The 72,089-nt window shown below is 39.4% G+C and overlaps 2 protein-coding genes across 50 annotated transcripts; one reads left to right on the plus strand and one right to left on the minus strand.

The window, feature by feature from the left end:
* Positions 1–8,883: 8,883 nt before the first annotated feature.
* Positions 8,884–59,626, minus strand: HNRNPC (heterogeneous nuclear ribonucleoprotein C). 49 transcript variants are annotated; one of them, XM_080646522.1, is made up of 12 exons: positions 59,447–59,592; positions 58,785–58,832; positions 54,251–54,415; positions 53,890–53,915; positions 53,195–53,366; positions 22,770–23,046; positions 18,722–18,797; positions 18,051–18,098; positions 10,726–10,886; positions 10,142–10,255; positions 9,739–9,920; positions 8,884–9,639 (listed from the first exon to the last, which is right to left on the minus strand). In XM_080646522.1, exons 6-12 carry the CDS (start codon positions 23,008–23,010, stop codon positions 9,556–9,558), a joined length of 906 nt encoding a protein of 301 aa, XP_080502648.1. In that variant the 5' UTR covers positions 23,011–23,046; positions 53,195–53,366; positions 53,890–53,915; positions 54,251–54,415; positions 58,785–58,832; positions 59,447–59,592; the 3' UTR covers positions 8,884–9,555. The 49 variants fall into 49 exon arrangements, with proteins under 49 accessions (XP_080502648.1, XP_080502656.1, XP_080502647.1 ...); XM_080646530.1 differs by lacking the exon at positions 58,785–58,832 and having other exon boundaries at positions 9,739–9,899; positions 59,447–59,595; XM_080646521.1 differs by lacking the exon at positions 54,251–54,415.
* LOC308243647 (cytochrome c oxidase subunit 7A2, mitochondrial-like) lies at positions 46,974–48,639 on the plus strand (the record flags this gene model as incomplete). The annotated part of the gene is made up of 1 exon (XM_080659337.1): positions 46,974–48,639. Exon 1 carries the CDS (start codon positions 48,388–48,390, stop codon positions 48,637–48,639), a length of 252 nt encoding a protein of 83 aa, XP_080515463.1. The 5' UTR covers positions 46,974–48,387.
* Positions 59,627–72,089: the final 12,463 nt, after the last annotated feature.

Below are 72,089 nucleotides of genomic sequence, written 5' to 3' on the forward strand. Positions count from 1 at the left end.
TGGCTAAAATTGAGAAAAAAACAGCAGTTAGGCAATGGTGTGGGGTAATAATCTATATCCCACTAATTTCACTTTTTTTCAATGTTTATTGATTTTAGAGAAACATTGATTGACTGCCTCCCACATGCACGCTGGTCTGGGATCGTCAATCAGGGATCAGGCCCCCAACGTGGGCATGTGCCCCGATTGGAAATTGAACCAGTGACCTTGTGGTGCATGAGATGAAACTCAACTAACTGAACCACACTAGCCAGGGCATCATTCTTAGTTTTATTGCCAGCAGAAATAAATACTTATGTTCAAAAAAAAGACGTGCTCCAGAATGTTCATAGCAGCTTTATTCATAATAGACAAAATTGGAAAGTCCAAATGCCTCACAGGATAAACTGCAGTATATTTATACACTATAATACTATACAACAGTATGAATGAAAAAACCTCAACATGCAACCAATATGAATTGACAGACATAATACTGAATCAAAGAAGCTAAACAAAAAACCCCCCTACATATTATCCCATTTAGTTGAAGTTCAAAAGCAGGCCAGACGAATCTATAGTGTCAGGATAGTAACATTGTTGGTGTGGTAGTATAGTGGCGGGAAGAGGGCACACATGCATGGGACTTTGGTAGTGCTGCTGATCTTCCAATTCTTGATTTCTTGCTGTTGTGTGTTCAGTGTATGAAAAGTAACAGCAGTACACATGATTTATGTACTTTTCTGTATCTAAATTATGCTGCAATAAAAAGTTTACCCAAAAGGTAATAAACACAAAATGAGATACCACTGTACACCCATTAAAAAACCTAAAATACTTAAAATTTCATTTACAGCTAGTGAAAATATACATTAGTACAATCACTTTGAGATGTTTGGCAATATCTATTAAAACTGAATATACACATACCCAACAATTCCATCTGTATATATAACTAAAAGAAATGTGTACACGTGTTCTCAAAAGCCATATACAAGAATGTTCACAGAAGTATTATCCCAAACTGAAAACAATCCAAATGTCTTTCAATGATGCCAAAATCTAAGATCAGTTACAGCCCAGAATTGCAGGGAAGTTAACCTCCTTGTGGCATCCCTCAGTCAATGGGGAACAGGAGCCAGTATATAAACAGGGTCTCCTATTCTCCCATCCTTCAGACAATTCTGGGAAGGATTATATATCCAATCTCAACAACAAACCCTTATATTGGTTTTTCCTCCTTAACTGTCTGGCTCTTCTCACTTTCTCACTTGTTTCGTGGAATCACCCCCCAGATAAACTCTCTCAAGGGGAGCCCAAACTTCCAACAATAAAATACTATGCCATCTATATATAACTCAGCCAAAACCTATTATGGTGATACAAGTCAGAGGAAGGATTCCCTGTGGGGTAACAACTGGAGGGGGCTTGAAGGTTTCTGGGTGCTGGCAATGTTCCCTATCCTGAGCAGGATGGTGTTTAAATAAGCATGTTCACTTTGTAAATCTTCATGAAGCTGTATGCTTAAAGCATATGCATTTTATTATATGTATACTTTAATTTAAAAAATTAAGATATGCGAGGGTTGAGATAGGAGAGCTGCTCGCTTAAGGGAGAGTGGGCTTTTAAGGGAAATTGGACTTAAAGATAGGTGAATTGCAATGAGCACATCCATCTTTTCTGGATAATGTCCTTTCTCTCTCACCCTTGGCATCAGACGCAGGTTATTGAGGGATTTGTTGGAGGCTGACATTGGAAGAGGATTGTGAAATTACATTACAGTGAAAGAGGGCCACAAAATTCACCTGTAGGAATGCACCCCCTTGAGTTAGGCACAAGGTATTACAATACTCCTTCAGATGTTTTTTTTCCCCCTTCAGGTTTTTTAAAGTTTGCTCCTTCAGCCTTGCTTGGCATTCCTGATGCCTTTTTCCAAGACTGCCTCACCTAGGACTAACCTTCCCCTACTTCTTCCTTTCCCTTTCCCATTCATTCAACATATATTTGTCCTAGACACTATGTTAAGCACTTGGTATATATGTTGGTGAACAGTAATAGATGTGTTCTACTTACTGTGTTCTACTCTAACAAAAACATATCAAATAATTATACAAATTGATGAGTGTGACTGTAATTAATGCTACCATGAAGATTCTTGGTTCTATGATAGCCTATTGACCTACTTAAGAAAGGCAAGGTAGGTTTCATGGAAGAAGCAACATGAGCTCAACTCTAAAGATGAATATAAGTTAACTAGGAAATCAAATGGGCAAAGGTGGCGGGGAGAGAATGGGGGTAGAGGGATAAAGAGAAGTCCATTATAGTTGGAACAGGTTAAGTGAGGGAGCATAGGTTAAAGGCTGGACAGATGGGCAAGGAGCACCATTTATAGTTGAGTAAACTGTGTTAAAAAGTTTTGTCAGTATCTAAGGGCAAGTAAAGTCAGAAGGGTTTTAAGTGGGAAAGCGCCATGATTATATGTATTTTGAAAAGATCACTAAAGCTGCTGTGGAAGTGACTGGAAAAGGATCACAGTGGATGTGGGTATACAGGAGACTACTGTAGTAAGCCAGGAGCAAGGTGATGGTAGCTGGGACTGGGATGGTGGCAGTCAAGATGGAGAGAAATAGAACAGTTTAACAGATATTTAGGAAGCACATGAACTTTAACCACAGCTATACAATATGGTATGTCATCTGATCTGAGCAAATATATTCGTGTTTGTATCAGTTAACAAAATGCATTTTGTTAGCATTGGTTGTCTTTTTTCACTAGCACATTTCTTCTTAGAAAAAAAGGTGTGTGGCCACATTGCAAGTGCATTGTGCCTGGGATATTCTGAAGCTAAGTACAAAACTAGTGAAGAACAGAATTTAAAATTGCAAAAGTGGGGGCAGGGGACATGGCTAAGGAATCAACAGTAAGGAGAAAAAAACACCCAAAGGGCACTGTAAAGACAAAATGAAAAACAAATGTACAGAGGACAGGCAGGAGACAGCCATCTTGGTGGGAAAAGTTAAAACAGGATTCCTCAGATACACCAAAGGTAGGATAATGCTTTCCAAGGTCTGTAGAGATCTAGGAAAAATGAACCTTTGAGTCATTTACATGAAGACTGCGTTCTCCTTGACGAAGCGAGGGACTCTGCATTAATATTCTTACTCAGGTGAATGCGTAAGAGGGCAAGTCAGCATAAACTTCAAGAGTGCTGCCATGTGGTTGGTCCACAGGCTGAGGAGTAGGACCCAGGTTATGTACCCAGGTAGCTGCCGGGCCTGCCAGAGAATGGATTAGTATCGTAGGAGGGAATGAAAACACTAACAGCAAACACCAAGGCTGTTGTGGAACAGTGAGAATGAGGATATGGCTACTTCCCGGGGGGGGGGGGGGGGGTGCGGGAGTAGATTCTACTAAGGGCTGCTTTTCCCTCTGCCCTAGGCAGAGAGCTGGAAATTCGCTGTCATTGCAGGATGGGGGACCTGGCAAGGACAGGGCAGACCACCACAGCACTCCCAGCAGTTACAGTCAACTTTCTGGCAACTAAACCCCAGTGGCTTCTGGGACTTTGGGAATAACCTAGCTGCACTAAAGAATAGTTTTTGTGGGGAGTTCATATCAAGTTCTGGGAGAGGGGTTTGGCTGGTTCTAGGGAAATATTGTGGATGAGGTTGGGCTGACAGATGGCTCTGGCTGGCTCCTTAGCAGACCACCTGACCCCACTACAAGCCCTCGAATTGGGGCAATTTCCCCCAGCACGGCCAAGAGGGACTTTTTAAGTATCTCATACCTGTCTGTATCAAGTATTCTTTTTTTTTTTTAATGTATTTTATTGATTTTTTACAGAGAGGAAGGGAGAGGGATAGAGAGTTGGAGGAAAAAGTAAACTTAACTATGGACCAAGCTAGCTGGAAATAAGTGGGAGTTTCTGAGTCATTGAACAAATAGATTTTCAGGCTCACCTTTCTCCCCAATTCACTTATGTCCCCAATTCACACCAGAAATAATTATTGTGGCTTGTGTGGATTTGCAAAGGCCAATCAATCTGTGTCACTGAACCCCTTTCACATTAATTAACCCTTTTGGTGTAAAGACCAGTCTTTTTTAGGGAATTCTTGCAATTACACTGCCAGGTGTTTTTAATGGGCCATGAAGACATCAAGGTACAGGGCCAAAGTTGTGTAATCAAGTACTGTCCTGACAAAGAGAAATTTTTACAAGGTATTTGGAAAGCTTACGTTGTTTGAGGCAGAATAAATGGTTTAAAATAGGAGTTTCTGGGTGATGCAGAAGAGCTAAGGACAATGGGTGGAAATGTAATCTCTGAATTTTTGCTGCATTTCTAAAGCCCAACCATGTTGCATAAAACAGCATTTCAGCTCTTAGCCAGGCAATTTTCAATGTGCTTTTGCAACTGTTAAGTCTATGGGCTAATCTAGCACAATGCATATAAAACATTCTGTAATAGTGGTATTTGCCTTGGGCTTCAGGCACTTAAAAAAAAATTGTATACTGCAAGAGGCATTGCTAAATCAAAGTGTGACCTACATGGACTGGGTCTGCAGTTGTAGAGGTTCTCACACTAGGAAAATCTTTTCAACGTTAGGGTCTAGGTCAGCCTTGGGCAAACTACGGCCCGCAGGCCGGATCCGGCTGTTCTATCCGGTTCTCTTGCTCTCCCCTCCGCTCCTTTACTTTGAATTTATATTAGTTCACACAAACACTCCATCCATGCTTTTGTTCCGGCCCTCCGGTCCAGTTTAAGAACCCATTGTGGCCCTCGAGTCAAAAAGTTTGCCCATCCCTGGTCTAGGTCCTAGAAGTATGTTATTTTCAATGAACTCAGCACATAAAATATGTTGGAAACAGACACATTTGTTCGTAGAACTTTGAATTAGTAATCAGCATTCTCTAGCATGCTATCTAGTAACTTTAAAATACAACTTTAAATCGTTTCTCAGTCGCACTAGCCACAGGGCTACTATATTGGTCAATGCATTATGAAACAATTCCATCATCACAGAAAATTCTACTGAACAGTGCAGTAGCTTTAAGAGTGGTGGTGGGCCAATCAAGTTGGGCTTTAACATGCTTTCCTCCAACCTCAGAGAATAAGGATTTTTGTCTTCAGTCCTAGCTTTTCTCTCACCTTTACCCCTACCCAAATAACTCCTTTATGTGTTTTCTATACTTTGGCCAGATTTTAATGCAGGTATATTCTCAACATTTCAAACACAAACACACACACACACACACACACACACACACACATTGAAAAATAATGCCTGAGTCCCAGTGACTGACATTTAATATCTGGAGTACACACCTGGGAATCAGGATTCTAAAGCTCCCTTGGTAATTTTAATGCACAACCAAGGTTGAGAGCCACTAGACAACTAATTTGATCAAGTACTAATAACCAATGTAATTACAACTTATTTAGGTTTGTGAAAGGCATGCAAGTTATTTTTGCACAAGGAAATTTGTCAGACTTCAGAACATCTTTTGTCCCTCAAGCTCTTTTATTCCTGTGTGACCTTAAAAAATAATCCTGCATGCTCAGGACTGAAACAGAGAGCACCATGCTTTCTTATCCCCGTTCACCTTTCCATGAACTACCCTTTTTTTGGCATTCACCCCATTATACTATTCCTTCTCTCTTCCTATTACAGTCAGCACCTCTAATTTAAGCTGTGGGGGAAGTGTCCCACCTAGTTCACAACAGGGCTAATTTCACTACTCTCCAAACAGGTCCTAATTTTCATAATTGGGGCTAAATTTTTTTTTTAATTAACAAAGTTACTAATACAACCACATACTGTTTTCAGACCTTTTTCTTGGTTACCTAACTTCAATAGGATTAATTTATCCAAAATCCAAACCTGGAATTTTACAACATCCCTAATTTAGTCAGTATCCTCTGTAAACATCTGGAATTCTCTCATCACAGTCAGGTATAAACCCATATCCAGCTTTTTCTCTAGTTTAACTGACGAAATTTTTAATTTATGCCAAACTTTTTCTAAACACTAAAAATTCTCCAACATACTACCCGTATTAGTCAAAAACACCACAGTATAGATGATCTCTGTTCTCTGTGAAGTACAGCATTGATAAAGCCTGTGAAGTACTTTTAAAGTTACTTAATAGCCCATATTCTGCGTATTACATATAACTCATTTTTCTGGTTACCCTCATTTCTGTCATAGCTGTGTTTTACTGTTAATTGGTTTCCTCCAGTTATCAAGGTGCTCTTTCTTTAAACTTAAATGCATTTTCTTGGTCAGGGTGATCTGAACTAGGGTCCAGAAATTCAAACCCCAATTGACATTGCTGTATTTCAGTGATTTTTCAACTGATATGCCACAAGAATTCTTAAAACATGCAATACCTGACTATTTACTCAGAAATTCTGACCTCTTTTCCCTTAGACTGTCAAATTAAAACACAACAATAGCCAACACAAAAGCTGTCCGGTGTGAATGAACTGAAATCTACTGGGAATACTCTTTCCAACTATTTTTTGTCAGATCAGCAAAAAAAAAAGTACTTTTTGGTGTGCCACAGAATTTTAATTAGTTTGTGTACTATGAGATGAAAAAGGTTGAAAATCACTGGTATAGTTTCTCTTATATTAAATAGAAAGGTCAGTAGAAATGTTTATGTGGCTAAGTCCATCAGGTCACAGTCAATAATGATGCTTTCTGGTTATCGCCTGAAAATTAGTGCATCACAGGCTGGCCACATATTCTCAAAAATAAAGTACATCTTTCAACCAATCTCATTAAATATACAGCTATTCCCTATTCCCCAACTATTTCTGTAACATTACCTAAATACTAGTAATTGTAAAGTTTAGTTTGTCACCTGTTGTTTTACTTTCCCTGTCATACCCGTAGGCTTTGCTGCTAAATTGTCCAATAGATTCCTTTGACATTTTATAATTACTAGATGGCTGAAATGATAGTGAATTTTCTTCTACTCCTTCCATTACATTCTCAGTCCTTATGTGACTTCAGTTTATTCCTTTCCAATTTACCATACCTTGCTGTTCCTGTTTGCATTTTCTTTTCTGTTACACCTAGTTTGCTCTGTAAGAGGTTTAAGAACCTGTACAGACTAGCACTAATCTTATAATCTTTATAGGCTTAGGATGTTAAGGTAACATTTGAACTGAAATCTACTGGGAAACATCTTTTCAACTATAAAGGCATTTAATTCACAGTAGCCTGAGAACAAGAGTGTAAAATGACTCTTCCCTATGAAAACAACCTAGACACATCTATTGTCAATAACCCTGTGTGTGCAGATGGATGGATGATCATTTCTCTAGCTATTAAAAAGAGCTATTCCTCAGTTTCTTTCAATATTTAATAGTTTTGAAGGAATTAGAAATAGACACTTTCGCCTTAGCTGGTTTGGCTCAGTGGATAGAGCGTCGGCCTGCAGACTGAAGGACCATGGGTTCGATTCCAGTCAAGGGCATATGCCTGGGTTGTGGGCTTGATCCCCAGTGGGGGGTGCAGGAGGCAGCCAATCAATGATTCTCATCACTGATGTTTCTATCTCTCTCTTCCTTCTTCTCTCTGAAATCAGTAAAAATAAAAAAATGAAGAAAATAGACACTTTCCCCTTGGCCAGTGTGGCTCAGTTGGTTGGGCATCATCCCGTGCACTGGGGGGATTGCACATGCCTAGGTTGCGAGCTTAATCTCAGGTAGGGGGCATGCAAGAGACAGCCAATTGATGTAAAGTTCTCACATCAATGTTTCTCTCCCTCTCTCTTTCTAAAAATCAGTAAAAATGTTTTAGCCCGGCTGGTGTGACTCAGTGGTTGAGCATCTACCTATGAACCAGGACACGGTTCGGATTCCCGGTCAGGGCACATGCCTGGGTTGTGGGCTCAATCCCCAGTAGGGAACATGCAGGAGGTAGCCGATCAATGGTTCTCTCTCATTATTGATGTTTCCCATCTCTCTCCCTTCCTCTCTGAAATATATTAAATAGGTGTTATTAGTATTTTAGAACACTGACCCTTTCTAAGAATCCAGCTAAGCATCCTATTTTGTCATGAGTTATGTGTAAAAAGTGAGTTTGTGTAGCATAGGAAATCACATGACTAGAAAACAAGGTGGGTAGTATAGTATGTTTGATCAACTTAACACAAAAGCTACTTTTATACCGTGGATCTCAGATCCAAGGGCAGCCCATAGTTCAGCCTCTTTCTATTCTGCTTTGTTATATAATGATTTAGGAGATTCTTATAAATAGAACTTAAGAAGTCTGGGTGTACCCTATGCCTAAAAATCATTGCAAGTAATTGGGGAGGGGCGCACAAAAATTAGTTCATATGAATTGAACTGAAAGTAAAAAAGTGTGTAAACCTCACTATGTTCTCAGTTACCTGGGAAAGAGGTTTTCTATTTTCAGTAACACTGAGGCAAAGACTCAGAATCCAGAAGGTAACTGGTGCTATCTATAAACAGTAATTGAAAGGACAAAAATGGAAGAAATTTTCATTCTCCAGTTGTTTCCATTTCCCTAAAATACTGACATGTTTAAATATCTTCTTTTAAGGATGAAATAACTGAGCACACAACCAATATCTCAAAAAGGGCACAACTGGACCACAAAGCATTGGTGGAAAAGCTTAATCTATTTCCCAATATTTTTTCATTAGGGTATAAAAGCAATTTTGAAAACCCTCCATTCCACAAAGTTACTTTTCTCCTTAATGTTAACACTCATCCCAATGAACTATAATTTGAGTAGTGTGTGTTGTATGCACAATGATTACGATTCAAATAAAAATATACGTGGTACATTCTAGGGGTTTTGTAGAAACCGCTGTGAAACAAAGTATTTGAAATAAATATAAAATACAAATATATATAAAAAAAAAACCAGGTTTTTTTTTCCTCCAAATTCCTGGTTTAATAAGGATGTGTTTATTTTGAGAAAAAACGGTCCCAAACATCAGGCTGTTCACAAAAATAACCCACAGTATCAACTTTAGAAAACAAATCTTAAAGACTATTATACTAATTATTTACCTAGAGGATGCATTTGACATGCCAACTCTCATTCACAAAAATACATTGTTACATTTGTGTTGAACAGCCCCACATAGCACTCTTATATGGGGTAAAACACATACCTCTAACTCAAAGCTGCTCTCAGGTGCTACTCAACTAATGCGATTGCCTTTGCAGTTAGGGAAGCAACTACTGAACTCATATATGAATGAAAAGAACTGTACTCCCTACATAACAAGAGATTATTTTGGAGACAGTTGATAAAAACCATACATCCTTTTTATTGTTAAGTCATAAAGAGGTATCAAAATTAAAAGCAAAAATTACAGGGTAAGACTTAACACAACTACTAGGAGCATCAAAGGAAGTGAAAATGGGACTAGGCGCAGGGCAATATGAATTAATGAACATGGGAAGGACAAGATAGGGAGAACAGTAAGCATGTGCTGAAGGTACTAGGGAGAGGATCTGGTGAAAATTTTGATCTTAGACAAGCGCCTAGACAAAGAAATAATGGGACAACATTTCTAAACCCCACTATGTGCTTAAGAGTCATCCTCGCCATTGGCGCTGTCTCTGTCATCCTCTCCTTCCTCAGCCTCTTTTTCATCATCCTTGATCAACTCCAGCTGTGAGAAACAGACACAAATAGGATGGAGTTAGAGGCACTCCATGTGTCCCTGATCCCCCCTCCACCACCTTTTTCTTTCCTCTCCCGTGGTTTTCACCTGGTCATCCCCCCGATCTTCATTATCATCATCATCCAGTAGGTCCCCCTCCTCAGCAGAGTCCTCTGCACCCCCCTCGGACTCCATCTTCACATTAGTCTCATCTTTCTTCAGGGAGCTGGTGGTCTGCTCCTCTTCTGTCTTATCATTCTTCATCTCTACTGGGGATGAGAAGGACAAGTCTGTCCAGGGATATTAATGTCCACAGGGTGTAAACAATTCCCACTAATCAATACAAAATGCAGCACAAGCCTAATTCCTCCCACATAAATGCCCTTCCCAATTCAAACTCCCCAAGTTTCACATTCAATTGCTTTACACCCACTATCCCAACATATACTTTCAAATACCTTAGGTAACTAACCCAACTCTACATCCCCCAAAAAGTAGCAGTACCATTTACCTGCTTGTTTGCTCTGTTCCTTTTCAATTTTTTCCAGGCTTTCCAGTAGATAATCCACTTTCTGTTTTATCTGGGTCAATTCCTTCTTAATGGCCTGAAGGTCATCTCCTTTCACTTTTAAAATAAATAAAACCTTAGATGAGAATCAAATGTACCAGAAGCTACAAGTTATCAAAAACATTCCTACCATACTATACACTAGTAGCCAAAAGGAAATCCCTAGGGAGAAATGGCATTAGTATCAGATCGTCTCAGTAATGAGGACCCTTCAATCTTGTAGCTGATAAAGGAAAACTCAATCTAATGTGCTTACTCCATTACCAGTAGCAGTCTGACTTTTGTGCACCTGCTGAAGACTTCAATTCCTTTTAAAAGCACTTTCTCTGTACAGTTTTACTGACATACATTACACAAATTTAACAGGTGCCTCAACTCCCTAAAGTAAGGCAATCTAGAGTTGGTCCCTTAATCATTATATTCTCTTCTTTTATTATGCAAAGGCTTTTGTACAAAAAATGAAATTATTAGCAGCATTAATTTCATTATTTCAACATAGAATAAATGCCACAAAGCTGAATACATACACTTTGCAGACTTGGAAGAAGATCCTCGCTGTCCACTCTTAGAATTGAAGCCACTTTTGCCCCTTCGTGATGTGTTTCCTGATACACGTTGGCGTTTTGAGGGCACTACAGCCCGAGCAATAGGAGGAGGAGGAGGAACACGTGCTGGGTAACTGTACATCCTATTGGATAAGAAGAAAACAGAATTCCTTCACAACTAAATTAAGTCAGTAAGACCAAACAACTGTTAACTTATAAAATAATAAATTAGCCCAGCCATTGTGACTACTGTGAGCGTTAAACTATGAATCAGAGGTCACAGTTCGATTCCTGGTTCAGGGGCACATGCCCAGGTTGTGGAATCAGTCCCTTTGATAAGGAGGCAGCCAATCAATGATTCTCTCTCATCACTGATGTTACTATGTCTCTCTCCCTTCCTCTCTGAAATCAATAAAAATATATTTAAAAAATAATAAAATAAATGTATAGTCTCTCAATCACATCTTTAAACACACACACACACCCCTACCTATTCCTCCTAGTAACTATAACATAATCAGGTCCACTCAAGAAAGATACAACCAACAAAGGGGATCTGAGCAAATGCAAACTTCCTTATTTAAAATGTCACCTTTGGTGACACATAAAGAGCCATCTCTTGGCTTTTCCAAGTAGCCAAGAATCCTCTTGCTCTCTTAATCACATGCCTTTCCAAGCAGGTGCAGCACTGCTCAGGAATATTTTTTAAAAAATGAAAGAAAAGGGGGAGGCAAGATGATAACTCCTGCCCTAGCTGGTTTGGCTCAGTGGACAGAGTGCCAGCCTCTGGACTGAAGGGTCCCAGGTTTGATTACAGTCAAGGGCATATACTTGGTTATGGGCTCATTTCTCAGTAGGGGGCGAGCAGGAGGCAGCCGATCAATGATTCTCTCTCATTATTGATGTTTCTCTCTCTCCCTGTCCTTTCCTCTCTGAAATCAATAATAATTTTAAAAAAAGATGATAACCCAATAAAATTGAGTTAATCCAAAATCTAAAACTTTGTGAGCCTCGAACAAAATAAGGGTTCAAGTATTAGGAATAGATGATGGTCAGCTTCTTTCAACCATCTTGCAATTCAATGGAAACTCTCCCACCACTGTATAAACTATTTTTCTTCACCTCTGATCAATACACCTTGCTGGAAAAGATCTGTAGAGTAAGAATCAACAAAAAAATTGCCTGACCTCTCTTCATGTAACCTTTATCATATAATCCTAGCCATAAGAGAAAAATCTCAACTATACTCGACTCTTCTCTCCCACAAAGCATCTACTTATGTAACTTTAACCCAATAGTAGTAAATCTCATCAAGACCTCCCATTTCTTTTTTTTTTAGAAATATATTTCATTGATTTTTTTACAGAGAGAGATAAGTTAGAAACATCCATCAGCTGCTTCCTGCACACCTCTTACTGGGGATGTGCCCACAACCAAGGTACATTCCCTTGACCAGAATTGAACCTGGGACCTTGCAGTCCACAGGCCGACGCTCTATCCATTGAGCCAAACCAGTTAGGGCAAGACCTCCAATTTCAACAATTACAATGGTAACTACTTGCACCTTTCCTCCCCTCCAGTTCCTCTTTTCTAAGATATCAGGATAGAGGATAAAATTCTTTCATGTGCCATACAAAGCTATTTACAATCCTCATTCTTCCCAACTACAGCTGGTTGCTTCCCCCAAATACCCAGATATATTCACAACTCTGCAACTTTATTAAAGTGAAACCTTCTCACCCTATCTGCCTAAATGCCTCCTACCTATTATCAAAGGCAAGTTCAAATACAGCCCTTTGTGAAACTAAATGGGGCTCTTTGAATCTTAACAGGGAAGCTTATAGCTACCCAAAGGGCAAGGCAATTCATCTTTCTATGAGACAATCCTCTACAATGCAGGATACACAATAGCTCCTGTTAATTTCACAGCACTTTCTTCACTGTATACTTACTATATTGCTTGTCATACAAGTGTCCCATTTGATCTATGAGTTGATGTATTTCATTCCCCTTTCTAATCACGGTATGATGGCATTTACCTAATACTATATTGCCTAATATTATACTGCTTATAATAATCAGTAATTTCAAAAGTGCATAATGAAAATGTGAAAAAATATTTTAAATAAATTACAGAAATTTAAGAATCTGAAAAGAAACAACTGCAAAGTAATTCAATGGAACTGTTCACACAAGAAGTCCTCTATAAAGAACTGCTACAGCAAAAAAAATTCAACAATTACAATGGTAACTACTTGCACCTTTCCTCCCCTCCAGAAGCAAAAAAATTCTAAACAGGACACAAATGAAACTGGATCTTTGTCAGGACCTTCTAGGTTTATTAGACCTTCAACATTAACAAATAATGTTCTGCACACAAGGGTGACTTATACAACCCCCCTAGTTTTATACATAGATTCCCATAAATATTCATCTTAAAAGAAAAGGCTATTTTGGGCTTATATTCCTACCACAAAAAAAGTGTTTGTTAACAAATCTTTGGATAATTATAAACTATGTATGATCACAAGTTTATAGTATATTTGAAACAGTTAATAGTGTATCTGAGTGTCAGATATTAATTTATTTAAAATGGTAGTTTCACATAGACAATTTCTGTTGAATTCGTAAGAAATTTCACACCTGTATCAGCAATGGCCTTAAGAACAACTAGAATCCAAAATTCCACAAGAACAAGATGGCAAAGCAAAAACTTGCATTAAAATGTCTTCCAAAGTAGATAATCTTTAATGATGTGAGGTAAACAGTTCTTGAAATTTGTGCACAGAGGGGTGTCCCTCAGCCCAGCCTGCACCCTCTCCAATCTGGGACCCCTCAAGGGATGTCCGACTGCCCGCTCACAATCCAGGACTGCTGGCTCCCAACTGCTCGCCTGCCTGCCTTCCTGATTGCCCCTAACCGCTTCTGCCTGCCAGCCTGATTGATGCCTGACTGCTCCCCTGCCAGCCTGTTTGCCCCCAACTGCCCTCCCCTGCAGGCCTGGGTCCCCCCCAACTGCCCTTCCCTGCAGGCCCGGGCCCCCCCAACTTCCCTCCTCTGCCGGCCTGGTCGCCCCCAACTGCCCTCCCTTGTAGACCTGGTCCCTCCCAACTGCCCTCCCCTGCTGGCCATCTTGTGGTAGCCATCTTTGACCATATGGGGGCAGCCAACTTGTGTGTTGGGGTGATGGTCAATTTGCATGTTACTCTTTTATTAGATAGGATAGAGACCTGGTGCATGGGTGGGGGCCAGCTGGTTTGCCCTAAAGGGTGTCCTGGATCAGAGTGGGGGTTCCCTTGCGGTGTGGGGCGGCCTGGGCGAGGGGCCTGTGGTGGTTTGCAGGCCGGCCACAGCCCCTGGTGACCCAAGTGGAGGCCCTGGTATCTGGGATTTCTTTATCTTCTATAATTGAAACTTTGTAGCCTGGAGCGGAGCCAATCTTCCTGCTCGCTCCATGGCCGCAGTCATTTTTGTTGGGATTTATTTATCTTCTATAATTCAAACTTTGTAGTCTTGAGTAGAGGCCTGGGCCCACCAGGGTGTGTGGAAAGCTTGGCGACCTCCACTGCCGGGGAAACCCAAGCCTCCTGCTCGCTCCGTGGCTGCAGCCATCTTGGTTGGGGTTAATTTGCATACTCGCTCCTGATTGGCTGGTGGGCATGGATTGTGGTGTAGCAGAGTGATGGTTAATTTGCATATTACTCTTATTAGATAGGTTTATCCTCTCCAGTTTTAAAGGTATTTATTTACAATCATTGGGACTTGCTAATTAACACCCATTAATATCAAAGCAAATGTACAAATCACTGCAATTCTCCTAACAAAACAGTTAATAACTGGTTTCCTGATATTTAAAATTTATGTTTTCCCTTACAAAACACCCACTGCCTATATTCCTTAAGTTTATGTCAAAACTCAGGCTGGGCCTGGCGGGTGTGGTTGTGCGTCATCCTGTGCACAGAAAGGTTGCCAGTTTGATTCCTGGTCATGGCACATGACCGGGTTTAAAGGCTTAATCCCTGGTAAGGGATTTGCAAAAGGCAACTGATCAAGCCCACCATCTGGGCATGTGATCGGGAATCGAACTGTGACCTCCTGGAGCACAGGTCGACGCTCAACCACTAAGCCACGGTGACCAGGCTGCACCTTCTTATAATAAAGAATCCAACATAGTAGATTTAGGATCACTAATTAGGATAACAAACACCTTAACCTTACAAATAAAGTAACTTCAGAACTTCTGAGTAAAAGAAAACACCATTTTCCTGAGTAGTTTTTTCCATTTTTCACTAAGCCTGTTCATTTTCCCATCACAGAACTGAGTACTATACTTGACCAACTCTTTAGTAGCTATCACTTGCTTATTCCATTAGTCTTCAGATTAGAATGGAAGGGGGAAGACATTACTTTTAACTGACACACCATATTATCTAGCAATACATTAAGGAGTAACTAAAGGTATTCTCTTGCTCTTTAAAAACCAAGAGGCCAACAGTGTGTTGCCATCATTTTTTAGGACTAAATAGCTATGGTAAGAAATTTGAAGATATTTCTGCAAACATCTAAATTTCTTCACTATTCCTTGCTGTCTGTATCTTTTTTTATTAAGTTTTGCAAAATTCCTCACTTAAAACTATTTTTCCAAACATTCAGGATTGTCCCAAAAAAATGTATACACACTTTAACAACTAATAGGTCGATTGATGCTGCTTCTTTGCAGATTTAACCCATTGGAATAATTCACAGTGTATATACATTTTGGGGGGACACCCTGTATTTACACTGTGAGATGATAGGGATGTTCTAAGTTTTGCTGCCTTACCAAGACAACTAAAGTAAAACTTCAGAAGACTATTTTCATAAAGGTAGGGTTACACTGTCTGAATTTTATACATACAACTAGAACCTCAATGCACGAAATTCGTGCAAGAGTAGGCCTTCCTTCCCCTGGCTGCCTCACAGCCCCAGCTTCATCTGGAAGGTCCTCCAGAAGGACATCTGGTCTAATTAGGATATTATGCTTTTATTATTATAGATTTGAAAAAGTTTCTTACCTAAATAGAGTTCATAATACCCCAGAAATTATATCCATAAAATGTGTATTAAATTTTTTCTAAGAGGTATCATGACAAAGAAATAGGTAATATTCACAGAATTAAAACTACTTCCTTGTTCTATGTTATCAATGATTCTCAACCCTCCCAGGACATTAGAATTCCTTGGGAGCTTTAAAAAACATACATCAATAAAGAGTCTACCTAAACCAGCTGTATAAAAATCACTACAGGTGTACTTGGGCATGAGTATTTTTTAAATGTGGCCAAGAGATTCCTATGTGTGGGATGGTAGTGGATTAAGAGTAACTGCTTCAGACAAATTCAGTTATTCACAAAATTTCAGGACCTTTAAGTCACTCTATCAGTGACCAAGTTTTCCCAGATCTGTTCTCCCAACTAAGGGCTGCCATTTTTATAATTTCAATATTTTTGAAGTAGAGAAATCATTATTTTTCAAAATATGTGTTTAAACATAAAAATCTGAAATCTCTGAAGACAAATGAAATAATCATTTGATGATGCATGAACGAGATTCAAATCATACAACCTTATGACATATTCAAGGATTTTTACAATGTAGATTAAAAACAATTTTTCCAGTCTTACTCCTTTGGTCTTTTAATACTTAGCTACCATAGTCTACTTAATATTTCTCAAACACAAAAGCAAAACTTACACTTATTTATCAAGTCCAATGTATGAGTATGGTCAAATACTACCATATAATGAATAACTTAAAAAGTACCAAACTAAATATACCTAACTAGAAGCCCAGTGCATAAAATTCGTGCACGGGGTGGAGGGTCTCCTCAGCCTGGCCTGCACCCGATCCAATCTGGGATCCCTTTCGTAATCCAGAACCACTGGCTCCTAACCGCTCACCTGCCTGCCTGCCTGATGTCCCTAACTGCTGCCCTGCTGGCCTAATCCCCTAACCGCCTAACTGCTCTCTCCTGCCAGCCTGATCCCCCAACTGCCTATCTGCTCTCCCTTCCTCTCCATGCCCTTCAGACCCCTGCCGCAGGCATGCTGAGCTCTCGGCCGCAGCCCTGCCCCCGACCTGATTAGTCGTTATGTGATGATGTTACGGCCAATTTGCACATTCCTCTATTGTTAGTATAGCTGTTTCCTTAATAATTCTTGAAGATTATCTGAATGCCAATATAATACCAATACTTTCTGCATATCATGCCACTCCCCAATAATTCCTATTATCAGCTGGAGGTGGAAGAGGGCATAGAGGAGATAAAAGATAATGGAAAAAAACAGAATAAAATAAAATTTAAAAATAAAAGCCATCCATAACTTATCCCTACCCACACATCTCCCAATTTTATTTCTTAGGAATCTCCAAAAAATATTAATGCTGTTCTGAAGGCATAAGAAGAAATCATTATTCCAAACTCCTTATCTTTCATTCATTCATTCATTCATTCTTTCATTCATTTTTAATTGGTTTCAGAGAGAGGACGAGAGAGGGAGAGAAACATCAATGAGAGAGATAATCATCGATTGGCCGCCTCCACTGGGGATCCAGCCCGCAGCCCAGGCAGGTGCCCTGACTGGGAATCACACGATGACCTCCTGGTTCATGGTTTGACGCTCAACCCTGAGCAACAATGGCCAGGCCAACCCCCTTAACCTATTAGAATTGTATCACCATGATTCCTAATCTATAATATAAATCTTAACACTCTAACATTAACTCTCAAAGCAATTTGTATTGTTAATTCATTATATAAGCTGATTATAGCCTATTTTATATTAGCTGGTTTGCTTAAAGTTCACTGTACAATAAAGTTAGGAATCATTTTTTGAAATTTTATTGTAATCCCATACAATGCAAAGCCAAGTGGCAAGTATGCCATAGGGAAATAATGAAGAAACATATAACTGCTATATAAGTCTCATTTCATCATTAGGTAATTCAGAAAGTCCTTTTATTTGGAATACAAATTAAAACAAAAAGAAAAATGACGTGTTTCAAGAAAAAACCTTAGTCTAGAATATATTGGACATGTCCCAATATGACATAAAGATACATAAACTGATTCTTTGAAATCAATAGAAATGTCACCTCACTAGTCTACCTCAATTTGTAGAAGCGAAGTATTTTTCATTTTGTTTTTGGCAGAAAGAAGAGATTTTGTTTGAAAATATGTTTATGTTGTTCGTTACTACAAAATAGAAAAACAAAACGATTCTCACTAGGTGCTTTTTATCAAGATAGACAAAAAACTTTTAACATACCTGTCATAATAATCCCGTTGAAAGTCATAGTCCAAATCAAAAGAGGAGCTGAAAAATAAATACCAAAGAGCATTAATTTGAAGCCATTAATGTCAATTCACAATAGCTGATAGGGGAAAAAAACCCCAAAGCCCATGCCAAACCAACCACAACAAATAGATCAACAGATTAGCATGGAACAACTTCCAATCATTCAAATAACATAACTGAATTTTAAGCATCTTAGGCCCCTGAACATGCAGTGGACAAATTCAAATTCAGGTGAAAGTTTTGCTAAAATTTCAACACACTACATAGTAGCCAAATTAAGAACACTGAAAATTACAATAGTAAACTAAACATTCTTAGGCCATCTTCCCTTTCTTACTCCTCAGCTCCTGAGAAGTTAAACTCCTCTTAAAGAATTTTATAATTTATGCTAAATATCAAAGTATTCTTTAATAGCCAAAATCTCAGGGAAGTCTAATAATTTTATGGGAAATGGGTGAAAAGGAAGTATATTAACAAAAAATAAAGCATTACTTTGACACAGATAAAACATACTACAATTAGCCCTCCCATATCGAGAAAAACAGATAGAGAATATGCCCACTGATGGACACAATGGAGTTATAAATAATAAAGTTCCGGACCTGAGTAGAGGGGACGGAGAAGGGTGTTCTGGTACTGACCCGTACATCTCCGCTGCAGATCGTTTCACACCTGCTTTTCCTCGGTTCACTTTTGGCTCTGCAGCCAGATTAATATCTGAAAAAAAACAAAAAGAAAAACTTTAGTGACAACTCTGTTGGGATTTTTAAAAGTGTACCTAAGTCATATAAATAAACAAAGATCTAATACTGTAACCTTTCCTTATGATATAAACACTCAAGAATTTTTATAAGGCTGGAACTTAATCTTCCATTCCTTTTGTACCAAAAAAGTTTTCATTATTTATAACACACTAAGTTTGTCTTTGGTACCTTCCATGCTCAGCTCCTACTTCAATGAAATGCTTACCATTCAGAACACCCATTTTGTTCACTTAGTTACTATCACAGGAAAAAAGTATCAGTGACTAATAGTTAGTTGCCTTTCTAGAAATGATTCTGTATATCTTAAATTAAACAAATATATTAGAAATGAATGACCTCAGAGATTTTATATGGCAGTTCATGAATTAATATAACTATGGTACCCTTAAATTTCCCCAAAGGCAAATGTTTATTCTACTTACAAGTAGAACCAACTTTTAAAGTTGCAAGTACTTTACAGAAATGCTTAACCACCTGTACATGCACATACATAAATACACACCAACAAAAGGAGAGAAGGAAAAAAACACCCTAGTGTGTGTGTGTGTGTGTATGTAATGCCTAATATGCAAAGTGTCCTGTCTGGGAGTTTGATTGCTTGCTATGACGTGCGCTGACCACCAGGGGGAAGCCAGCAGCCACTAGGGACCCTACCAGTGCAAAAATTTCATGCACTGGGCCTCTAGTTTCCACACAAAAGGTAAATATTTAAAACACCCATTCTAGCAGCCAACTACTTAGCCTGTCGATCCACTGCCTACCAAACAAGAGTTCATGTGCTTCCTCATTAACAAGAGGCCATTGTAGCTCTTTTAAAACTCAACTCATCAAATAAGCAATTAAAAAACAGACATTAAGTACATTGTCTTTTTGCTAAATAGACAATTCATGAATAATCTTCAGTTGTTGGTCCACTAAATTAGTTTCTAATTTTTAAATAATATAGTTTATTGATTTTTTTACAGAGCGGAAGGGAGAGGGAATTAGAAACATTGATGAGAGAGAAACATCAAGGAGGGCAGTTGGAGTGGACCCAGGCCTGCAGGGGAGGGACAGTTAGGGTGACCAGATCTGCAGGGGAGGGCAGTTAGGGGCAAACAGGCCTGCAGGGGTGGGCAGTTAGGGGCAAACAGGCTGGCAGGGGAGTGGTTAGGGTGTGATCAGGCTGGCAGGCAGAAGTGGTTAGGGGCAATCAGGAAGGCAGGCAGGCAAGCAGTTGGGAGCCAGCAGTCCTGGATTGTGAACAGGCAGTCGGACATCATTGAGGGGTCCCAGATTGGAGAGGGTGCAGGCTGGGCTGAGGGATACTCCCCCACCCATGCACGAATTTCATGGACCGGGCCTCTAGTATATTAATAAAATTTCATTTAATAATCTTAATTTTAGTAAAAATACAAGTATGGTTATTTTAAAACTGTGGCACAAAGTACACATAAAATTGTATTTTTTCTTTTCTTAAAAAGTATAAATAAGTACCTCCTAATCTACCCACTGAATCTAGTCAGAATCAATAAAAATTCGTAACAATAACTCCTGATATACAGACAGTGGTTTCTAAATAATTCTCGTTAAAAGGAGCCAAGGCTCTTGGGCAAAAGGGCAAATTCCAAATTTATGTCAAGCTATATACCAGATGACCTGGAATATCTTCTGGTGCCAGAGAATGAAACAATACATTATTCCATTAGGAAGGTCACAATGACATAGGGACCAACTTGAAGGTGATCCACTAGGCCCATGGTCGGCAAACTGTGGCTTGCAAGCCACATGCGGCTCTTTGGCCCCTTGAGTGTGGCTCTTCCACAAAATACCACGGCCTGGGTGAGTCTATTTTGAAGAAGTGGTGTTAGAAGAAGTTTAAGTTTAAAAAATTTGGCTCTCAAAAGAAATTTCAATCTTTGTACTGTTGATATTTGGCTCTGTTGACTAATGAGTTTGCCGACCACTGGGATAGGGGTTTAATCACAAGGAACAACAACAGCCTGTAATTACTGGAATAGAGTCTAGGTCAGTGGTCGGCCAACTCATTAGTCAACAGAGCAGCAAACTGCGGCTTGCGAGCCACAGTTTGCCGACCACTGCACTAGGATAAAGAAATGATTTTGAGCTCTAAAGAATGATTTGTGGCTCTATCCAGCTAGCTCAGTTGGTTAAATTGCATCCTAATAAGCCAAGTTTGCGGATTCGACTCTTGGTCAAAGCACATACAAAAAAGCAACAAAGCAATGTTTCTCTCTCTTTTCTCTCCCTTCCTCTCTCTAAAAATCAGTTTAAAAAATTGCAATGGACTAAAAACACACTCATTTAAATATACAAATTCAAAATAATAGTAAATAAAAGCAATGACTGACTATATTTAAAGGTTGCTAAAGGATCAACTACACCAAAATTTGAAGATTTATTCTGCCTTTCCAATGTGAACAGTATTTCAGAAAAATCAATTATTAACAAGAAGTTGTTCAGTTTAGAAAAATTACAGTTAGTAAGTATAGAAGGAATTAGAAAACCCACTCTTTTGAACCCCTAAATTACCTAAAAAATACCATTATCACCATAAGGTGAAAAATCTATGGGGAACTTTATCAAAGATAGGTTAGGAGGTCAAACTTGAACCCACAAATTTTCTTAATATCACCAAAAATGGGACAACTGTGTGGTAGGCCATCAGATGTGATACACTATAAAGCAAGCAATGAATGAATAAATAAATAAATGGAACAAAATAGATTATTTCCCTCTCTTCTTTTCTCTCTCCGCTAAAATCAATACAACTCAAATTTTTAAAAAGAAATGTATAATGTCTGAATTCAGATGTTTTATAAGTATGCATACACAATGGATTTCAAAGACTTGGTATGAAAAGATAGTGTAAAATACCCCAATCATATTTTTAAATGATTACATATCAAAGTGACAATATTTGGGGTATACTGGGTTAAGTAAAAAAAAAATTTTTTTTGATATATTTTATTGATTTTTTACAGAGAGGAAGGTAGAGGAATAGAGAGTGAGAAACATCGATAAGAGAGAAACATAGATCAGCTGCCTCCTGCACACCTACTGGGGATGTGCCTGCAACCAAGGTACATGCCCTTGACCAGATCGAACCTGGGACCTTTCAGTCCGCAGGCCAATGCTCTATCCACTGAGCCAAACCGGTCAGAGCAGGTTAAGTAAAATTAATGTCATTCTTTTGTTACTTCTTTTAATATAGTTATTTACAAATTTAAAAATCACATACATGGTTCACATTCTATTTCTATTGAACCAGCACTGCTCCAGATCATAGGGGTAGAAAAAACTTCATGATAAGGAAGAAATCAGTTCAGAGTGTAGGAAAATACTAAAAAGCTTCTCCAACAAATAGAATGTCATAAAATTTTTAAATAGGAAAGGGATAGAAGAATTAACAGGTTTAAAGCATCTCTAGCATAACATGCTGGAGTTCTACCAGAAGCTTTTCATGAATTATCTCAATTTATCTAAATCCTCTTGACACCTAATATATCAGGTAAGAATAAGTAATAAATCAAGATACTATTATCTCCATTTGAAGAGAAGAGAAAATATAGGGCTCAGCCAAGCTAAGTAAGCTGCCTAACACAGTGTGAAGCCCCAATGCAGAGCCAAGTAATCTGATTCTGCAGCCCATGAGTGACTAAGCTATATTGTATTCTACCAGTCCACTGTGAGCAGTACCCACAGCCATTTATTACCTTAAGAAATATCATTCCTACCTCCTCTATGTTACCGAAGACTACCAACTGAGGTTATCTAGTCTCAAGTACTAATGGCATAATAAATAAAAGTCTGTATTTAGCCTAATATATCTATAAACCTAACATTTTTATTATGCTAAAGTCAATTATCAAACCCAGAAAATCTGACTATTAAAATGATAAAAAATTAATTCAACTCATCTTACCTAAAACCTGGCCAGCGATCATTCTGCCATCTTCTCCTGCCACTGCAGCCCGGGCATTTCTCTCATTAACATATTGAACGAAGGCAAAGCCCTTATGAACAGAGCAACCCACAATTTTGCCGTACTTTGAGAAGATAGCCTCCACATCAGATTTCTTCACCACAAGAGTATTGAGATTCCCAATGAATACACGGGAGTTCATGGAGCGAGGATCTGTCTTGTTGGTAACATTGCTGGCCATTGTCTTTGATGATTACGGTTCCTCACAAAGCCAAAACTGGAAGGGAAAAAAATGCATTCAGGTGAAAAGATGCTAAAAACAAAATATTACTTGATAAAACTTCATCTACTGTTATTTTAAACCACTGTGACTACCTAGAGTACCAGTCAACCTCCACGCATCTTACAACAGCAAGTCTATTACTCTTCAGAGATTAGAGGCCAAGAATATATCCTTATAGAAATTCAACTTCCCCTACTCTAGTCTATTCTAACAGATTTTTTCCCCTCCACAGACAATTGGCAACACAATCTTCTTGAATATTTCATTCTAAATGACCACCGTTATAAAGTCCTCATGCAAATTAGAAACCCATAAGCTATCTACCACCAATTTCGACTCATTTTTCACCTTCTCAGTCATGCTAACCTAGCCACTGCTTGCCATCTATCAATAATTCCATATTCTTGCACATTGCTTTTACTAAAACGAGTCTAAAACTAAAGGGTCCCAGGTTCAATTCCAGTCAAGGGCACATGCCAGGGTTGCAGGCTCGATCCCCAGTAGAGGTTGTGCAGGAGTCAGCCGATCAATGATCCTAATCACTGATGTTTCTATTTCTCTTCCCTCTCCCTTCCTCTCTGAAATCAATAAAAATTTATGTAAAAAAAAGAAAATAGGGATTTGCTGGGGGGTGGGGGGGGAACACCCTCGAAATTCTGCCCATACACCACTTTAGCTAGATTTATGTTCAATTGACACGCTGCCCTTCAAGTATAATTAACCTTATTATACAAAGGCAATGAACAGAACCAATTCATTCACTCTGGAAATACCTTTCTAGGTACCTCAATTGACTTACAATATGCCAGATACCTTAAGTATCTTTTTATAGAATTCGATGGCTATTTTACTTCCATCTTATGTGATAACCTACAAAATATAGTTGGGACATTTAATACTACTAGATGGTGATGATAAACTGGGTGAAATCAAAAGACCACCACAGGAACTAAGGAAGAGAATAAAAATTTCCTCAGACTATTTCAAAACAAAAATTATCTTTATGTATGTTAGACTCAATCTTAATGTTTGGCATTCTTTTTGCTTTTGTATCAGTCTGCTGCCAGTTGCCATTCCAACCACCAGTTATGATGGACCCTCTTTTGATTTAGAGAACACTGTAAAGATTAAAGATACCAATGTCTAATGATATTTTTCCAATACTCAAGAGAAACATGACAAACTAATTCTCATGGATTATGTTAAAATGTCTTCTTATATACACAAATTTAATAAAATAGGTAATATACATCATTTATACATGACCAACACAATTCTGACCCATAAAATACCTAGTCATTTCACAAGCAATACTGATTTTTAATGATGTACCAACTGCCCTAGACAATTTGGCTCAGTGGACAGACTGTTGGTCTGCGGACTGAAGGGTCCCGGGTTCAATTCTGGTCAAGGACATATGCCCAGATGGCGGGATCGATCCCCAGTGGGGGGCATGCAGCAAAGCAACCAGTCAATGGTTCTCTCTGATCATTGATGTTTCTCTGTCTCCCACTCCCTTCCTCTATGAAATACACACACACACACACACACACACTAATAAAAGGGTAATATGCTAATAAGACCGGACGACCTTTTAGACGTCCTTCCTGAGAAAGCCGGGCCCCGGGGAAGCTGGCCGCGGTCCCGAGTGCCTGCGGCTGGCCAGAGGGAGGGAAGCCCGGGTTCCAGGTGCAGGGACCAAGGCAGAGGCAGTTAGGGGTGATAAGGCTGGCAGGGGAGCAGTTAGGGGGCAATCAGGCCAGCAAGGGAGAGCAGTTAGGGGGCAATCAGGCTGACAGGGGATCAGTTAGGGGGCAATCAGGCCAGCAGGCAGGCAGGCAGGCATGCAGGCAAGCGGTTAGGAGTCAGCAGACCTGGATTGTGAGAGGGCCATCCCCGGGGGGGGGGGGGGGGGGGGAGGGTCCCAGATTGAAGAGGGTGCAGGTGGGCTGAGGAACCCATCCCCCACACACGAATTTCATGCACCAGGCCTCTAGTATTATATATATATGGATGTAACAACTGCTTTTCCCTCCTAGCATTTCTGAAATTCAGGACACAATCCATTTCATTTTGGTTTATAAATTATATTCTTATATAAACAGTTCTTAATCATTTTTTTCCCTAGACTAAACAATGGAAATTTACCAAACAGTACCACTGAGAATCACCCACAGCCTTTCAAATATAAGTGTAAGGGCCAGAAATCCTTAGAAGAATAAACATAAACCTAGCCCTGACCAGTGTGGCTCACTCAGTGTTCAGTTTGCGCACCTAAGGGTTGCAGGTTAGATTCCCAGTTAAGGGCACATACCTGAGTTGCAGATTTGTTCCCTGGTCTAGTTGGCAGGCAATCATGTCTCTCTCACATCAATGTTTCTCTCTCTCCCTCCTCCAATGGAAAAAATAATCCTCAGGTGAGGCTTAACAAAACAAAAACCAAACCCAAAAACCTACTTAAGAGGATGGTTCTACATGCCACCAGCATACTCAAATGAGCTGAAAACACCAAATAGACATGAAGTTTAATGTCCCTTTTACATATACTCCTTTGAACCACAAAACAGACATGGATTTAAATGACTATTTCCTCAATTTTTACAAGGATGCTACATATAGAACAGAATGCATCGCATATAATGCCATAGGGCAATGATTTTTTCAACCTATTTCATCTCATGGCACACATAATTACTAAAATTCTGCAGCAAAAAATATAGCTTGTGTCCACCTAACCCCCCCCAAAAAATGTATAATTTTGATTCATTCACACTGGATGGCTTCTGTCTTGGCTGTTACCATATTTTTTACTTGGGAACCTAAGGGAAAAGAGATATCCCTGACTAAATAATCAGGTATTACATGTTTTAAAAACGTGATACACTAGTGTCCTTTGGCAAGTCGCTGCCTTATGGCTTAATTCTCTCAATGAATCCTATTTGAAAAGACTGGTAGAAAGACATCCAGGAATATAAATAAAAAAGGTGCTAACAGTGGTTGTCATCTCTGAATTTTAGGATAGGATTTTATTTCCCATTTTCTTTGATAAGGTGTGGTTTCTAAATTTGATATAAAAATGTTAATGAAAAAATAATACAATGATCTCAGTTTCAAAAGCTGTGCTAAGGTCACCTGATTAGCTTTCAATGTCCATACTTACCATAAGGATTTAGTCAAGATGTACAGTAAAGATAGAAAACCCACAAAGACCCATTAATCCCACTCCTAGGAACACATCCTTCTAAAGAAATAAACAAGTTATTACAAATTACTTTTTTATTGAACATTTTTCAAGTATTTGCTAAGTCCAGGTACCAGGGCTACTTCAGGGGAGAAATGGGAACCCATAATTCTAGTAGTACTGCTGCTTAAAATTTTCTGAAGAGGGAACAGATTTTCTAAAGTTTTAGAAATAACCAAATGATCTCAGGTCACACTTCACACTGATTGCTGAGGGGAGAAAAATGGTCAATATCCTAAATGCACAGACACTATTGGAAATGAACTGGGATTCCTGGAAGAAAGCAACACAGAATAGTTTTGGAATCATTCTGAATCCTTACATAAAAGCAATCATATAGTAAAGCCAAAAAACTATAGACAAAACTTGGTACCATGATATCCTCCCCACCAAAACTCCCAAGCCAACATGCATGGTATCACTAACTAGGGAAGTAGCAACTGGGAATTAAAAGACTTAGAAATTTAAGAATCCCAAAATATCCCAGCTGGTATTACTAAAAATTACTAATTTTAAGGGAGGCAGTTATAATGGGGAATTTTTTGCCTGCTCCAATAAGTGAATAAAAGGTTTGATGGGTCTGACCAGTGTTGCTCAGTGGTTGAACATCAACCCATGAACCAAGAGGTCACCGGTTACACTCCCAATCAGGGCACATGCCCCGGTTGCAGGGTCAATCCCTGGGTAGGGGGCGTGCGGGAGCAGTAGATATCTCTCTCATAAATGCTTCTATCTCCCTTGCTTCCTCTCTGAAAGCAAAAAATAACTTGTTTTTTAAAATATATTTATTTCAAAGAAGAAGGAAGAGGGAGAGAAACATCAATGATGAGAATTATTGATCGGCTGCCTCCAGCATGTCCCCTACTAGGTATCGAGCCTCCAACCCAGGCATGTGCCTTTGGCGGGAATCGAACCTGGGACTCTTCAGTCCGCAGGCCAAGCCAAACCAGCTAGGGCAGAACTGTTTTTTTTAAAGGTTGATAATGCTAGAGCAGCTTAGTCTCTACAAAATCTCAAAACTAACACAAAAGTCCCATGTACATCATTTCAATGTCTTCCCCCAAAAAAGTTACTGCTCTAATTTCCTTTTTAAGTAATTCTATCACCTAAATGTGTATTCTTAAGCAGTATAGTTTTACTCATTAAAATGCATGAGATATTTTTTGTGTGTGTTTTTTTTTTCTTAGAGAGAGGGAGACATCGATTTTTGCTACACTTATTTATACATTCACTGGTTGATTCTTCTCTGTGCCCTGACTGGAGATCAAATCCACATCACTGAAGCAAAACTCTCTAACCAACTGAGCTATCCCGGCCAGAGCCCAAATCTGATTTCTTTTAAAGCACTTTTTAGATAAGTTCCCCTTCAATTTAAAATTTATATGTTGACAAATACAGGGCACTTGACCTGCAGTTCCCAGTCTGGATTGTTCTGAAATTTCATCCTCTTAATACAATTCCATATATTGTTATCTGTATTCCCTGAAATAGGAAACTGGGACCAAAAGCTTGATTAGACTTGTGTGATCATTCTGTAGTCTTTTTGTGATGTTACTTCTTAAATTCCACCTTATAGGTATTATGATGTTCCAAGCTTATCTCTAAAATATTACTTTGAAGTCATAAGAATAGTCTCTCACTTCTTGCATATTATTGCCAGTCAGCCTGTGCTCTTTGTATCTGAGTCGGTTTGGTTGGGTATAAAATCATTGGATCACTCTTTCTTTCTTTAAATATTTTATGCCATTTATGTCTGGACTATCACAGGACCATTCCAAAGTATAAACCTTGCTGGCAAAGTTCTATTTTTTCCCCCCAAATTTAGTAGTTACCAGAATTTTTGCTTTATCACAATTCATTAACTATTTTTTATAGACTAATCTACCCTTATAGGGCAGGTCAATTAGTCCTCTAACTTTTTAAAGGTAAGTACTAGGAAAGGGGGAGAAATAGGAGAGACTGCTCTGTACAGCATAAAAATCTAACCTAAATGGTTAGATTTCTCCCATTTTTTGAATATCAGAAGTCTCTTGTATATCCTAAACACTCCAGAATTCCTCAATGATGAAAGGAATCGTTACAGCCTTTAAAAGTTTTCTCAGCAGTCATTTTTATTTTATTTTTTTTTCAGCAGTCATTTTTAAGTGAAATTCATTAAGACAAACTCATTGTATGTTTTACACTAACACCAGATTTCAAGTGAAAAAGCAAGATGCAGAAGGAATGGGTCAAATTTTGCCTTTTAGTTTACAAATACGTGTAGCATTTGCATTTTACATGCATTTTAAAGTAGATTTTTAACAACTCAGAATTCTAATTATCAGCAACTGCAGTCTTTAGAAAATTTACAAATCATTTTAAATGTGGAAATTATGATATAATGATGAAGTCCAAAAGCAGGATACACCACAGGAGCCATGGCCCACGTAAGGATGGCTTCCCTTATGCAGTGCACATGGCCATGGCCCCATTGCTACAGCTCTACTGTCTTCACTCAACTCGTCTGAACAACTCACAGGTAGCTGCTGGTTCTATAAATCTACACTCAGGATGCATTTCCATTAAACTATCCAAGACATGATTGAACTATTGTGTTTCCTACACGATATGCCCTAAATGTAACTACTATTTTAAATGCAAAAGATATTTTTGGGGGCATAGTTTGATCAAAGTAGCATAACTTATTATTTTTTTTATTCACTGATGGTCTGTGGATAACATTATATTTTTCAGCATGAAACCGAACAATTCAAATCCCCAAAGCAGACTTAAAACTTATGGTTAATAAAAGCACTTATTGTAAAAACAAGAGTAAATAGTTGTACAATACATAACAGGAGGCATTTATAAATTATGTGCTTAGGAAAGACATATTTTTTTTAATGTTTTGTAGGTATTCTGCTTTTGGTTAATCTTCATTAACAATCCTGATATTAAAGATGTCTTATAAGACCAATGTTTTGAGAACACCATATTCACCTGTATATGTACTAATAGCCTAGTAATACTGTAAAATGAAATTATATTAATCTTCATGCATTAGCTATTACTTTAATAATCAACAATCCAGAATCTTGATGGAGACTAATGTCCAGTTCATGCATCTAGTTTATAAATTCCAATTTCACCCACTTTTTGAATATTACAAGTTTCTTGCAAATCCTAACCAGTGGTCCTCAAACTTTTTAAACAGGGGGCCAGTTCACTGTCCCTCAGACCGTTGGAGGGTCGGACTATAGTTTTTTAAAAAAACTATGAACAAATTCCTATGTGCACTGCGGGCCCAGGATGAGTCAGCTGCTAAGCAGGACAGGCAGCGGCACCCGGCAGGCCGGATAAATGTCCTCAGCAGGCTGCATGTGGCCCGCGGGCCGTAGTTTGAGGACCCCTGTGACCTAAACACTCCATAATTCCTCAATGATGAAAGGAATCATTACAGCCTTTAAAAGTTTTCCCAGTAGTCATTTTTTAAGTGAAATTCATTAAGACAAATTCACTGTTTGTTAAAAAATATTTTCGATTTTTAGAGAGGGAGAGAAACATCTGAGTTGCCTCCTGGCCCCGCCACCGGGGATTAAGCCTGTAATCCAGGCAAGTGCCCTGAATGGGAATCAAACTGGCAACATTTCAGTACACAGGACAACACCTAACCAACTCAGCCACACTGGCCAATCAGATTGCTTCTTTGCAATTTAATTGATTTTAGAGGGGGAACATCAATTTATTGTTCCACGTATGTATTCTTTGGTTGATACTTGTATGTGCCCTGATCAGAGATCAAACCCACAACCTTGACATATCAGGATAATGCTCTAACCCAGTGGTCGGCAAACTGCGGCTCACGAGCCACATGTGCTCGTGAGCCATGGTTTGCCGCTCTGTTGACTAATGAGTTTGCCTACCACTGCTCTAACCAAATGACATACTTGGCCAGCGCCAAATTAATTGTTTCTTAACCTCAATATTGATTACTACAGAAGATCTAAGTAAATAAAGTATGTAGAATTTTAGAAAAGTATGTTTCCCTCTTAAAATTGGTTTGAGTAAAACTCATATGGAAAAGATTTATGAAATGATTATGTTCCCTGGTTACTCTGCATTCTGTTTAATTCACTTGTAGAGATTAAGTGGATATGATTTCCAGAAAAACAGAATTCCACCAGAGTACAGAGAACAGAAAGATAAAGACTGCCCAGCTGGTGCACCTCAGTGGTTGAGCATCAGCCGATTAACCGGTCACGGTTCAATTCTCAGTCAGGGCATATGCCTGGGTGGTGGGCTCAATCCCCACTGTGGAGAGTGCAGGATGCAGCCAATTAATGATTCTCATCATTGATGTTTCCATCTCTCTCTCTTCCTCTCTGAAATCAATGAAAATATTTTTGGGGGGGGGGATGATTTTAGTGGCAGTGCAAAGGACATGATTAGTGGATATAGAAATGTATTGATTTCTACTTCTACCATCCCAGTCATATCCTAAAAACAAGAAAAACCAAATCTACATCTGGATGAGATGTAAGAAAACTGTCAATTTTATTTCCACTATTCATTCTAAAGTTTGAGCTATCCTGAGTATCCTCTTAACAGAGGCAATCCTATCTTGGATTGTCAATGTAGCTAAAAATTAAGGAAATATTTATAACAAGTAGCCCATTCCTCGCCCCCCCCCTTTGTTAATCCTTACCATTGTTTCCCACCCCCCAGAAAGTGGAAAGGGGGGGTGGGGAGGAAGGGGAGGGAGAGAGGGAGGGGGAGGGGAGAGGAAGAGGGGGGGGAGGGAGGGAGGGAGGGAGGGAGGGAGAGAGAGAGAGAGAGAGAGAGAGAGAGAGAGAGAGAGAGAGAGAGAAGAGAGAGAGACATCAACTGATTGGTTCCCACACAAGCCTGAAAGGGAGAGGGGAGCAAACCCATAACCCAGGTTCGTGTCCTTGACTGGGAACTGAAGTGGAGACCCTCCCCGAACCCCCTTTTTTAGTTTCTATTGATTTCAGAGAGGAAGGGAGAGGGAGAAAGAGAGATAGAAACATCAATGATGAGAGAGAATCCTTGATTGGCTGCCTCCTGCACACCCCACTGGGGATCGAGCCTGCAACCTGGGCATGTGCCCTGACCGAGAATCAACTGTGATCTCCTGTTCATATAGGTCAACGCTCAATCACTGAGCAACACTGGCCAGGACATAGCCCTTTTCTCTTTAAGTTCACATTAAATGTCAAGAAAGTTCTGCAGAGAATAAATAGGTACATAGCAAGGTAAGAAAAGCAGACTGAGTTATCTGACAACTATAAGGAAATACAAGGTTCAAATGGTTCAGAAATACAGGTTATAAAGGTTCTGGAATTTGCTGGGAGCTAAGCCAAATCAGTTTATAATTGGAATCAAGCCTTGGGCTCCCTTGCCTTTAAGTAATGGCCACTAGAACTCCATCTTTAGTGGAAAGGGATGGAGAGAATGATACCTGACAAAACAGTGCCACTCAGAGACTGTGTTCTGTATCATATCTGGAAATATTTACTGCAAAAAACAGGGGGTAGAGGGGATAAGTAAACAAGCCACAAGATGTTTCTAAAGGGCATTTCAATCAGTTCTCTACCTCTTCATCCTATTCACATTAATTAATCACAACGTACTTACTTATCACATAATGCGTTGGTTCAAAAAGAAATGAAAGATGGCACCAAGTATGGCTTATTAGATGTCAAGTCATACTAACTAGAGAACCAAAAAAATATTAACTTACCTCAGAGTTGGAAATTCAGAACTCTACCTTATAATTTTCTATATTACTATCCCCTAAAACCTAGACTCTAGATTTAATTCAAATTAGATGCTACTTCATACCTAATAGGCTCTTTCACATATTTCTTTGAAGAATTTTAAAGATAAAGTGTCACTAGATGGCAGCAATGAGTTGGCAATTTTTAAAAAAATATGGCTAAATCTTGAGTCTAAGGCTTTTCTATTTTATTGTGCCATACAACTTGTCAATAGTTTTTCAGTAACTTTAGAGTATTATAATTTCTCTGACTACTTAGAGCATCATCATCTGGTCTCAGTTGTTTTCCTTTAACACACTTAAGAGCTCCTATTTTGCCCCCTTCAATCCCTTTTAATGCCCTCCCCCACACTACTTTCATATTACTTTATCTACCTGGCCTACCTTTCCTCTCTCCCTTTTATCTTTATTACATTCATCAACTATTTCTTTTTTTCTCAGTATTTTATTTCAAGAAAAACTATTTTAAATATAATGTAACATGCAATAAACCTTAATATTTCAAGAAAAATGATCTTAGATGTAACATGCAATAAACAGTATCTCAAGAAAAACAATTTTAAATGATGTTACATGTAATAAACACCAATTATTCAAGAAAAATGATCTTACATATATTACATGCAATAAACATTAATATTTCAAGAATAAAAGGACTTTAGTATAATAATATTACCAAAACTGTACTAACATAGTATGATATCACAAAGATTGTAGAAAATATTAAAAATTCATATACTATTTTTTTCTGGCTTCTTCAGAGGGGAACAATGAACTCCTTATGTGTCTACAAAAAGAACAGGGTGCTTTAGCCCTAACTGGTTTGGCTCAGTGGATAGAGCATCGGCCTGCAGACTGAAGAGTTCCAGGTTCGATTCTAGTCAAGGGCATGTAACTTGGTTGCAGCACATCTCCAGTAGGGGGTGTGCAGGAGGCAGCTGATCGATGTTTCTCTCTCATTAATGTTTCTAACTCTAACCCTCTACCTTCCTCTCTGTAAAAAAAAAAAAAAAAATCAATAAAATATATTTTTTTTAAAAAGAACACACATGATCTCAAGGTAGACTATCATGGAAAGACCACTAGCATGAGAAAGTAGCACATGGTAATATTTATAGGACATTTTCAGGCCAAGAAAAAAACAAAGTTTCCCATTTTTAGATAAATTATGCTAACTGCTAATACTAAGAATTAAAAAACTAAGAAAATGCACAAGATATTAACAGGGGAAAAGGAATAATTCAATAAATGGTACAAGGTAGCCATCTAAAATAAATGGGGACCAATCTCACCCTGTACACCAAAATTAATTACAGATGGATCAAAATTTAAATGTAAAAAGTTACATATGCAATTGTCAAAACCTCAAGACAGCTCTGGCCACTGTGGCTCAGTTGGTTGGAACATTGTCCCATATACCCGAAAAGGTTGTAGGTTCAACTCCCAGTCAGGGCACATACAACAAATCAATGTTTCTTTCTCTCTTCCTCCCCCTCTCTAAAATGCAAGTCGGTGGGTGAGGATTAAAACAAAACAAAAACTGCCCAACCAGATTGACTCAGTTGAGCATCACCCTCTGCACTAAAAGGTTGTTGATTTGATTCCTGGTCAGGGCACATACCTGGGTTGCAGGTTCAGTGCCTGGTTGAGGTGAATGAGGAGGGCACCCATAGATGTTTCTCTCTCCCTATCTCCCCTCCACCCCCTCTACTTGGGTGAGAATTTAAATAATAAATATTTAAATTAGAAAAACAAAACAAAACTCAACAGTTCCCAAAATTATGAGTAACAGAAAAAAGGCAGAAAATCCAAAAGAAATCATAAACATGAAAAATTGTTTTAAGAATATTGAACTTTAGCCTAGCCAGTGTTGCTCAATGGTTGCACACCTATGAACTAGGAGATGACGGTTTGATTCCCAGTCAAGGCACAGGCCCGGATTGTGGGCTGGATCCCCAGTGGGGGACATGCAGAAGGCAGTCTGATCAATGACTCTCTCTCATCACTGATGTTTCTATCTTTCTCCCTCTCTCTTCCTTTCTAAAACCAATAACATGTTTTTTAAAAAAGATAGCAACACTTCTGGAGGTTCACCAAACTAAATTCACAAGCAAACTCATTAATAATAATAAATAAATTTAAATAACACTTTTAAAAAGAAAGCCTGGCGAAGATTACATCAACAACTGATTCAGACAAATGTTAATGCTACAATTACTGAGAGAAAGTTTTCTGGATTAGAAACAAATTACATGGTCTCAAAGTATTATCCCACTAATTACTGACTGACTATAAAGGGAAAAATGTACCTATATAATGCAGGTCACCACTTGAAAAACAAGTAGTCTGAAGTCTTGTGCCTCCGATGTGACAAAATAATATATATCATTTAAGCAATACTCTTGGTAAAATATTTGATCTGAGTACACATACAGGAAAACAGACAACTTCAAGTTTGTGGGGACATTACACCATCACTGGTAAAAAACTCCTGGGGGGGGGGGGTAAGTAGGGGGCCTTTCTTGATTAGGAATGCAACATGCAGCCCTGGCTGGTTTGGCTCTATTGGTTTGGCTCAGTGGATAGAGCTTCGGCCCGCAGACTGAAGGGTCCCAGGTTTGATTCCGGACAAGGGCACATGCTGGGTTGTGGGCTCAATCCCCAGCAGGGGGCGTGCAGGAGGCAGCCAATCAATGATTCTCTCTCACTGATGTTTCTATATTTCTCCCTCTCCCTTCCTCTCTGAAATCAATAAAATTTTTTTTTTAAATAAATTGAATAAAATCATTCAGGAGAGGGGAGAAAAAGCACACAAAGTTGCTAGGAGCCTAAAATGAGAATGGTGTAATTTTTATTTTCTTGATTTTAGAGAGAAAGGAAGGAAAGAGAGAAAAACATCAATGAGAGAAACATCAACCAGCTGTCTCTCCTGGGAGGAGGTTCAACCTACTGAGCCAACATCAGCCAGCGTGGGGATGGTCTATTTTACTTATGTGCATTTTACATACCTATTCAAATGATATTTAAAGATACTATTATAGCAAATGGAAAAATACATGTCAGGTCCTGCACTTTAACAAGTTGCCAGAAAATAGCAAAATTTCATTTATCCTGTCAAATTTGCTAATAAATGAATGACGATCCAATGGGATGCAGAAGGGAACTGGCACTACCACTGCTGTAACTAAGTAAACCTTTCTGTAGGTTCACGTGAAAATTCTTAAAGGATAATTGCCAAGTAGCCAAAACCGGTTTGGCTCAGTGGATAGAGTGTTGGCCTGCAGACTGAGGGGTCCCAGGTTCGATTCCGGTCAAGGGCACGTGACTTGGTTGCGGGCACATCCCCAGTAGGAGGTGTGCAGGAGAGGCAGCTGATCGATGTTTCTCTCTCATCGATTTTTTCTAACTCTCTATCCCTCTTCCTTCCTCTCTGTAAAAAATCAATAAAATATATTTAAAAAAAAAAAAGGATAATTGCCAAGCAATGGGTAGATCTACCAATTTATATTAATTAAGCAATCGACAATGTTAAATAAATTCATGTGATCCTGTTTGGAATTGAAAAAGAGAAACTTTGGCCATCTATAAGTTTTTTAAATCCCTATGACAAAAAATATTAGAAAGCCACTCAACATGCTGTAGAACACTAAATTAAGCCTTGGCCAGGTAGCTCAGTTGGTTAAGAGCTGTGGTCAGCAAACTCATTAGTCAACAGAGGCGCGTGTGGCTCGCGAGCCGCAGTTTGCCGACCACTGGGTTAGAGCATCATCCTGATAACCCAAGGTTGTGGGTTTGATCCCATCAGGGAACAAGAATCAACCAGAGAATGCATAAGTAGTGGAACAACAAATGGATGCCTCTATCTCAAATCAATAAAATTCATCTAAAATAAAACTAAGTGGAAAATGTTTACAATATAGAAGCTCTAAAACAAATACAGTAATGATTACACACTGGTAAAAATATATTATAAAACAGTGGTCGCCAACCGGTGATCCGTGGACCACTGGTGGTCTGTGAGGTCCGAAAAGTTGGCGACAGCTGGTTTAAGGTAACCTTTGGAGCAGCAGTCGCCAACCAGTGGTATGTGAGGTCCGAAAGATTGGCGATAGCCATTAGAAAACACAAACACACATACATACATACACACACACACACACACACACACACACACACACACACACGCCTAAGCAACCATTCGACTGGTAGCTATGACGCGCACTGACCACCAGGGGGCAGACGCTCAACACACAGACCTGGAAACATGGAACAGACTGATGAAATCTCAGAGGGAAGGGAGCAGAGGGAAGGGGGAAGGGGGGCGCGAGGGAAGAGATCAACCAAAGATCTTATATGCATACTAGAGGCCCAGTACATGGATTCTTGCACCAGTGGGGTCCCTCGGCCTGGCCTGCAGGGATCGGGCCAAAACCAGCAGTCCAACATCCCCCACCGGTGCACGAATCCATGCACCAGGCCTCTAGTATATTATAAAAGCATAAATATATAAGTAAACATTCAGCCCTGAGACAGAAATTAATGGACTAAAACATCAAAGTATTAATAGTGGTTATCTCAGTCCTAGCCGGTTCGGCCCTGTGGATCGAGTAGCCTGTGAACCAAAGGGTCCCAGATTCAATTCCAGTCAAGGGCAGGTACCTAGGTTGCAGGCTCATCCCTAGCCCAGGCCACGGTCAGGGCTTGTGCAAGAGGCAACTAATCAATGTGTTTCTCTCACATCAATGTTTCTGTCTTTCCCTCTCTTTCATTCTCCCTAAAAATCAGTGGAAAAATACCCTCCAGTGAGGGTTAACCAAAAACAAAACAAAACAAAAAAACACAAAATAGTGGTTATCTCTGAGTGTTGAAGCTGTATTTTACCTTTATGTTTCTTTTGTTTTCAATAAGCATTTCTGCAATTAAAAAAAATTGCTCGTCAAAGTATAAATGGGTGCCAAAACCGGTTTGGCTCAGTGGATAGAGCGTTGGCCTGCGGACTCAAGGGTCCCAGGTTCGATTCCGGTCAAGGGCATGTACCTTGGTTGCGGGCACATCCCCAGTAGGGGGCGTGCAAGAGGCAGCTGATCGATGTTTCTCTCTCATCGATGTTTCTAACTCTCTATCCCTCTCCCTTCCTCTCTTCCTCTCTGTAAAAAATCAATAAAATATATTTTTTAAAAAAAAGTATAAATGGGTAACATAATGAGACAAAAATTTTCAAATGAATATCTCTAAGAAAATATTCCAGAATCTCAATGATTAAAAAACTATAAATTACGTAGATCAGTGCCCTCTAATTTCCTCAAAGAATGATAAAATTCTCTTATGACATCACTTCTCACTCAATGATGAGCAAGCCTCTTGAGTTGCCATCAAAGTCAAGGAATTCACAACCTGAAGTTACTTAATTCTAAACTTAATTAGCTAATTAATTTCTTCCTTTCACTCTTTAACCATTCTTAAGTGATTGAATTCTTTTGATTTAAAACATTATTCAAGTTGTTCGCTATTCTGACCATCTTCCATGAAAATAAGATTCTGTGTCTTATAACAAATACAACTTAATTTGTCCATGTACCATTAAACACAGTAGTACAAATTTGGTTACTCTTGAAGGAGCAAAACAAACTCTGCATACTATCTAAACGCTATTATTTCTGCCAACTTTGGCACTGTCAACACGTAAAGAATTCACTGTTAAGTAAAACCTCTAATTCTTATTTATTAATATAATGCTAATTCCCTGTATTTGTACAATTATTTTGTTGGGTTTCTTTACATCAAGCATAAAACAGGGTATTTAATTTATATTATCTGGTTCCAGTTTGAAGAAAAATTTCATACTTAGATTTTGTTGTGTGAAATATTAAATCTCTCAATTACATACCCTTTACTGATTTGTTCAACATACTCTGAGGAGTCTCACCCAAGTCACTTTAATAGTTTTTAATTAGATCAACACAATTTCCCTTCAATAGCAGATTTTTTTAATATATTAGTTTTGGAACAATAATTGGTAATGCTAATCAACTGAGAAGCCCTTCTGCATATTTTCTGTACACTGAAAAGTTCTACCCTGGTTTAGTTTTGAGCAGGACCCTGGTTAAAACTTTAAAAATTATAAATAAAAAATCTAGGTAAATAGTCTTTCATAAAAATTTAAACTGAAAAGGTAGATACAAAAATACCTATCCCCACAAATTGAAGCTATGTCCACCTTAACCAAACTTAATTTAAAAGTAACTAACCTTGAGAAGTTCCTAAAAAGGACATAATACAAGACATGTCCACACTAAAATATACCATAAATAAAAAGAACCGATGAATATCTGGCAATATATACTTGAACACAACAATTCAAGTCCGTAAAAATGATAATAATAAATACCTAATGATTAGGGGTCAGAGGCTTTGGGGGTCACACAGACCTATTTCCCTTTCAAGCTCAACCACTTCCCTTTGGGAAGCCAATCCCATAAAAAACCAGAATCTTTGACTGTAAAATGAGTATCATTTGTCTCATAGGATAGGTATGAGGCATAAATGAATGCACAGAAAACACCGACATGGTGCCTGGCACATCTCAAGTGTTGCTGCAGCTGCTGCTGCTGCTACTACATCATTTACTATTATTGGTACCTACCACAAAAACTGGGCCAAGGACAAAAATAAGTGATCAACAAATAATAAAGGTTTACAGAGATTAAAAAATTTCAATATTGCTATAAAGGAAATATAAATTAAACCAAATACCATTTCACCTACCAAATAAAGCCATTTTTAATTTTAATGGTCCTTTCATACATTACTTCTGACAGTGTACTGGTATATTTTCAGAGGCCACCTGGACTTTTTTTTTTTTTTTTTTTTAATCAAAACCCTTAAGACTCTGCATATTCTTTAACTCAATCTCACTTTTGAGAACTTACCTGAAAAAAAAAAGGATGTGGACATATTAACAGTAAAAAGAAAACATGTGCATGGCAATGAAACTGGCTAAATAAATTTCATTTTAGTACATCAATCCAATTGAGTACAAGCAGCAAAAATTATTTTTAATGACAACATATTAACACTGAGAGATGTTCAAGATGTTACATAGCATTTACAAGTTATCTAGATGATTAGACATCTCAGGATATTGTAGAATTGTGCGGTTTAAGGACTCTTTTCCCAAAATTTTTCTTTAATGAGCAATTCAGAAGTATATAAAATCAAGGAAACTGGCATCTCCAGGGCACCAAAATTTTCACTGAATAGTGTTCAATAATTTAGGTTCTCTCACTTATTTGAAGTCCTAACAAATACAGATATTTCTCTCTACATTCTCAACCTTCAAAATACACTGTGCCATTATTAAAGTTAGTCATCTGTTTCTGAGCACTGCATCAGACTTAAGGAGGGGAAAAAAAACAACCACCCAGCATTTTAGAACCCATCATATTCTTAACTAGAGCAGCTTCTACATAGTAAAACTCCCCTTCAACAAACATTTACTCTCAGAACATTTAAGCCATTTGCAAAAAAGAAGTTCCTGAATCTAAAGTACCAATCAGAAACATAAAAAACACCCTAAAATCAACATTCAAAATTTCTTCAGTAAGACCAATAGTGACTAGGAACTAAAAGGTCACATTCATTCTACAAAAATTATGAACAAAAAATATACGAAGGGCTTATTATTTATAATACTAGAAGCCTGGTGCACGAATTCGTGCAGGGCAGAGGGGTCAATCAGGGCCTGCTGGCTGGGGGGAGGGACCGTAGAAGGTTGGCCGGCAGGCCCCGATCTAGTTGTGTAGATGTGCTGAGGTAGCAGCACACAAAGACCATAGACAGAGCGCCCCAAAACGGCCTGAACACCAGCTAGGCTCTGAGGTGGAAATACAGCTCTACTTCGCTGCCCGCACTTGGGCCGCCTCACTCTCCCCAGGGCAGAGTTGCTGACAGACAGACAGGTTATCTCTACCTCAGTCACACATTTTTCAGGGCTCTGCCCCCAAGCATGATAGGTAGCTGACTTCGTCCAATGGTGGCACACCACCGTAGGAGCGCTAGCCAATTGGCAGCTGGGAGCCCAGAAAGGCATGGGGCCGAGCTAGAAGTAGGTGAAGGGGGCAGAAGGGCAAGCGGTGGGAAAACGGTGCGCAAGCGCGGTTTGGTGGCAGAGGTAAGATGGTGGTGGTGCTTACTTTATGTCTTTGCAGTTAGGCCGCTGCCTTGCCCCTTCTGCCCCCTCCGAGCTGCTACTCTATCTCAATCAGGGTTGCTCTCCTCCTACAGGCTTCCCGGACCCAGATTCTCCGGTGCTTGGAGCCTTAGCCAGGGGGGGAGGGATCGGCCGAGGGGAGGGACCGTGGGAGGCTGGCCATCATGGGAGGTTGACTGTGGGAGCGCACTGACCACCAGGGGGCAGCTCCTGCATTGAGTGTCTGCCCCCCGGTGGCCAGTGCACGTCATAGTAACTGGTCAACCGGTTGTTCTGGTCATTTGATTGTAACAGCCGCTTAGACTTTTATATATATAGATAAATGAAAACCTATGTAAATGAGAACAACAAAATGGTCAGTGTATAAACCCCTGGTCAAGGGAAGAGTAGTGTCTTTATAATACTTAGATTCACGTTTAAGAATTTAGGAAGGTATTTATCTTAAGTCAGCAATTTCAATGATTCAGCAAAATACATCGACAGAAAAAGCAAACGGCAATTTAGGTGTAGGTACATAGAAATTCATTATATTGCCCTGACCAGTTTGGCTCAGTGGATGGAGCGTCGGCCTGCGGACTGAAGGGTCCCGGGTTCGATTCTGGTCAAGGGCATGTACCTGGGTTGTGGGCACATCCCCAGTAGGGGGCGTGCAGGAGGCGGCTGATCGATGTCTCTCTCTCATCGATGTTTCTAACTTTCTATCCCTCTCCCTTCCTCTCTGTAAAAAAATCAATAAAATATATTTTTAAAAAATTCATTATACTGTTTTCTATGTTTAGATATTTTATTTTAAAAGTTGAGGAAAAGCAAAGAATGGTCATAACATGCTGCTGTTAACTGTCTAGTTGTTAATGGGATAGGAGCAAAGAAAGGCCAGATATTATAAGGATGTCATTTGGGCAGCTTCACCAGGAAACTACAACTTTGCACTTGGAGGGGGGGGGCGGGGGGAGACAAAGGAAAGATAAAGACACATGCCCAGTAAAATTGGGGTGACATACTTGCCTGTGAATCCCACATTCAGATAGATGGTTGGCCAGAATGGGTGTGGTTGATGCAAGCTTGGCAATATTTGTGATTACATAATCCCCTAACCATAAGAGTTTACTCTGGTTTTCTTAGGACTCTTGTTCTGGACTCCCTTTCTTAGTTCTCTTGTACACAACCCTACGGCCCACAACCATGTGACACCATACACAAAATGGACTATTGGACTGCAGCTACCCTGATGCAGTACTGTTCTATGCAATATGAAATGAAAATTCTAGGCCCTGGCTCTGATTTTAGCTCTACTGAAACCCCAGCTACACTTCTTCTAACTGAATTAATGGAAATGGGACTTTGGAAACCCAGGGGTGTTAATTCCACAGAAATAATGCTTTCTACCATATCTCATCCTCACATGGGGGCCTTGGGGATGCTTATTGCAGTGGTACCCCAAGAACTCCACTCCCAGCAGCAATCAGGGGAGACAAGGCCAGCTCCTCTACAATAACATAACTATTATAGTCACAGATATACCTTGAATTGCAAATGCTTATAAAAGAAGTAAATCTATTCAGCTATCACCAAGAAATTATTATACATTGGTCACATTATACCAGGTATATGATCTGCTAAAGAGCGTATATGATCTGCTAAAGAGCACAGAACATTCAAAATACACACATTTCAGGATTCCATGCTTTCCTGATTACTAGCTTAAGAGGCATCACTATTTATCCAGTCTGCCTGTTTGAAATTATTTTTTGTTGTTAATCCTCCCCTGAGGATACTCTCTCCAATGCTTTTCCAAGAGTAGAAGCGAGGGAAGGAGAAACAAACATTAATGTGAGAGAGACACATCTCACATAGACTGTTTGCCTCCCCCACTTGCCCCAACCCGGGGCAGAGAGCGAACCTGAAACTTAGGTACGTGCACTTGACTGGGAATGGAATCCTCAACCCTTCCGTGGACAGGCAGTCGTTCTAACCACTTTACACAACAGCCAGGGTAAAATTACTTAAACCTCTTCAAATGTGCCCATGATAGTTCTAGGATACGGCGAGAAAATTCTGCATTTCTATGAAGCTTTCAGACGATGATGATGCTGGACTACAAACCAATGTTCTGAACACCAAAAGTCAATACTTAACAACACTTCATTGCCTTATTATCTTGTAGCAAGTTTCAATTGTACCAGTAAACTCTTTTAATCTCAACATTCAGTTCCAACAAACTATACTTTTCAAAGTCTGCCATGGTCTCTTGGAGACATGTTTGGAAAATCAGAAAGCAATGACACTATGCTTTCTTGTATATAACACCCCAGTAGGATCTGTGAAAGGAAATGCAGTAATATTTCCACAGTAATACATATGCAGTCACTAAATGTAACACAGACTATAAACAATCTCATGTCAATTGAGGTCAGGTTCTGTAACCAAATGAGTCTGTCAAACTAATGAGAAACTTTCTTGCCATAGGTTTTTAAATTTCTGAACTGTGAAAAGAAATAGTTTGTATCAGTACAGCAAAAACTTTTATAAGGAAATCTAACTTAAAGCTACTACATTTTCCATTACTCAGACCTTAGCAGCTAAAACATATGATTATGCTCTAAACTTGAGAATTTAACAGTAAAATATATACAGTGGAATCCTATCTTTTGTTATCTTGAACTTATCAGCCAATATAAAGCTAACTATGCTGAGATTCTCTTTCTATTTTTAAAAAACTTATCTCTAGTAAACAAAACTTCCCAAATTCCAGAAAGGTCTAAACGAAAAAACATAAAAGCAAAACCATCGTCACCCTAGCTGGTTTGGCTCAGTGGATAGAGTGTTGGCCTATGGACCAAAGGGTCCCAGGTTCGATTCTGGTCAAGGGCACAAGCCCAGGTTATGGGCTAGATCCCCAGTAGGGGACATGCAAGAGGCAGACAATCAATGATCATCATTGATGTTTCTACCTCTCTCCCTTCTTCTCTAACATCAATAAAAATATTTAAAAATAAAAAATAAATAAAAGCAAAACCATCATCCATGTTACCATTCCTACAGAAATAAAACACAACTGGGAATGTCTTACACAGTCCTCAGAATAGTATTTTAGGGTCTGAAAATATATTTATTATATTTGTAATTATTTTTAAAGTCCTTATCTTTCACAAAAACATACTAAATATTGGTGAAATACAGCAAGGATTTACTTCAAAATAAATAAAGGGAGGGAAGGGTAGATGCAGGTATAGATAAAAGATTACCCAAAGGTTGTTAAAGAATGGACAAATTCTTTTGTGTATGTTTAGAAATTTTCCACAATAAAATTAAGATAGCACCAAACATATACACACATTTATCTAAGAATAAAAATTTTATGAGAGCCCAAGCTGATTTGGCTCAATAGATACAGTACTGGCCTGATTCCAATCAAGGGCTAAGTACCTCTATTGAAGGCTCAATTCCTCCCCCATTGGGGTGCACGTGGGAGGCAACCAATCAATGTTTCTCTTTCTGTCTCTTCCCCCTCCCTTCCACTCTAAAAATCAATGGAAAAATGTCCTTGGGCAAGGATTCACACACAAAAAAATTATATGTGAATCTCAAACTATACAACTTGATAGCAATTTTTCACTTAGCAAATCCATAACCGTAACATTCTTATTCTTTAATTTATACTTATCAGAGGCTGAAATTCCATGACTAACCCTGAAATATAAGCCAAAGATCCAGGCAATTCACAAAACTAGAAATCATTAGCAGCCACACTTCGAGTAAATAGATAAACTGTCATCACCCTTTGGAAGAGCAATCTAAATTTGAAGTTTTTAAAACATACATGCACTTGAACAATTATATTTCTGGGGATTAACTATGAAAAAATAATCAATGGGCCCAGCCAGTGTGAATCAGTGAATCTATGAACCTGGAGGTCATAGACTCGATTCCATCAGGCTGTGGGCTGGATCCCCAGTGGGGGTGGGGGTGTGTGTGTGTGTGTGTGTGTGCAGGAGGCAACAGGTCAATGATTCTTTCTCATCATCGATGTTTTTATCGTTCTCTCCCTCTCTGAAATCAATCCTATATAATAAAGAGCTAATATGCTAATTAGAACAAACAGCCAAACGACTGACCTCCCGGACAAAGCCAGGGCTGCGAGGGCCAAGCCCCTTGCACAAATTTCGTGCATCGGGACTCCAGTAAAAATATGTATTTTAAAAAAATAATCAATGGTATTTATAAAATTTTAGTTGTAAGACTATTCAATTTTTTATGAGACTTTTTTAAATGTTTTGTTTTTAGGGAGCGAGGGAGAGGGCAAGAGATAGAAAAATCAATGTGAGAGAAACATCAATCTGCTGCATCCTGCACACCCCTTACTGGGGATCAAACCTGCTACCGAGGCTTGTACTCTGACCAGGAACCAAACCCGTGACCTCCTAATTCCTGGGTCAATGCTCAACCACTGAGCCACACCTGGCTGGGCTGCAACTGTTTATAAAAGGAAAAACTTGAGGGAAACACTACCGGCTCAACAATAGACTTCTAGTTAAATAGACTACTATTACTATGGCAACGAAATACTACATAGTAATCTTATTTACTAACACCTTATGTTAAAAAAAAAAAAAAGCTACTTAAATGACATGACTTTTATGAAAAGCCTACATATGCAAAACAAAATAAAAAGTAAAAATCCAAACTTTTCTTTTTGGGTGGTTTAAGTATGTCCCTTTTGTGTGTGGCTGGTTTGGATTTTTTTTCCCAATATATTTTTTTTATTATTAGAGAGGGAGAGAAAGAGAAAAAGAAACATTGATCTGAGAGTGAAACATCTATCAGCAGCCTCCTACACACCCCCTACCAGGGATCAAGCCCAGAAACTGACCAGAAATAGAACAGGCACTCTTTCAGTTGCATGGGGTGACACCCAACCAAGCCACACCAGCCAGGGATGGTTTGCATTTTCTAAATATTGTATGAGTATGCATGCTTACTAAATTTGGATTAAAGGTAAAATAACTGGGGTACCTTCTCTTAAAAACCTACATCAATCTTAAGTCATTTGATTAATCATTCTTTTTAATTTCAATAAAACCGTAACTTTAAAGTTAACACCAAAATAAAAAATAGGTGAAGATGACTATATTTAAAGGATTAGTATAAGGAATGATAATGCACAATGAATGGTGAAGTCATTTGCAGAATACAGAAAATTCTGCACTCTACGAAACTATCCATTATTGTGGACTAGCCAGAAAAGCCTAAGACTGGTTCAATTAAGTCACAGTTACATCAGTTCTAAAAGCAACTCAAGTCATAAGTTAATTTACATGGGAAGCAGGATAAATATTTCAGAGTGGTGAAATATGAAAGTGTATTAGGAAGAAAAAAGTCAGATGTCCTTCTAACCTGTTACGGCTAACACTTTAAAAAAAAATAGCTATACAGTTCTCACTAGACTAACTAGAGAATATAATTTTTAAATGTTTTTATAGGTTTTTAGAAAGAAGGGAGAAGAGCCCTAACCAGTTTGGCTCAGTGGATAGAGCGTCAGCCTGCGGAGTCCAGAGTCCCAGGTTCAATTCCAGTCAAGGGCATGTACCTTGGTTGCGGGCACATAACCAGTAGGGAGTGTGCAGGAGACAGCTGATCGATGCTTCTCTCTCATCAATGTTTCTAACTCTCTATCTCCCTTCCTCTCTGTAAAAAATCAATGAAATATATTTAAAAAATAAGTAATTTATTAAAAAAAAAGGGGGGGGGATAAAAACACTGATGAAACATCGGATCAGCTGCCTCCTGCACGCCTCCTACCCCTAATGGGAAGCAAGCCCGAAACCTGGGCACGTACTCTTGACTGGAATTGAACCTGGGACCCTTCATTCTACAGGCCCACACCCTATCCACTGAGCCAGCTAGGGATGAACTGGTGACTGCTTCATGCATGGGTCAAGGCTCAACTACTGAGCCACACAGGCTAGGTAAGTTCTTTCAAATTTTTATCACAGGCAACATAGCAGCCTCTGCCCTCAAATGTTAACCTGACTCATTTAATCACAGCCAAACCTATTTTAAGGTTGTTGTTTAACTACCAAAACTGCTGCTAACCCCATATGACACAGGCTGTAGTTATACTATTTATACCCAGACGCAGTACTAGAAGAGTTGAAATATATCTACAGTTGTTTTTTAATTAGAAGCAAAATGTATTGCTCATTATAATAATCAGTCTTTAAGCATATAGAGCAAAAGTTTCCTTCCACTTCCTAAGTCCCTCTCCCTTGTATAAAGGTAATCAATGTTGTCTTATATGTATCTTACCAGATATTTCTCTATGCCTTTACATAGTAGAAAATAAAGTTCTATAATAGGTGAGTTATTGAAAGAGCTGGAGTATTGGCAGTGGGGGTGGGGGGCTTTAAGGGCTATTAGAGAAAATATCACTGAGTGGCAGCTTTTGAGTAAGAACCTAAATTGGAGAACCTAACCTTATGAATGTCTGGGGGAAGGAAATCCCCAAAAAAGGCTTTGAGGTAAGAACATCTAATGTGTTTAAGACACGGTAAAGAGGCCAGTGTGGTTGGAGCAGAATTTACTTTTAGCAGTAAAGGAAGAGGTGTCTTGTAAATCGCAATGAAAAATTTGGCTTTAAGGCCGAAATAGGGAACTATTAGGGTTTAAGCAATACACTTTTTCTATTTTTTCAAGTACAGTTGGCATTCAGTATTAGTTTCAGTTGTACAGCACAGTGGTTATTTACATAACTTCAAGCATTACATTTTAACAGGATTAATCTACCACACACTGGTAGGGAGGAGATAAAGGAACAAATCTATTGTGAAATGGCAAGAGACCATGGTGGCTTGAAACTGGAACAAGCGATGGCAGTTCTGGATGGTAAATTCTTGTTTTATTTTAAAGGAAAAGCTGACAAGATTTTCCACAGGGCCAAAGATGAGGCATCAGAGAAAAGTCAAGGTTAACAAAGTCTGCCCTAAATGACATGAAAACTGGAATTTAGTTAACGAAAACACTGCAGAAGAAATTGTTCTGAAGGAAGAAGAGCACAAGTCCCAGTTTTGGACTTTTAAATTAATATACTTAACATTGAAGAGTTTAACTAGATAAGTAACTATAAGATGGGTGTGTCATTCAAAAGAAAAGTCCAGCCCTAGTCAGACAGAACTCAGTTGGAGTGGGAGGCCACAATGACCCCACACATCAGGTGGCACGCACAAGCTGAAATGCACTACGCAGTACAGGCTGACATGTTACTGGGCGAGTAGGCAAGCCAGGGAATGCATTGTGCATCCATGCTTCGGCTTCCCCACCATAGTGATCTAGGGGAGGAACCCAATCACCAAGAGGACCCCCAGATTGAGCACCTCCCTTCCCATTTCAAAGTTTACAGCCTCAGAGCCAGGATATAGGCTTCCTTGAGCAGCATACCCCAGAATCAAGGAACTACTTCCCAACTGCCTCCCTCACCAGATCTTTCCTGGACAGGCAACCACACTCACTGTCATGCCATTGAGTAACAGTGTATCAGAAGTGTGCAAATATGGTTAAAAGTGCAGATGAGGACTGTTCATGATCAGAGTGGTTTGGTAACTTAATTAGGGTCACAATGCTAGTGCTACAATACAGATGCGAATACAGCTCTCATTCCAAAGTCCAAACCTTTTCCACTCTGCAATTCTCCCAGGGTTTGGGAAGTTGACTTTAACCAATTTTATTCATACAAATCTAGGAGTCAAACTCAATGTTGTCTTCAGTAACACTTCTAAAAAAAAACTTAACCACCCCATAAATACATAGTTGCCTCCATGGAGTCATCCTGGGGTCATTCTCTAGAGGTTAAGCCATCATCTTACTGAATCCTACCCTGTTATGGGGGTACAATCTGAACCCCTCAGAGATTCACTAGGTGCCTATCACTCTCTTTGCACAAAAAAGATGACCGCTGATTTAGCAATATCCCTCTTGGGTTGCTTCTAAGATCCATAAATAAGTTTAACTGAGAAAAAAAAAACATTTAAAATGTGTTTATGTCTCTAAAAGAATGCTGTCACATCTGAAGATTCTAGTTATACTACAAAGCCTCATCTACCGAACTGAGCCAACATGCTGCGTAATCTGCTGGCTCTTCATCAGATTTCCCAGAAGACTGTAAGTACTGCTTCACAGAGGCAGTTTGAAAATAAAGTTCGAGAGAAACAAAAGCTATTTCAGGAGGACAATGGAATTCCAGTTCATCTAAAAGGTGGGGTAGCTGATGCCCTCCTATATAGGGCTACCATGATTCTTACAGTTGGTGGAACAATTTATGCCATGTATCAGCTGGCTATGGCTTCATTTCCCAAGAAGCAGGGTTGAAGTCAGTTATCCTCCCAGCAATCAACTGGTTCAATTTCATTCAGCTCTCTATGGACCAGTAAGCTGACAGTAACTGAGTTCTTTGGGATCAATATTTATTGACTCATACTAACTGCCACCAATAAAGCAGTCTTTACCATGAAAAAAAAAGCCTCAACTACCTAAATAACCCTTATCATGTCTTCATGCCATTTAAAATGTTATGAAAATATACAAAAATATTTTAAATCCCTTTAAAAATATTTTTTAAGTCCAAAGCAGTTTTTGTGTTTTTTTACTGTATACTTCACATATCAATTAGTCAGTCTAGTATGATTAAGAGTTGAAATCGCCCTGGACAGTGTGGCTCAGTTGGTTGGAGCATCCTCTCCTACACAGAAGGTGGTGGGTTTGGTTCCGTCAGGGCAAATACCCAGGCTTCGGGTTCTCTCTCCCTTCTCCCTTCATTCCCCTAAAATCAAATATATACATATACATACATATATATATTTATATATACACACACACACACATATACATACATATATATACACACACATATATGTAATTAAAAAAATAGAAATCTGCAGGGTTAACTACCTGGATTGAATCCATGCTTCACTATTTATTAGGCAATTATTTAAATTATGTGCTTCAATATTCACATCTCTAAAATATGAATATTGTGCCCTAGCCGGTTTGGCTCAGTGGATAGAGCGTCAGTATGTGGACTGAAGGGTCCCAGGTTCGAATCTGGCCAAGGGCACATGCCCAGGTTGCGGGCTCAATCCCCAGTAGGGAGTGTGCAAGAGGCAGCCAATCAATGATTCTCTTTGATCATTGATGTTTCTAACTCTAGCCCGCTCTTTTCCTCTCTGAAATCAATAAAAATATATTTAAAAAATAAAATATGAATATTTACATAAGGCTATGATGAAGAGTAAATAACACAAGAAAAGTTAACAGTGGTGAACACATGGTAAAATGTCCAGATTATTACATCCAAAAGAAAGGCATTCAGGTTCTATTTCATTTTTCCTTTCAAAAAGGAAACCAATTATATCCCAACAAGGGTTGTTAGAGAAATAACCAGTGACATCTTTCAGCCTGCCTAACCTATTCTCTTCAAAGTATATTTGCTCATTAATATACACAAAGAAAACTAATTTGAAAAACCAGGGCAAGTAGTCTCAGGCATAGGATCACTACTTTCTTCAAGTGATTAACTATATGTCTTCTAACTTGCACTTAGGCCCCATTACTAACATTCCCCACAAAACAGCCAAAAATCAGATCTATTCTCTTTAGAATTTCAACAGATAATCCAGATCTTAAACATGACCCAAAAAGGACCTGTATACTATGGTTAGTACTTGTCTACTTTCCAAATTTCATCTATCCTTTGCTTTCTTTTTTTTGTAATATATTTTTATTGATTCCAGAGAGGAAGGGAGAGGGAGATAGAAACATCAATGATGAGAAAATCATTGATCGGCTGCCTCCTGCATGCCCTCTACTGGGAATCGAGCCCACAACCCAGGCACGTGCCCTTGACCAGAATGGAACCCGGGCCTTTCAGTCTGCAGGCTGAGACTCCACTGAGTCAAACCAGCTAAGGCTTATCCTATGCATTCTTAGTGACTATTCTCCAGTAGTATTTGTTTTAAGGCCTAGCTTCCAATCATTCCCAATTATCTTTTTTCAGATACGATATAATCCATGTACGGCTCTCAATTTCACTAGCATCAGGCTCATACTTCCACATTGTAAATTTGGTCCCCTTATTATCTCACCCTGTTTTTTCATTTCATGGATCTAGATTGCAAAATTGCTATATGTTCACTTTATTTCTCTCAATCTATATAGTAATAAAAGCGTAATATGCTATATAGTAATAAAAGCGTAATATGCTAATTAGACCCGAGGACTGCATCGGGTCTCTAGTAGTCTATAATACCCCAAACAGTTGTTTTGTTCATCTCTATATGCCTAAGGGTGATTTTCAGAATAATCACTCAAATGTTTAATGAATAAAATCCCTACTTGAATGTTCCACAGCATCTCAAAGATCAATGTTTAAATGGCTTTCTCCTACCCTCAACCCCTAATCCTTTTGTTTAATGTTTAACTATCCTCATCCCAGAAGCTAGAATCCTAGGGGTGACCCCAAATCCCTCACTCTTCATATCACAACTACCACTAGATGCTCCTAAATTTACCTGTCCTCTCTAATTCCAATACCATTGCTTTTGACTAGGTCAGGCCATTCTTATTCCTTGTAGTTTAATATCTTCCTTATCCTCTAAGCCAGTGGTCGGCAAACTGCAGCTTGCGAGCCACATGCGGCTCTTTGGCCCCTTGAGTTTTTAGCAAAGGCCAACTTAGGAGTACCCTAATTAAGTTAATAACAATGTACCTACCTATATAGTTTAAGTTTAAAAAATTTGGCTCTCAAAAGAATTTTCAATCGTTGTACTGTTGATATTTGGCTCTGTTGACTAATGAGTTTGCCGACCACTTCTCTAAGCCATTTCTACACTATCAGAATGACATTTCTAAGATAAATCTAATGTCACTGCCCAGTTTAGAATATTTCAGTAGCTCATCACTAGATTCTGGATAAAATACAAACTCCTTGGCACAGCATTAAAATGTTTATCTGGCCTCCTCTAAAATTCATTTCAACTCCCTTTCTCTTAGAAGCATTTCCTGACCACTTAATTAGGGACCCATTTTTGCATGCTTCTTTAGGTTCTGTACTTACCTCTAATCACATGACATATTCTCATTCATCTGTCTCCCTCCCTAGGCTGAGTCCCTGAAGTATACCTTGTTTTCTCAAAACCAGAACATGATCCATAAAATGGATTTATAAAATTAGTAAGGAATAAATTTAACTGAACCTATAGTGAACAGCAGCCATACAATGACAATGATAGAGAACACCATAGTAGAAATAGATTTCATAGAATAGAGAGCATTAATAAAACTTGATCTTAGAAGAAAATCTTCCATTCCTTTTCCAGATAACCTTATGACATTATTTAATTTTTTCCCATTCTGTTTTCCTTTAAGGCTACCTTCAGTGTTCACGTTAACTAGACTTTACCATTTCAGTACAAGTAAAGGAAGGAGTCTAGCATGTGATTTATTCTAGTAACACAGCAATGAATATGCCTTTAAAAAGCATCCTTTTTGCCCCAGCTCAGAACTATTAAAATTAGTTATCAAAATATTGCACTGTCGGTAAAATATTACAGGTTGCAAAATTTTTTAAATTCTTTGGCTATTTATATCCTCATTAATCTCTGCATTATTCCTGTGATTCATTCCTTATCACCCTTGGGAATACACTTTATTTCCCAACATCTAACTGGGCCCCAAGTCATCATTGAAAAAGAGGTCAACCCTAGATTTTCTCTAATTTGGATACAAAGATTAAACAGATTTATTTCCCAGTTTAAAGGTTAAAAAGCCTTCTTATCCCTTTGTTTTTAAAAAACCTTCCAGTGAGATAGCATTTTAATATTACAGCAAGCTTGTGGTTTGATTCATGTTGTCACAAACCCAAGGAAGACTACTCCAAATGACAGAAAATTTTCACTAATTTGCAATAATAAGAAAACTAACTGCTTTGTTGCTAATCATTAAAACAAGCCATTTTAGCCTTGGCTGGGTAGCTCAGTTGGTTGGAGCATCGCCCAATCTACCAAGGATATGGGAGCTACCATCCCCAGTCAGGGCACATATAAGAAGCAACCAATGGCCCTGACCGGTTTGGCTCAGTGGATAGAGCGTCAGCTTGCGGACTCAAGGGTCCTGGGTTTGATTCCAGTCAAGGGCATGTACCTTGGTTGCGGGCACATACCCAGTAGGGAGTGTGCAGGAGGCAGCTGATCGATGTTTCTCTCTCATCGATGTTTCTAACTCTCTATCCCTCTCCCTTCCTCTCTGTAAAAAAAATCAATAAAATAGATTTTAAAAAAAAAAAAAGCAACCAATGAATGCATAAATAAGTGGAACAACAAATCCATCAAATGGATATTTCTCTCTCTCTCCTCTCTAAAAATAAAAAAATATTTAATAAAAAATGCCGTCCTAGCTGGTTTGGCTCCGTGGATAAAGTGTTGGCCTGTGGACTGAAGTATGCCTAGAGTTCAATTCTGGTCAAGGGCACATGCCCGGGATGCAGGCTCAATCCCCAGGTAAGGGGCATGCAGGAGGCAGCCAATCAATGATTCTCTCATCAATGTTTCTATCTCTCTCCTCCTCCCTTCCTCCCTAAAACCAATAAAAATATATTTTTTAAAAAGCCATTTCATTCTAAAGTATATTTAAACTTCAGCTGCTTTTTTCAATTATCAAAAATTCCCAGTCAGCCTAAGTTAACAAGATACTTCTAATTCCATTAGTTTACAAAAAATTTAAGTGGCCTCCCTTGGAAACATCTTTTGAAACAAAGGAAAGGATTAACCTAACATTTCCAGAAGCTATCACCTATACCTCCATCAACTAAACTTAGACTGGTGTATTTCCTAGTCTTCACAATGAAACCAGTGGACCTTACACCTCTTACCATCACCCAGGAAGGGTGTGCATCTGTTCCGAAGGCCCCCCTGGCTCCAGGTCATCCTGGCTGCCGTTGCTCCAGGCTGGGCATCCATGTTGCTGCAGCTTGTGGTTTGTGAGGGGTAGTGTACAGGAAAAGCAGGATGGGATTTCAAGGGGAACAGGAGGAAGATGGCTTTCTGGGAAAATGCCATCACCATCATAGGTGTTAAATAGTACCACACACATTTTATTGCAGCACAGTTTAAAAATTTAACAAATGAAAGATTAAAAATAAAAAAAATAAAAATAAAAAAATTAAAAATACAGACGTCCAGAGATGCTCTAAAACAGTTAAGTTAAAGATCAGGAAAAATAAGGTCACAGACTTAACAGCCAGTTCTTTCGAGCGTGGGGGAAGGGATGAGGGCAAGGGTGGGGTTGGGAGAGAAAAGGTTTATGTGATCAATCCACTTAAAAATGCTAATGCCTTCACTTTCTCTCCCAAGATGGAAAACTCCAAAGTCAATTAGGAGGCAGGAGAAATCTTATGAACATTCAGAAAAACTCCATTTTAATCCGGTTAAAAATCATCAGTCATTATCATCATTATCATCACCATCATTAAGTATAATAATAATAAATAATAGTAACTAGTAACAACAATAAAAAGGAAATCAGCGGAAAGTCAGGAAAAATGTAAAAAAAAATGGAATAACTTACTGTAGCTGAAGATCAAAAAAATCTCACTGTAAAAAAACAAAAATAAAAATAGCCCAGATTAGAAAAACGGGAGGTGCAAAAATGTCAAGTCAGTCAAGTTCATTTCTTTTCTCTTTCCAAAAGCAGTTTCCACAAAAACCGCAAGGGTAAAGTTCTCAGTAGCAGACAAGCAAAGCCCTTTCCACATCATCAATCAATCTTAAAAATACACGAGGAAATAGAGAGGTCAGTTTATGAGAGGCTAAAAGGCTCCTCCTCCTCTAACCCAACTGCTGCAGAAAAAATAGAAATAGAAATTTTAAAAATTACATCTTAAATCCAAGTCCCGTTTTTGGAAACAATTTTTTAAAAAAAAAAACACCTGTAAATTTGCTGTAGTGCACACCAAGTTGCATCATTATTTTTAAAATGCTCTTTATAAAATCAGTTTTGGAATGGGAATGTGTGTGTTCTGGAAGGGTGGGGAAGGGAGGTTAAAAATCAAAGCTGAGCTCCAGTGAGTAGGGATGGGGTTCGCCTTGCTGCCCTGTGAAAGGAGAAGGGACAGATTGAGTCAGAGTTCCTCAGAAATGTTGTGCCCTAAACCCCCAAGACAGAAACATCTGTCCATTGCTTCTAACACATTTTGGTAAAGCATAACATTCCACTGGGATGGGGAGAGCCTCTACGGAATCACTTCTACCAGTGATTCTCTTCACAATTCTTCAACATTAGTAGATAACTAGAATTATCAAAATAAGCTCATGTATTCCCTTAAGGGTCTCAAAAAAGGTGTAAGTTCAAACTTTCATCTTGATAACCAGTTTGGGCAAGGAATATATATATAGAAAAACCAAGCCAACAGAGGTAAAGAAGTGAGCAAACCTCAAGGATGAAGGAAGATTAATGAAGGTAAGTAAATTCATGGGTTTTTAAATTTTAAGTCCATGTAGTTTTTTCTGTAATATAGACTGAAGGAGAATGGTCTACCATGAAGATACATTAAGAGAGGAACATCGATTCTCAAAACCAATTAAGTGAACAAATCACAAGACCTGGTAAGTTCTACAGTAAGAAAAGATGCTTTAAACAAGGAACATTATTTATTCACTGACAGATTGAAAAACCAAAGATGAAGGAAAAGATTATGGCTACTGAATATTTAATGTCATAAAAACAGGAAAAATTATGGTCCTTAAGTTTGTTTCAGTGGTCTATATATAATTAGTGGTCACTAATTTATAAGCAAGTATACATAGCTAATTCAAAGAATCTTATGTATAACATAATAAAAAAAATAACATGACAGCAAAAAAATCTGCAATTAGACTGTAGGTCTTTGAGTAAATAAGAATGGACTAGTTGCATTCACATTTCAATACTCAGCCAGGTTTTATTCTCATCTCTAAATGTCAGTAAACTGAAAAAAAAATTTTTTTAAATATATTTTATTGATTTTTTACAGAGAGGGAGAGGGATAGAGAGCTAGAAACATCAATGAGAGAGAAACATCGATCAGCTGCCTCTTGCACGCCTCCTATTGGGGATGTGCCCGCAACCAAGGTACATGCCCTTGACCAGAATTGAACCTGGGACCTTTCAATTGGCAGGCCGACACTCTATCCACTGAGCCAAACCAGTTAGGGCTAACCTGAAAAATTTTAAATTGACTTTGAAAGTGTTCCATTAAGTCAACTATATATGAATGACTACAGCAACGGGATAGGTACTGTAAATCTAAAATTTAAACTAAATTTTTTCAAAGCAGACCAGTTTAGGCATGACATGTAAGTTAACTGGTATACTTGTTTTGATGTGTTAACTTGTACAAACGCACTAACTACAGAAAAAGCTGTAGAAAAATGTACATCCTTTCAAATGTTATCTCCTTGGATTCAGTGTTTGGAAAGTATAGTCAATTTTTTTTTTCTTGGAGTCATAGCCCGAATCTGGTACTTAAAATTTTCAGGATATGTTAAATAACTTTGTGGCTCATCTATAAACAAATCCTTTGCACATGTGTCAAAAGACATAGCCTTGACCAGCCAGTGTGGCTCAATGGTTAAGTATTGACCTATGAACCAGGTCACCGTTCAATTCCAGGTTGGGGTACATGCCTGGATTGCAGACTCAATCCCCAGTTGGGGGTCCTGTAGAAGGCAGCTGATCATCACTGACATTTCTCATCACTGATGTTTCTCTTTTCTCTCTCCCCCTTTCCCTTACTCTGAAATCAATAAAAATATTTTTTTAAAAGACAAAAACTTAAAAAGCTGTTAATATAAAACATCTTTCAAAGAAGATGTCTCCCAAGATGTTATAAATTGAGTAGCTATCACTCATAAAAAAACACAAAAACAGCATTTTAGCTCCTAATTCCAACACTTTGTAATTAATAGTATAGCCAAATTATACTGTACTTTGACAATCTTGAGTGGTTTGGATCCCTTCTAAAGGGGTAATTCTTGAAGGGAGGTCTGACAACTAGTATCACATGGCACTTATTAGGAATGCAAATGATGGGGCCCACTCCAAATTGACTTAATTATAAACTCTGGGGCTAGAGAGCCTAGCAATGTTTTAACTAGCCCTCTTGCTGATTCTGATGTCAGCTCAAGTTTAGGGACTGTGAAGAGTTTAATGAGGAACCTCTATTCCCCTAGTTAAGATAAATTCTTTATAAACAAAGTGCCTCATCCTTCCAGTGTACTGACAACAGGTTTAAGCAGCAAGGCTTTGAATGTGCTCCTGATATTATATAAAACATATCCAAGAAAATTATAACTTATAGTAAATACACGAAGGAATTTAAAAAACAGCCCAATAGTAATCCTTATTCCCTTTATAGCCCCCACATTTCCAGTATCTTAGATAACACAAGCAGTTATGCTACATCTAGTCTTTCTGGTTCTCACCAGTCATTTCTCTAGTAAATCTATGTACAAAACCATAATCTTCCCTAATCCCAATGAGAATGAATGAGTATACATATTAAGTATGAGCAAATACAAAGTTGTCCCAAAAGACGACAACTAAAAAAATTACTTGCCTGGCAGGCATGGCTCAGTGGTTGAGCATTGACCTATGAACCAGGAGGTCGTGGTTCCCAGTCAGGGCACAGGCCCAGGTTGTGGGCTCCATCCCCAGTATGGGTATGCAGGAGGCAGCCAATCAATGATTCTCTCTATCATTGATATTTCTATCCCTCCCCCTTCCTCTATGAAATCAATAAAAACTTAGAAGAAAATTACTTAGAAGACTGAAATACTTTCATTAAAGGCAGTTAACATTAATGATATACAAAAACTGTTTCTAATCGTAAAACTACTTCTATATCTTTTCAAAACTTCTAGAAACAAATGATAGATTTCAATTTTATTTCTATAACTCATTTATTACATATTTAACTAATATATAAATGGTTTAACTCATTTGCCTGACACAGGTAATAGCAGCATTGGGGTGGAGGGTGTAAAATCCAGTTCTCATAACTCCTAGGCTAAAGATTTCTTCAACTGTTACACTCTCCAGTTAATATCTCACAATTTCACCAGTTAAAATAATCTTTAAGATTTGAATAACTAGCTATTTTGGAGCTTATTCCTTGCTTGTTTCTAACAGGAACGCCATTCAAAACAAGGTTGGTCACCTGCTATGTGAAACTCTCTAGAGACCTAATTACAACTATAAGCTATGTTTAAAGTCTCTACCCAAGGAATAGCAACCACCATCAAGCATTTCTGTGTCATCAGCATAGGAAACAAAAAGGTCAGATCTCTAATTTAGTCACCCTTCTTAAACCCTTCCTCTCTAGCAAATATATAAATGTATTAACACCTACGTATTTGAAAACATATCTAGAATCGTTCAGATATTAATTCTATGGCCAAATCATTCCAGATGAACATTAACTCAAAGAATTGTTACCTTGGTACATTTTGATCTAACACATCTAGTACCCTTCAATTAGTTTCAATTCATCAATAACTGTTCTTAAGTATTAATTCCTGACATTTATTTGCCAACAAAATATTTTTATTAGGTAAATGATTTCCTAATTTAAGCAATTACCGCCCTTAACTCATTTCTAACAATTCTGCAGTAATAAACTTTAGTTTTAAGCCCATGTATTAAATAATTAGGCTTAAAAAAAAAATGCTTTTGATTCCTATTACATTATCTACAATGGTGAGGAATCAACAAATGCATGGGTATCTAGAATAAGAGTACTTTTACTTCCTTATCAAGTAGGTTTCTTAAGGAATAAATTTACCTTGCAGTACTGGTTTACGCGATTAACACATTATGAAAATTAAAATCAACTAAATCTTACACAATAAATAGCAATTTGTTTTTTTTTAATCTTTAGTATTGAAAGTATTACAGATGTTCCTTTTCCCCTACAAGACCCGTCCGTTCTAGCCCGCCTCACCCCCTAAATAGCGATTTCTTGGATAAGGCAATGTGATACTACTTAGCAACCTCTTTTTTATAAACTTAGAAGAAATTTTTAATAAAGTTCAGGATCTGGCAAATAGTAGGAACATTGATACTTGCTTAAAAAGTAAGTAGTTATGAATCTTGCCAGTTTAGATGGTCTGGAAAACTAATGCCAGAATAGCCTGAAAATTACTTTATCATCCTGGAACATTGTATTAGTAACAAATGCAATCCTCCTAAATATTTCTCCCAAGTGCAGTTTGGGAAGTTCCAGTTACTGCTAGTGGTTGCTGTAATTAGGTTCTTGTAAAGATTCAAATTCAGTACTCAGTGCCTGTTATTCCTATAGCTAGATAAAATCACTTGACTAACGTAGTGGTTAAATTCCTTACTAGTTCCGCTCCTGATTCAATATAACCTTGGCAACCAACATTCTTATGCCTCTATTTCTTTCCAAGAAAGATAGTAATACCTACCTCAAGGAAAATTCCACTAACTTATATATATTTCAAGTGATTTATAACCTGCAGATAAAAAGTCAGCTTTAATTAGTAGTTAATATGATTACAATCTTTAAAAAAAAAAGTGAAAATAAATACTTCGCGGTCCATCATTTTCTGAGGAGTAAAATAAAAGTAATCTATAAAATACTAAATCTATTGTTATAATATTTATTATTCTTATGCCCTGCGGTACGCTCCAGAATTGAGAGACACGCGGTAAAATGTCTACTTGGTAATCCTTCCCCAAACCCCGCCCAATTTTTAAATTTAACAAGAGGCACCAGCACTATACTAACTTCAACTATTTTAACGAGCATCTCGATCTTCCCTTTTATGATCCCTCTTGGAGACCTCGTGGTCGTAAAAAATGAAAGGAAAGCAGCCGTTAACACAGAAAGAGAACGAAAAAAGGACACTTCCCCTGCTGATCGTGGCCTAGAGGACACTAGGTTAAATCTACACAAGGGCTGAGGCCTACAAAACTCTCTCCCGCACAGGACCTAATCCCCCACTGCAAAAGAGAATAAATGGGGGCCTAGTTATCGAGAAAAGGGTTCCCTCGTCATCTCTCCCACATCCCCTCGCGCTCACCGAGGAACCCAGCGCCTCCCCCTGCTTCTATCTCCTCTACTTACCTGGAGGGAAAAGGGAGAAGAGATTCGATTCTGAATCTCCTACTCCCGGATTCTACGTGGAGAAGCCGACTAATGCTCGAGGTCAGCAACACGGCTGCAACCGCTCAGCCTTCGTCTCTTCACAAAATGGCCCCCGAGTCTCCTCTGCCGCCGAGGCGAAGGCCTAGCCCCCGCCCCACTACTGAGAATCTTCCTATTGGCTGCGATTTTTCTCGCTCCCGCTTCTAATTAGACAATTCTACCGCTCTTCACAATCCTGTCCAATCACAATAAGCAGTGGGTTAGACTAAGCAAAAGAATTTCCACATGCGTGAGAGGAACCAGTTTGTAACTGGTTATTTTTTCTGTCATTCATCTCCTGAGAAATGCTTATTGGTCACTGTACCTGAGGAAGAGCTGGGTGGAAACTCGCCTTTGTATCGCGTACTGCTTCACATCCGGGTATCCGGGAGGTCTGATTGGCGGCCGCCCTATCCTATCTCTGCTCCTTACAGCGCCTACTAGAAGGACCGCCCATATCTTGGAATTCCCGCTGCGCTAGGGCGGGGCGGGAGTGAGGGATTTCCGCCGGTAGCGGGCTCGGGAAGCATCTGCCCTAGCCTCGGGCCTAGGAATAAGGAGAAGCGCCAAGTGAATATTCCAGGGTTCTGTGTGGATAAAGAAATGAGTTATTTGGGAGCCAGGAGGGAGCAATGAAGACTCAGCCTTGCGGTTTTTCCAACCTCAGATTCCTTCTCAGTTCCAGACTGGAATGTCAGTTTCACTTAGCCTGTCAAGCCCATCTTCAGACAACCCTTATCTCACCCAGTCCAACTTATTACTCTCCATTACAAAAGTAAAGGAAGTCTAAAATGCAAGCCTGAAATACCCATTGTCTGACCCCCTCATCTCACTAATACCCTACACATGCCAACCAAATTGGCCTACCCCATTTGTTTCCCCCTCACCCATCCTAATCTGGGCCCTAGATTACTAGATTACCCTCATCCTGAAATGGCCTGTCTCCAACCTATTACACTTGATCTTAGCCAAAAGGTGGAGAAGCAATCCCCTCTGTTTATATTATATCAGTTGTGCAGGCAGTGGACCAGCTCTACTAAGAACGAGGGAGATTTCTCTGGGCTGTTAGGGAAAGCAAGGTGCAGAACACTATCTAGATAATGCGATTGTGTGTGTATACATTTTAAGAGATATATGTACATGTGAATGCAATTTGATGCATTCTTTTGTTTTTTGTATATTTTTTCCTGATGCATTATTTTGAATTAGTTCTGAATTCCAGAGAGATTCATAAAGTGCCTATATGTTACCTGTCAAATAACAAAACTAAAACAATTTAGTAATGAGTTTGATGTCCTTTATTCAAGGGAAAACAATCCACAGAGGAGGAATACAGGACCTCACAGGACCTCACAGGCAGTGAAGCACTCTTGAAGGATTTCAGGCAAGAGCAACTTTTGTATAGCATTAGAAATGGCAAAGCAGAAACAGGGCATGGTTGTCTGGGGTTGATTATCTGACTTTATAAAGATGAATGAAAAAAGAAGAGCCCAGAGTTGTGTGGCCTTTGTAATTGGATGACTGGATTTCTGTGAAGCAGAGCTTTTACAGGAACAGAAAACTTCAGTTTGCTGAGGTGACACTCTGGCAGGAGCAACTCCATCTTTTTTAATGTTTTTATTGATTTTAGAGAGAGGAAGCGAAAGGAAGAGAGCGAGAGATGTGAGAGAGAAACATCAGTCGGCTGCCTCCCACATGCACCCTCACCGGGATTGAAACAACAACCTGGGTATGTGCCCTGAAAGGGAATCAAACAGGAGACTTTTCCGTGCATCTAACAACGCTCAACCAACTGAGCCAAACCAGCCAGGCTAGGAACAACTCCATCTTGAACTTAGAAATTTATTTCAACATACATTTGGGGGAGTGAAGCTTTTATCTCATTGACCCCAAGAATGAATGAGAAGGAATAATTTATCTCTTTAAAAGGACTCCTTATGGAGTAATACAGATATTAAAATAAGCAAATATAAGCACTTATATCAACATAGATAAATCTTGAAATGAACATTGTGTGAAAAAAGCAAATTACAAAGAGCCAATCTGTCTAGAAATCTCTGACATCTTCAAATAAACAACTAAAGGAAGAACCCTATAATATTCTCAAAATGAAAAAAAAAAGTTCACTTACCCCAGTGGTTGGCAAACTCATTAGTCAACAGAGCCAAATATCAACAGTACAATGATTGAAATTTCTTTTGAGAGCCAAATTTTTTAAATTTAAACTTCTTCTAACGCCACTTCTTCAAAATAGACTCGCCCAGGCCATGGTATTTTGTAGAAGAGCCACACTCAAGGGGCCAAAGAGCCGCATGTGGCGCTCGAGCCGCAGTTTGCCGACCACGGACTTACCCAATCAGCATTAATTGATCAAATACAGTAAGCAAGGCATGGGATATATTATGAAGATTTATATATAGTCCTTGTCCTCAAGCAACTCAATTTAAGAAAAAAGATGGACATCTTTTAAAAATGACTGTAAGGTAGTTTTTTGTTGTTGTTGTTGTTGTTGTTTTAATATATATTTTATTGATTTTTTTACAGAGAGGGATAGAGAGTTAGAAACATCGATGAGAGAGAAACATCAATCAGCTGCCTCCTGCACACCCCCTACTGGGGATGTGCCCGCAACCAAGGTAGATGCTCTTGACTGGAATCAAACCTGGGACCCTTCAGTCCACAGGCCGACGCTCCATCCACTGAGCCAAACCAGTTAGGGCTATAAGGTAGTTTTTAATAGTGTTTAATAAATATAATAGCCTGAGGATACAATTAATTGAACTGAGACAAGATAACAAATCTTCAATGAAAGTATATTTTAGGCTTAGAGAATAGCTTATATACAAAACAAGATAGATAAAACGCCACGGTAAATTCAAAATTTTTAATTAATTTAGTAAGGCTGGAATGTATTGTGCATGTAAAGAATTGTAGAAAAATGTCTGTCAGTTCTTAAAGAGCCACATTTACACTGCTCTAGAATTTGGACTTTATTCCATGCAATGGGCACTCATTAAAAAGTTGTAAGAAGAGAGAAACCAAGATGGCGGCATAGGTGAACACCTAAACTGCTGCCTCGCACAACAATTTCAAAACTACAACTAAAAGACAAAACGAACACCATCCAGAACCACAGGAAAGCTGGCTGAGTGGAAATTCTACAACTAGAAGGAAAGAGAAAAGCACATTGAGACTCAGAGGAGCTGCAAAAGGCTGAGGTACGGAGACGCGCACGTGAGTGGAGAGGACTGGCAGCTGAGTGCGTGGCTGGCTTTCTCAAGCGGGAGGGAGACGGAAGCTCCCGACTGCACTGAACTCCAGTTCCAGGCAAGACTCTGGGAACCCAGACTCATTTGGGGAGAAACTGGACTGTCTGGCAGTGGGCAAAACTCGAGGGTGGCTTTCTCTCAGAGGTGCTTGCAGTGATTACCACGGGACACTGAGACCCAGGGGCCTCATAGGGCAGGGCTGATGGGAAGCCAAGGCTGTCTGCTCAGCCCTGACACTCTGCCCCATCAAAGCTGAGCACAGAGGCTTTTGCAATTTTGCAAGTCTTGTCTCATAAGGGTGTCTCCAGCACAGAAGTTCTCCTGGCGTAGACACAGCTGATCCTCACAGCCAATTGGCCTGGAGGTCAATTCCTCCCAGTGATACCAACAACAATCAAGACTTAACTACAACAAGACTGTGCACACAGTCCACAAAGGGGTGCACCAAGAGCATCCACCTCAGGTAATTGGGGAAACTGAGCCACTGTACCCTAGAGGACACCTAGCACACAAAGCTACTCTACCAACTCAGGGAAGCAACCAGAATGCGGAGACAAAGAAACAGATCACAAACGAAAGAAATGGAGGAAAACAAATGACTGGATATAGAGCTCAAAACCACGGTTATAAGGTTTTTCAAGAATTTCCTAAAAAAGGCCGATAAATTTAGGGAGACCCTCGAGGATATGAAAAAGGACCAACTAGAAATTAAATGTACACTGACTGAAATAAAAAATATTATACAGAGACCTAACAGCAGACTAGAGGACCACAAGAATCAAGTCAAAGATTTGAAATACAGCCCTAACCGGTTTGGCTCAGTGGATAGAGCGTCGGCCTGCGGACTCAAGGGTCCCAGGTTCGATTCCGGCCAAGGGCATGTACCTTCGTTGCAGGCACATACCCAGTGGGGAGTGTGCAGAAGGCAGCTGATCGATGTTTCTCTCTCATCGATGTTTCTGACTCTCTATCCTTCTCCCTTCCTCTCTGTAAAAAAATCAATAAAATATATTTAAAAAAAAAAAAAAGATTTGAAATACAAAGAAGCAAAAAACACTCAACCGGAAAAGAAAAAAGAAAAAAGAATCCAAAAATTTGAAGATAGTGTAAGGAGCCTCTGAGACAACCTCAAGCGTACCAACATCCGAATTATGGGGGTGCCAGAAGAAGAGAGAGAGCAAGATACTGAAAACCTATTGGGAGAAATAATGACCGAAAACTTCCCCCACCTGGTGAAAGAAATAGACTTACAAGTCCAGGAAGCCCACAGAACCCCAAACAAAAGGAATCCAAAGAGGACCACACCAAGACACATCATAATTAAAATGCCAAGAGCAAAAGACAAAGAGAGAATATTAAAAGCAGCAAGAGAAAAACAGTTAATTACCTACAAGGGAGCACCCATACGATTGTCAGCTGATTTCTCAACAGAAACTATGCAGGCCAGACGGGAGTGGCAAGAAATATTCAAAGAGATGAACAGCAAGAACCTACAACCAAGATTACTCTACCCAGCAAAGCTATCATTCAGAATTGAAGGTCAGATAAAGAGCTTCAGATAAGAAAAAGCTAAAGGAGTTCAGCAACACCAAACCAGTATTATATGAAATGCTGAAAGGTATTCTTTAAGAAGAGGAAGAAGAAGAAAAAGGTAAAGATAAAAATTATGAACAACAGCCAAAGCCGGTTTGGCTCAGTGGATAGAGCATTGGCCTGTGGACTGAAAGGTCCCAGGTTCGATTCCGGTCAAGGGCATGTGCCTTGGTTGCGGGCACATCCCCAGTGGGGGATGTGCAGGGGGCAGCTGATCTATGTCTCTCTCTCATCGATGTTTCTAACTCTCTGTCCCTCTCCCCTCCTCTCTGTGGAATATCTGTGGAATATATTAAAAATAAATAAATAAATAAATAAATAAAAAATAAAAATTATGAACAACAAATACATATCTATCAACAAGTGAATCTAAAAATCAAGTGAATAAAAAATCTGATGAACAGAATAAACTGGTGAATATAATAGAATCAGGGGCATAGAAAGAGAGTGGACTGACAATTCTCAGGAGGAAAGGGGTATGGGGGGTGCAGGAAGAGACTGGACAAAAATTGTACACCTATGGATGAGGACAGTGTGGGGGAGGTAAGGGCAGAGGGTGGGGTGGGAACGGGGTGGAGGGGAGCTATGGGGGGAAAAAAGAGGAAGAATTGTAATAATCTGAACAATAAAGATTTATTAAATTTAAAAAAAAGTTGTAAGAAAAGGTAAAAAATAAAAAAAGGACTCCTTATGGTTAACTGGGCCCAAATTTATAATCAGGGTCTAGCAGCTAGCTGTTGTTTATAGGGGACCTTTCATGCACACTGCATTGCAGGGAAAAGCCACAAACTGGGCTGCCAAGCCTCCGGCACTGTGTTCCTGCCATCTGAGCTGAGCCTTATAAAATAGCTCCTGGGCCCTAGCCAGTTTGGCTCAGTGGATAGAGCGTTGGTCTGTGGACCGAAGGGTCCCAGGTTCATTCCAGTCAAGGGCACATGCCTGGGTTGCAGGCTCGGTTCAACATGCTGGAGGCAGCCAATCAATGATTCCCTCTCATCATTGATGTTTCTATCTCTCTCTTCCTCTCCCCTCCTCTCTGAAATCAATAAAAATATATTTTTAAATAAATAAAAATAAAATAGCTCCTAGTATTACATTTGGACCCATGAGACTCAGACCTTCCCATTCCAATTAGAGCTATGCAGTTATACCCTCATTTTCATCTTTACAGACTAATCTGAGCAGCTCAATAATTGTCACTCAGAATGGGCAATTCTGATCAATCACAACAGTGCTATTGGGACCAATCAGTTCGGATTTGGAGTCCTCATTTGCATAGAAATGTGCCAATCGGACTACAGGCAGGAACTTCTCTCTATATAAGCCAGCTTCCCCTGAGTCCAGTAGAGCACACTTTCAGCGGCATTTCCCCTGCGTGGACTGTAACAAGTACTGTAACACCTCAGCTGCTTCACTTGAATAAAGTCTCTCTTCACTGCACCCCACATTTGGGTGTCCTGTTGGCATTGAATTGATGACAGTGAACTTGACTGACAACCTTTTTCAGTTGTATGCATTTCTCTATTGTTTCAATTTTTTGCCACATGCATGTATGTATTGCTTTAGGCTACTTTATTTATTTCTTTTTAAATACATGTGTTTATTGATTTTACAGAGAGAGAGGGATAGAGAGATAGAAACATAAATGAGAAGGAAATATCCATCAGCTATCTTCTATATGCCCCATACTGGGGATCAAGCCCATAACCAAGACATGTACCCCAATTGGGAATTGAACCAAGGGCCTTTTTGTTCATGGGTTGATGCTCAACCACTGAGCCACACCGGCCAGGTGCTTTAGTCTACTTTAAAAGGAAAAATGAAAAGCATGTAAGAAAGAATATAATAAAATATTAATAATGGTTCTCTCCTGGTAGGGAAATTACCAGTTCATGTGCTTTTGTGTGTGTGTGCTTTTCTTTAATTTTTCAAATTGTCAACTTTGAACAAGTAATCAAGGGAAAACATACTTAAAATGCTTAAAGCTCAGCTCAGTTGCCATATTACAGTTCATTTAAAAGTACCTTATAGCACTGTGGTTAACTTTACACTTAGCACTTCTCCCCTCCTGGATGATAAGTTTTTTGATGGCAGAATTTAATTCCTATTCCTCTCAGTTTTCTCCCTGCTTATTACCTATTTCAGTGTCACGATGTCTTAAACAAAGTGTAATTTGTATTAAATTAATCATTAACTTTTATTTGTAGGGGAAATTACTATTGTCTCAGAACAGACTGGTAGACTGTCTTTTCCTTATTATATATATTTCATATAGCACGTACTCAGAAGGACCCAGAGGATGTGAGGTTGACATATAATTCATGCAATTCTTTTTTTTTTATTAAGGTATTATATGTATTCATGCAATTCTTGACTTAAGTAAACAACAATAAACACCAAAATGTTTTATTATTTATTGTTCTTATAGAATAAAAAGGTCCATAAAATGTTAATGAAAACTACTTTTCATTTTACCAGAAATCAGTTTTACTGCATGATCTTTATCATTCCCTACTCATTTATGTTTTCAAGAGAACTATTATTAATATTTTAGTATATTCTTTCTTGCATGTTTTTGAGTTCACCCCATGTCAGTTGGGATGGAAATGGAGGATACAAGAAGAATTAACAACCAGTCCCTCTGTCAAGTAACTTAGAAATTACTAAGGATAAGAAAACCAATGCAAAAATAGCATAATATATGTCAGAATTCTAAGTAGCATGTTGATGACAAACATTCATGGCTATATGGTTTTAAGGTTCTGTAAATCTAGGTGAATGAGATGGAAAGTAGGAAGTTATCTTGGTCCTGACCAATTTGGCTCAGTGGATAGAGCATCGGCCTGAGGACTGAAAGGTCCCAGGTTCGGTTCAGGTCAAGGTCATGTACCTTGGTTGTGGGCACATCCCCAGTAGGAGGTGTGCAGGAGGCCGCTGATCGATGTTCCTCTCTCATCGATGTTTCTAACTCTCTATCCCTCTCCCTTCCTCTCTGTAAAAAATCAATAAAATATATTTTTTTAAAAAAAGAAAGTTATCTTGATCTCTCTGCCTACTCTAAACACCCTTATAATTCTAAAGGTGAATGCTTTTACTGGCTGACTGTGTATAACTAGAAACAAAGCCATGAACCAGACTCCAGTAATGGAGAGGGAGTGGGACAGGCAAGGAAACAAAAGAAGCAATAACTCCTTACCTTAGGCAAAAGCGAAAACAATGCAAAACTAACGTTTGTGGATTGTTGGGTCTTGCGTAGAGTCCTGCATACTTCTCCAGCACCGCTCACCTGGGGAAGCTACTATGGATGCCAGCTACTGTTTTTTCTCCCTTCCCAAACAGATACAGCTTGGTCTATATCTGTGCTGCCACATAGGAGACTAAACTTTTTGTGTGTTTTTTCTAAATATGTTTTTATTGATTTTAGAGAGAGAGGAAGGGGGAGGGAGGGGAGAGAGAGAGAGACAAAGAGAGAGAGAGAGGAGAGAGATTGCCTCTGGCACTCACCCCAACCAGGGACAGAACCCAAAACCTGGGCATCAAACCAGCAACCCTCCCGTGCATGGGACTATACCCAGTCAACTAAGCCACACAGGCTAGGGTCTGAACTTTTGTTTTTGATTAAAGAAGTAATTATCTTTGAAGATATTACCGGCATAATGTATTCCCTGTAACCTTCCTCCTTCTAATTCTCAGCCACCTGTCAAAAAGAAGGGAAAGAAAGGAAAAGTAGTAACAGCTGTGAATGCCACATATACTTTTAACCTAAGTTATTAGCTGAATATTGTCCTCTATCTATCATCCTACATGCCCTCAGCCTAGCTAGTCATCTACCTTTTTCCATTCAGTAAGTCAAATAGAACTTTACTAGTACAATCATCATTGCCTCTCCCCCTCTGCCTCCTCCAGCACCTCAGGATGTCATAAGCATCTTCCACTGGAGTGCTTGGAGGTGATCTCTTATAAATCCAGACAAAGCACTTAATTAAAATTTCATACAGTTCTCTAATTTACTCAACACTACTTTATACTTCTTTACACTAATTTGGAGACCTTTCTGAGTGTTTGCAATGTATCTTCTATAGGCAACCATATTCTACCTGGAAAATAACATCATCAAGATATTACAGAAGCAAAAAAACATTAAGCACAGTGGAAATATCACTTTTGATGAGATTGTCAGCATTGCCCAACAGATTCGGCACTGATCTTTAGCTAGAGAACTCTCTGGAACCGTTAAAGAGACCCTGGGGACTGCCCAGTCTGAGGGCTGCAATGTTGATGGCCACCACCCTCATGACATCATAGATGGTATCAACAGTGGTGCAGTGGAATGTCGGCTAGTTAAGAACTACACAGGAAAATATTTCAACTAAAGATTATTTGACAACCAAAAAAAGATATTACATAATGGTTTGAAGACCCTTACTCATTTACTGCAGCCTATTTCTCCCACATTGAGTTTATTCCCCAAACTGATCCTGCAAACTGTTATCCTGCTAATCATCTGAAAGTTTTCTTTTTTTGTTAATCCTCACCGGAGGACATTCTTCCATTGATATTTCAGAGAGAGTGGAAGGGAGAGGGAGAGACAGAGGGAGAGAAACATCAATTCGTTGTCTCCCATACGCAACCCAACCAAAGCCGGGGATGAAGCCTGCAACCGAGGAACGTGCCCTTCGCAGGAATCAAACCTGAGACCCTTCAGTCCAGGGACCGACACTATCCACTGAGCCAAACCACCTAGGGTGAAAGTATTCATTTTATTGTGTGATTCTCACACTAAATCAGAAAATAGCTCCCTGTTTCAATCTTCTTTTTTCATTGGTTCACTCACAGTTCTTCCCTGACTGGCTCCTGTTACCTATCAATGTTATCCCCTGCACAAGACCCTGTGCTTAGGCAGCCCTGCAGTGCTCACTCCAACAAGCCAGCCAGGTTGATGTTCTCTTTGTCCAACCATTCTTCTTTTTTTATTCTTTTATTTATTGACTAGGGGCCCAGTGCACAAATTTGTGCACCTTGAAAGGAAATGTGGGCCACTGGGCTGTGGTGGGCACAGGGGCGGGTCTTGGCCCATCCTCCACGCCCCCGCCTGGCCCCTCCCACCGCGGCCCCCAGTCTCCTGTCTGCTGGCAGCCCTGCTCCCACTGCTGCCTGCTCCCACGCACTGATGGCGCCAGCCCCAAAGGCCCTGCATCACCCCGGCACCGTCAGTGGGTGTGAGTGGGGCTGGCACTCTCAGTGGGTGTGAGTGGTGGCTGCTGCCCTAATCGCCCCTCAGGAGCAGAGGGAGGTGGAGAAGCCCTCAAGGGCGATCGGGGCTGGCACTGGGCACCAGCAGTGGGTGCAAGCGGGGCTGGCGCCAGCAGTGGGTGCAAGCACTTGGCGGGACCGCGGCGCACAGGAGCAAAGGATTTTCAGTAACCACAAGAGGCTCGCCTGGATGACAGCGACCAGCACCCTGGCTTGGTCTGGCACCCCTGCTCACCTGCTCCACCATCCCACCGTGGCCAATGCCTGCCGTGTTCCACACTCTACCTCCTGCTGCCGACACTGGCCATGTTCTGCACATGCCCCCTGGTGGTCAGTGCACATCATAGCGATCAGTTGTTCGGTTGTTCTGCTTTTCAGTCTATTTCCATGTTAGGGTTTTATAGAGAGAGGTTTTTTTAGAGAGAGGGAGGAAGAGAGAGAGAAACGTGGATTTGTTGTTCCACTCATTTATGCATTAATTGGTTACTTCTTGTTTGTGCTCTGACCAGGAATCGAGCCCACACCTTGGCATATGGGCTCCAACAATTCTTTAAAACCCAAGATTGGTTGCCTCCCACACGTGCCCTGACTGGGGCCAGGTATTGAACTTGCAACTGAGATACATACCCTTCACCAGAAATCGAACCCATGACCTTTCAGTGCTTGGGCTGATGCTCTAGACCAGCCGTGGGCAAACTACGGCCCGCGGGCTGCATCCGGCCCGTTCGGCTGTTCTATCCGGCCCACGGAGCCGAAAGAGCGGAGGGTTCTCTTGCTCTCATCTCCGCTCCTTTACTTTGAATTTATATTAGTTCACACAAACACTCCATCCATGCTTTTGTTCCGGCCCTCCGATCCAGTTTAAGAACCCATTGTGGCCCTCGAGTCAAAAAGTTTGCCCACCCCTGCTCTAGACACTGAGCCACACCAGCCAGGGCTCTTCTTAATGACCAAAACTCTTAACTTAAAAATGAAAATATAAACAAACAAAAAAATTTTTATCCACAAAGCTTGAAAAAAATTAGAATGATTTTTAAAAAATCAGAATCGCCCAGCTGGCATGGCTCAGTGATTGAGCGTTGATCTATTAGCCAGGAGGTTGCTGGTTCGACTCCCAGTCAGGGCACATGCCTGGGTTGTGGGCTTGATCCCCAGTGTGGGGCGTGCAGGAGGCAGCTGATCAGTGATTCTCTCTCATCATTGATGTTTCTGTCTCTCTCTCCCTTTCCCTTCCTCTCTGAAATTAATAACAATATATATATATATTCTTTAAAAATCAGAATAATGACATCCATTTAGTGGTTTTGAGGTTAAGTTGTATTCGATTTTTTTTTTAAATCCTCACCCAAGGACATGCTTTTCATTGATTCTAGAGAGAGAAAAGAAGAGGGGGAGAGAGAGAGACACCTCTTGGTTCATGGGTCAACACTCAATGACTGAGCCACACAGGCTGGGCTAAACTTTCTCTTATAGTTTGAGTCTTACCTCTGAATTCTTTCCTAACCAGAACTCAAGTACCAAGGTTGCCGAACCAACGTCCGGTCTATCCCTACTAGTCTAACACCTGGTGCCATTCTCCCCACCAACATTCTCATACATATGTATGTAATGAATTTAGTTATTGTTTCTTGCTAATCTTTCTCCTATCTATTTAATTATTAGACCAGCAAAAAGTACCTTGAAGGTAGAGGAAATTTTTTTCCTCCCACACAGTGTGTTGAGACTTATATAATACTAGTGGCTTGGTGCACGAAATTCGTGCACAGGGGGGTGTCCCTCAGCCCGGCCTGCACCCTCTCCAATCTGGGACCCTTCTCGCAATCTGGGACCGCTGGCTCCTAACTGCTCACCTGCCTCCCTGCCTGATCGCCCCTAACCACTCTGCCTGCTTGCCTGCTCACCCCCATCTGCCCCCCGCCACAAGCCTTCTTGCCCCCAACTGCCCCCCCTTGCTGGCCTGATCACCCTCAACTGCCCCCCCCCACCGGCTGCTTGCCCCCAACTGCTCCCCCTGCCAGCCTGATCACCCCCAACTGCCCTCCCCTCCTGGCCTGATCACCCCTAACCACCTCTGCCTCAGCCCTGACACCATGGCTTTGTCCGGAAGGATGTCCAGAAGGTCTCCCAGAAGGTCTATTTAGCATATTACCCTTTTATTAATATAGATAGGCTCCAGCCACTTCAAAGAGATATTGTAAAAATGAGTTACTTAATCTTCCTATCTTTCTAATTCCTCAATTTCTGTTCCCCCTTCTTACTGTGGACGGAAAAGGGGCCACATATTAAATCTGACAAGCTTAGAGGAGGCCTGCCATGCAGAGACCTATGATGGTCTGAACATAAAAATTCCTAACTAAAAGCAGTCATGGCAGGTAGTCACGTCCTGGGCAGATATCTTCCTTGACAAAGGCCAATCTTTAACTGAGCTGCCTATTGTCTTTTTTGCATCTATGATAACATTCCTTTGA

This window comes from Plecotus auritus (genome assembly GCF_963455305.1).
Source record: "Plecotus auritus genome assembly, chromosome: 1".
Lineage (NCBI taxonomy): Eukaryota > Metazoa > Chordata > Mammalia > Chiroptera > Vespertilionidae > Plecotus > Plecotus auritus.

Coding starts and splice junctions, on each gene's coding strand:
- HNRNPC (XM_080646493.1), bottom strand. CDS start 23,010: ATGGCCAGCAATGTTACCAACAAGACAGATCCTCGCTCCATGAACTCC. Junction 18,798..22,769: donor GATCGCTGGCCAGGTTTTAG/GTAAGATGAGTT, acceptor GTTTTTTTTCAG/ATATTAATCTGGCTGCAGAG. Junction 18,099..18,682: donor TCTCCGTCCCCTCTACTCAG/GTCCGGAACTTT, acceptor TTTATTTTTCAG/CTCCTCTTTTGATTTGGACT.